This window comes from Staurois parvus, unplaced genomic scaffold, assembly GCF_062004578.1.
Source record: "Staurois parvus isolate SC_StPar_1 unplaced genomic scaffold, SC_StPar_1.0 ptg000029l, whole genome shotgun sequence".
Classification (NCBI taxonomy): Eukaryota; Metazoa; Chordata; class Amphibia; order Anura; family Ranidae; genus Staurois; species Staurois parvus.
In genome coordinates, this window is record NW_028317825.1 from 6,987,709 (window position 1) to 7,059,797 (window position 72,089).

The window sequence follows — 72,089 nt, forward strand, 5'->3', positions numbered from 1 at the left end:
ACTGATAAAGATCCACTGATGAGATTCCACTGATAGAGCGGTACTGATGGCCATTGATGTGCACTGATAAGCTGCAGTGATATGTGGCACTGATAGGCACTGTAGGGCACTGTTAAATATAAAATCTCACTGTGCTGGAATCAATTGGTCTCCTTCCCTCATACTCTGAATCTGTGTGAGGGAAGGAGAGCTCACAAACTCCCGATGACCCCTCTTTGTTTACATTGTGATAGCTGGTGATTGGACACACTGATCACGTGGTAAAGGGCTGCTATGATTGGCCATTTACCTTGATATGTGGTGCACTGTGTCCAAGACACGCATCAATTACTCCCGATGCATGCCCCAGGGTGCTCACAGAAAGCGCATTCACGGGAGGACATCAACAGACACCCTCCCAGAACTGGACAACTACGCTGTAGCCATCATTTGGCTATAGCTCAGTTGGCAAGTCGTTAAAGTGGTTCTCAAGTCTAGGGTATTTTTACATTAATGTATTTTCTGCATTGTGTTAAAAAACTCTATTTGTCCCCCCCCCCCTTCCCATCCCTAAACATCTGAATAAGTGATCCAATGCTGTCCCCACTGCAGCACCACTCTCCTTTCCTCCTGGTCTCACAGGAAAGACTGAGGGCAGCAGCGCCATTGGCTCCTTCTGCTGTCAGTCAAACTCTTGTGAGGAGGGAGTGGGGGCGTGGCTTACTGGTGCTGTGTGCGTCAGATTTCACACAACTTGGCTTGGGACCATGTGCAGTCTTAGGGAGCAACAGTGGGGGATCACCAAAGAGCAGGTAAGGGACCACTCTGTTCAATACCATTGTACAGAGGGGTAAGTATAACAGTAAAAAAAAAGGCCTTTAATATCAGTTTAAGTACACTCTAATGCTTGCGTTTTCTCTGAGTATAGAATAATTGAAGGAAATGTATTGTTTCCATAAAAAACGGAGATAACATATTCAAAAACAATTTATACAGACAAGTGGAAATAAAAAAAGAAACACATAAACGTGTAAAAGGTTCATTCACAAAAGACAAAAGGATTTAATGAAAATACTGTTTGGATTGTTGATTGTTTGGCATGTCAAAGGTAAGGTGACTACCCCTTTTCCTGCACAGGGCATCAAAGACAGGAATCCTGCTGAGTGGTACTTTTTTTAGCCATTGGGAGCTGAATATATAATGTTTTTGTGTCATCTACTTATATGAACTCAGTGACAGGGAACTGCCACACCCTCCAAATGGCAATCTTTGCTACTGAAGAATTGTTGAAAAGATATTTTCATCCCTTCTATATACCACTTAATGCTTACCCAGCAATGGAAACATTATAAGAAAATTCTGTGAAAGAAAACAAAAGAAAATCCAGATAGCATAGTTTAGATATCAAAGATAAAGAAGATATCCTTGTGTGCTGCCAAATCTGAAATGATAAACCGAGAAAGGCTGCAGGCACCTGATTGCATTCCCACCAACCCTAAAAAAAAAAAATACAAAAAATAAATAGTGCTGCGCTACTCACTATAAAGAAACAAAAAGTAAACACCAGGTTGAGCCCCTAAGCTGGGCTCTAACAGTACATCAAGTCAATAGAAATTAACTAATGGACTATCACAAGTGTGTAAATAAATCCAAACAAGTGACTCAAGATGCTAAACACCCTATTAAACAATTATATGAATGGCAATACAAAATGTGAAATAAAAAAATATGAAATAATAATAAATAATGAATCAATAAACCTCAACCCAGTGCCAGTCTGTGAATCCAATGTCCGTATATAAATACTTATTACGGTTCAAAAAAAGTTTGTGGTTCAAAAATTCCTTTAAATCCACAAATAATCCACGTGACTTGGAAAGTGATCACCATTAAAAATCCTCCACCAGCTAGCGTGCACCTCCAGTTTTGACCTATGGGAAATATAGGTCAAATGCACTTTTAAATCAACCCAATATCCGACCAGCTCTCTTTGGTTAGCGTACTTTACTGGCTCCTTCTCCAATTCCTCTGTATAGAGTAAGTGGGCTAGACAGAGAGGGAATAATTAAAAGTACATAAAGTAGAACCTTTGTCTCAAGGGAGCAAAGTTTCTTTATGTACTTTCAATTATTATTTCAAATGGTAATTTTTTTTAGAAAATACAGTGTACACCTTGAAGAATTGTATTGTACACAAACAATATAATACCCATTTTTTTGTAAAATATAAAAGATAATGTTTTGCAGAGTTAATAAAGTATCTCACAGTGGTGAGTACACCCCTCACATTTTTGTAAATTTTTTATTATATCTTTTCATGTGCCCAGGGGTGGACTGACAACTCATGGGGCCCCAGGGGATCATGGGGCCCCTGTATCCTTGCCCAAACTCAAAAAAGCCTATGAAAAAGGTACCAGGGGCATCTCATGGGGCCCCCTACTGACCCCGGGCCCTCGGGCAGTGCCCGAGTTTCCAAATGGTCAGTCCGCCCCTGCATGTGACAACACTGAAGAAATAACACTTTGCTACAATGTAAAGTAGTGAGTGTACAGCTTGTATAACAGTGTAAATTTGCTGTCCACTCAAAATAACTCAACACACAGCCATTAATGTCTAAACCACTGACAACAAAAGTAAGTACACCCCTAAGTGAAAATGTCCAAATTGGGACCAATTAGCCATTTTCTCTCCCTGATGTCATGTGACTCGTTAGTGTTACAAGGTCTCAGGTGTGAATGGGGAGCAGGTGTGTTAAATTTGGTGTTATCGTTCTCACTCTCTCATACTGGTCACTGGAAGTTCAACATGGCACCTCATGGCAAAGAACTCTTTGAGGATCTGAAATAAAGAATTGTTGCTCTACATAAAGATGGCCTAGGTTATAAGAAGATTGCCAAGATCCTGAAACTGAGCTGCAGCATGGTGGCCAAGACCATACAGCGGTTTAACAGGACAGGTTCCACTCAGAACAGGCCTCGCTATGGTCGACCAAAGAAGTTAAGTGCACGTGCCCAGCTTCATATCCAGAGGTTGTCTTTGGGAAATTGACGTATGAGTGCTGCCAGCATTGCTACAGAGGTTGAAGGGATGGGGAGTCAGCCTGTCAGTGCTCAGACCATATGCTGCACACTGCATCAAATTGGTCTGCATGGCTGTTGTCCCAGAAGGAAGCCTCTTCTAAAGATGATGCATTACTGGAACCATGTCCTGTGGTCTGATGAGACCAAGATAAACTTATTTGGTTCAGATGGTGGCAATCGTGTGTGGCGGCAACCAGGTGAGGAGTACAAAGACAAGTGTGTCTTGCTTACAGTCAAGCATGGTGATGGAAGTGTCATGGTCTGAGGCTTCATGAGTGCTGCCAGCACTGGGGAGCTACAGTTCATTGAGGGAACCATGAATGCTAACATGTACTGTGACATACTGAAGCAGAGCATGATCTCCTCCCTTCTGAGACTGGGCCGCAGGGCAGTATTCCAACATGATAACAACCCCAAACACATCTCCAAGACAACCACTGCCTTGCTAAAGAAGCTGAGGGTAAAGGTGATGGACTGGCCTAGCATGTCTCCAGACCTAAACCTTATTGAGCATCTGTGGGCATCCTCAAATGGAAGGTGGAGGAGTGCAAGGTCTCTAACATCCACCAGCTCCTTGATGTCGTCATGAAGGAGTGGAACAGGACTCCAGTGGCAACCTGTGAAGCTCTGGTGAACTCCATGCCCAAGTGGGTTAAGGCAATACTGGAAAATAATGGTGGCCACACAAAATATTGACACTTTGGACCCAATTTGGACATTTTCACTTAGCGGTGTAGTCACTTTTGTTGACATCGGTTTAGACATTAATGGCTGTGTGTTGAGTTATTTTGAGGGGACAGCAAATTTACACTGTTATACAAGCTGTACACTCACTACTTTACATTGTAGCAAAGTGTCATTTCTTCAGTGTTGTCACATGAAAAGATATAATAAAATATTTACGAAAATGTAAGGGGTGTACTCACTTTTGTGAGATACTGTAGATACGAAACATGCTTTAACCCCTTCACACCGATGTAACACAAATATGTGGCCTCACAGAACTAAGCTTTTTTCGTGGGGCTGCATATTTGCTTAGCTGTGTTTGTGCTGGGAGTACGCCACCTGCACAAAGGCCGGGGTGTCACTGAGAACTCTGGGTCCCGTTCTAGCGATTGGGACCTGGGACTCCCGATTCCGGGTCACATGATTGCTGTGATAGCCTCTGATTGGCTATCACAGTGATCAGTCACTGTACAGCCCACTCCCCTTGTTTTTTTGTATCTCTTTCTCTCTTTGCATAGAGAAAACCCAACTGTTTGTTAAAAAAAGATAAATTAATAGATATTAAAAAATCAAAGAAAAAATAAAGAAAAAATACCTAGATCAAGGTTTGATCTAGTTTAGTGTCAGGGTTAGTGTTTGGGTCAAGGTCAGGGTCAAAGGTCAGGATTTTTTTTTTTTTAAATTGGTATCAGTCAGTTCCAGTGTGTGTTAGGTAAAAAAGAAACAAACAAAAAAAAACCCAAAATGCGTACTATTGTTTCTGAGCTGTACTGTGAATACAAACATAAAATAACATACACATATATGGTATCGCTGCGATTGTCAAGAGCTGTAAAATTTATTTTGGTTTGTTCTTTGGTGGTAGGTTATGGTAGTAACAAGAAACACAGTTAAATTAAAAAAAAATATATATTTTTTTACTATTTTGGGCCAGTTTTCCTTAGATAATAAAACAAAATCAGGAGATATCCATTACCTTTTACCACCAAATGAAAGCCCAATTTGTCCTGAAAAAAAACAAGGTATAATTCACCTGGATGTACAAAGTAGTTGTGATGATATGTACGGTTTCACTAACACATGTCAAAGTTGCAAAATTGTGCTTAGGCGTTAAGATTTGATTTACCCTTAGGCGTGAAGGGGTTAAAATTGTGTATGCTTGTGGAACAGCGACAAACTATGAGACATTAAATTATCCATTGGTGATGCATTAAACGCCTTTACAGGTTACCACTTTACATTTACACAGGATGGCTGGTGCTAGGATTATTGCTCTCACTCTGACGTTCATGGTGATACCTCACATGTGTGATACGATTGATGTTTAGGTATGCTTGCGGAACTGATCCATGTGCTCGCTTTTGTACATGAGCACAGGGGTACTGGGGCGCTGTAAAAAATGTTTTTATTTGATTATTTAATTTAATTTATTTAATTTTTATACTGTACCTTTACCATTTTTTATCACTTTTATTGCTATCACAAGGGATAAACAATATCCCTCATGATAACATGGGCCATGATAGGTCCTATTTATGGAGTCTATGAGACCTGCGATTTCTCCTCTGACCCTACAAAGCAGCACATAAAGCCAAGATCAGTTTGATCTGCTGCTGCACAGGCCTCTTCGCTTTCAGTTTCTGATGTCACACAGTGGGAAGAACAAGATCAGTTCCTCTTACTGTGTTTGTGGACACCGATGCTGCTGGTGGCATAATTACCGAGATTGCTTGAGAGATCCTGATGAAGGCAGTGGCGGGAGGGGGATGGCACTCCCTTCTGCTGCCTGTAAAAGTAGCCACTAGGATTACTTTTACAGTGAAGGGAATTGCCGACAGAAGAAAATGATATCTCAATCATTTCTGCAGCTACAGCGATGACCAAGATATCACCCTTCCATTCCAGTGACGTACAGGTATGTCATTGGTTGGCAAGTGGTTAAAAGCCAACCAAAATTTGGGAAAAAAACATGAGAACATGGGAATAGAAAGTCTGTGGTTGATTTAAAGTGGTATTCAACCCAAACAAAATCTTTCATATTGCAGATTACCAATTCTTAGATGAGGGGCTGCATTTGGTTTCTTTTCTTTCCCGACTTGACACTTACACTCTGAATCACTAAATTGGAGCAAGCATGAACATCAGCAGAGTCAGGGAAAAGACAGAACTCCTTATGTGCGTACTTGTCAGTCAGTACAGAGAAAATACTGACACCATTGGATCAACAATGGTGTAGCTAGGTAGCTAGTGTTTTCTGAATATAATGTTGGCAGAGTCTGTTTTCAATAAAGGTTTCCTATATTTGCTTGCATATCCCAGCAGAAAACAATTTGAAACTTCAGACAATCTTCAGCTTGTGGTCGTTTTCCAACCAAGCGTAGTTAAATTGTTGAATGACTGCATTATAATCATTCAGTTTATGCAACTGAGTCTGTTTAAAGCTGGCCACACATACAGTGGATATAAAAAGTCTACACACCCCTGTTAAAATGTCTAGTTTCTGTGATGTACAAAAATGAGACAAAGATAAATCATTTCAGAACTTTTCCACCTTTAATGTGACCTATAAACTGTACAACTCAATTGAAAAACAAACTGAAATCTTTTAGGGAGGGGGGAGTAAACGTAAAAAACTAAAATAATGTGATTGCATAAGTGTGCACACCCTCTCATAACTGGGGATGTAGCTGTGTTCAGAATTAAGCAATCACATTCAAAATCATGTTAAATAGGAGTCAGTACACACCTGCCATCGTTTAAAGTGCCTCTGATTAACCCCAAATAAAGTTCAGCTGTTCTAGTAGGTCTTTCCTGATGTTTTCTTAGTCACATCCTACAGCAAAATCCATGGTCCGAAGCAAACTTCCAAAGCATCACAGGGATCTCATTGTTAAAATGTACAGTATGTCAGGAGAAGGGTACAAAAAAATTTCCAAGGCATTAGATATACAATGGAACACAGTGAAGACAGTCATCATCAAGTGGAGAAAATATGGCGCAACAGTGACATTACCAAGACCTGGACATCCTTCAAAAATTGATGAAAAGACGAGAAGAAAACTGATCTGGGAGGCTTCCAAGAGGCCTACAGCAACATTAAAGGAGCTGCAGGAATACCTGGCAAGTACTGGCTGTGTGGTGCATGTGACAACAATCTCCCGTATTCTTCATATGTCTGGGCTATGGGGTAGAGTGGCAAGACAGAAGCCTTTTCTTATGAAGAAAAACATCCAAGCCCAGCTAAATTTTGCAAAAACACATCTGAAACCTCCCAAAAGCATGTGAGAATATATGTTATGGTCTGATGAAACCAAGGCTGAGGTTTTTGGCCATAATTCCAATAGATATGTTTGGCGCAAAAACAACACCGCACATCACCAAAAGAACACCATACCCACAATGAAGCATGATGGCGGCAGCACCATGCTTTGGGGCTGGAACTGGGGCCTTAGTCAAGGTAGAGGGAATTGTGAACATTTCCAAATACCAGTCAATCTTGGCACAAAACCTTCAGGCTTCTGCTAGAAGGCTGAACATGAAGAGGAACTTCATCTTTTAGCAAGACAACGACCCAAAGCATACATCCAAATCAACAAAGGAATGGCTACACCTGAAGAAGATTAAAGTTTTGGAATGGCCCAGCCAGAGCCCAGACCTGAATCCGATAGAAACTCTGTGGGGTGATCTGAAGAGGGCTGTGCACTGGAGATACCCTCACAATCTGACAGATTTGGAGTGTTTTTGCAAGGAAGAGTGGGGAAATATTGCCAAGTCAAGATGTGCCATGCTGATAGACTCTTACCCCCTTCCTGCCCAGGCCAATTTCCAGCTTTCTGTGCTGCTGCACTTTGAATTTCAATTGCGCAGTCATGCAACACTGCACCCAAACAAAATTTGTATCTTTTATTTAGACATATAGAGTTTTCTTTTGGTTGTATTTATTCACCACTGGGGTTTTTTATTTTTTGATAATGTTGAAAAAAAAATGTTTTTTCTTAGTTTCTGTTATAAAAGTTTGTAAATAAGTAAATGTTCTCCTTCACTGATGTGCACTAATGAGGCTGTAGTGATGGCCGCTGATAGGCTGCACTGATGGGCACTGATAGGCAGCACTGATCAGGAAGCACTGGTAGGTGGCACTGATGGGCATTGACAGGTACCACTGGTGGGCATTGACAGGCAGATCGCCTAGCGCTCAGATCGCCTAGGCCACATATGTCAATGATAAAGACTGCGGACCAAATCTGGCTCTCCCGGCCTTGTCATGTGGCCCTCGCACCCAGTTTTGAAGCTCCCCACTGTCACTTGTAAACACAGAAGCCTTCTGTGTTTATAAGGGACAACTTTGCTCTTAACGGCTTCTGGAAATAACCATCCCTGCATGGCAGGTACAGATCTCCAGAATCTGAGAGAGAGCGAAAACAATCTCCCTGCAAGGCGAGGCAGAGCCCCCTACACAGGGAGGTACTAGAGCCTAGCCAGGTAGAAGAGTGAGATGCAAGGAAGCTTTGGGGGGGGGGGGTTCCACACTGTGCATAGTGCACCCCTAAACCCTGCACTCTGTACACAGCACACTCCTAAGCCCTGCACTCTGTATGTAGGACGCCCCTAAACTCTGTAAATAGCGCACCTCTGAACTCTGTATGTAATGCACTCCTGAACACTGCACTCTGTATGTTGCACATCACTATACCCTGCACTCTGTACATAATGCACCCCTGAACTCTGCACTCTGTATGTAATGTACTCCTGAACTCTGCACTCTGTATGTAGTGTACTCCTGAACTCTGCACTCTGTATGTAGCGCACTACTGAACTCTGCACTTTGTATGTAGTGCACTCCTGAACTCTGCACTCTGTATGTAGTGCACGCCTGAGCTCTGCTGTCTGTACATATCATAATCCTGAACTATGCATGCTGTATATAGCGCACTTCTGAACCCTGTACGTGGTGCACCCCAGATACAACCGACCATTTGATGGCAGCCTTACTGCTGAGTTTGATACCTTTGGCTTAGGCAATCTGTGGGAAAGTTCCCCCCCCCTTCCCTATCCTCATTTTGACATGTCCCAGAAGGCTGTGGGACCATTCACTTGCAGCAGGCAGCAGGCTGTGAAGCCACAAAGAGTCACAGCCACCTTCCAAAAGTTAACATGCCAGTGCTGGGTACCAAAGACTGGTGAAGAAACTGACCCAGGTGAGGGTGATCTTTGGAGAGGTGTGTGTCAGTTTATTAAAAGTCAGCAGCTACAATTTTTGTAGCTGCTGACTTTTAATTTTTGCAGAATTGACTGAAGAACCGCTTAAAGGATTCCATTTTCCTGGTGCCTCCTTGGCAGTATACATATGGTAAATAACTAGCTCAAGAGTTTCTGCTAGAGACAAATTAAAGTGATATTAAAGGTTCATTTTTTTTTTTTTAAATAGCAAACATGTCTATACTTACCTGCTGTGTGTAGTGGTTTTGCACAGAGCAGCCTGGATCCTCCTCCTTTCAGGTCCCCTGCAGGCTTTCTTGGCTCCTTCTTTCTGTCGGGTACTTGCTATGGGGGCACCCGCTGCTCTGTGTGTCCATTCACACACTGGGCTGTGGCTTGGCCCCACCCCCTCTCTCCCCTCAATGGCTGACTGCCTGTGATTGACAGCAGCAGGAGTCAATGTCTCCCACTTGCTTTCTCAGCCAATGAGGAGGCAGAGACTGGGGACAGCCAAGGCTGTTGTGCACATTGCTGGATCTCGATGGGGCTCAGGCAAGTATTGAGGGGGCTGTGGGCACTGCTGCACACAGAAGGCTTTTTTCCTTCATGCATAGAATGCACAAAGGTAAAAATCGTTTTAATTTATAAACAGCAGAGTGAAGAATATAATGGTCTCTTCCCAAATTTTCACAGTTGTAAACAATTCCAGGTATATCAGTTATGAAAAATAAATGTAGTGCAACTCATCCATCCATGAAGATGAGATGCCTCTGATGGAATACAAAGTAATATTCGATGGATCCAACATGCTAGGCCTATAAACACATTGGATGATTTTAACAATTCACACAGAAATTGTTTATGAAGAAGCTTCCTTGCTCTTGTTTGCTGCTTTCAGGATTCTCTGAACGCCCAAGGGAACTTGTGGCCCTCAAAACTCTATTGTCAAACTCATTCAGATGAAGCAGGTCTGACTTGTCTGTAAAGGCTGGGTATACCCAGTCTTGATTGATATGGAACTTCGAGACAACCTAGGGAGCAAAACACAGTAATATGTGACCAAACAAAGATTACGTAGCGCCACCCCAGACATGCAACTCTGAGACTCTCCGAGCTATGGCAATTGACATCAAAATGGTGACTTTCAGAATCAAGTCCGTGATGGTATACTCTGTGACTGTAGGCTCAGAAAGATGTCTGAGGATTAAGGACACATCCTATAGGGAAATAGGTTTCATCTTGGAGGATGTATTTTCAGTACAGCTGTCAAGATCTGTTTGATATTATGATGCCCACTGATGGTCTAAGACAGTGGTGCCTCAGAAAAGCAGCCTCAGCACATCAATTGCCCTCTTGTCACAGGTCCAGCATTTGCCCACTTTGGGACATGAATAACATTCTGGAGAATAAGGAATACAGGTCTCTGGAGCAAGAAGACAAATGATCACATCTGGAGAAGCAACAAGACTGGAACATATCAGCTCTTCGAGCTATTTGAGACAGGAACACAAGGACTGTGTCCACTCTTTTAGAATTGGAGATTTAGTTTACAGGTGACACCTAACCTACCAGGTGGATAAGGATCTTTAATGTATAGAGTGATGTGGAAGCCATAGTGCGGATATTGAGCAACTTAAAACAGCGGAGTAGAAGATGAAGCCAAAGAGGACCAGGATATATGCCACATTTAGCAACTAGTGCAAAAAAGAGAATGTGTAGTTACTCAGCCACGGGTCAATAATAGTATCTGGCCACCACAAATTGAGAAAGCCTTACAGTACAGTGGAGTGTGCAGAGCCTACAGCATTGACATTGAGAAAATGGAGGCCGCACATACGTTTGCAGACCGGTAAGACATACTGAAAATTGCCAAAAACACAGCAGAGTGGAGTAGGCCCCCAAAAAAGAGACCAATGGCAAAAAACAAGGTGCTATGTATAAAGGAAAGGAGTAAGGAGGTATAGACATGAGATCAAAAGACACCTAATAGTGTATACTTTTCCATGGTAATGGCGTAAGGCTGCTATATTGAGCAGCAAAACCCTGGCCTCACAAGAGTCACAAGAGGAGTTCTCCTGAATTTATCGGTGCATTTAGCAACCAAAGATTCAAGACTGCACCCAGGGGCGGCAGAATCTGAGTGGATACCCTGTACACACAGAAGGTAATGGGTGTTTGCATGACTAGCTTTCAAGTCTTTTGAGGACAGAAATGGGAATGGCCAGCGCTGGGCTTAAACACATACTGTATATATCACTGAACCTGTTAGTAGATAGGGGGGCTACTACCATATACAGTATATTCTGCCATGGAGGCACCAGCAAAGCTAAATAATATTCTTTTCTTTCCTCAGCTGCCTCCAGCAGCACCTAGGTGAGGGAAACATCATTCTCCATCCTGACAGATCTTGGAGAATGTTGAGCAGCCCACATCATGATGTCTTCTAATGATATTCCCAGGGATCTTTTCAGCAAAGGGATGATATCACCCCATGCAATATAGAAGTCAGGGAAAGGTAAATATATTATCTAGCTATTTTCCCCCACAGGATATTTTATGCAACCTTTAAAAGAAGGGGAGAAGAGCCACATTGAATATGCAGACCTTACCTTAGTGCAAGGTCTTTTTTAAGGAACCGTTTACACCTACATCAACACAGGTTAGCCATGGTTCTACATGGTGCAAGTGCACATCTATGCAAGATGTTGATTTTTTTAAGTGTCTATTGGTGACAATGGCAGTGCATGAAAAGGCATGATTGTTAACACACAACAAACACATGAAAACACAAAGGGAAAAAGGGTATGTATTGAGCCTAATATATAAGGGTAAGAATCTTAATATCAATAAGGATTTTATACAGGCATGTTACTTTGTGAATATATTTATTTTGTTGTTACTGGGTCTCATACGTACAAGGCCCTCTTTGAGGGACCTATTCCATACAACAGCCACAATATGTAAATGACCTATATCTGCCAATGGATTTCAGTTTACTTTGTGTGAAAATCAAAAGATGAATCACAATTAGTTACTATGTGTTTTATTTTTTCCATGGCAATCTTTGTTTAATTGAAAAACTCCAATATAGGCTATTACATAGTGCCTGCCAAGGGTTAATAGCTTTTTTGAAGGGGAAGTCTTCACTCATCACATTGCGTAAACTTCAGTCTATGTTTTTTTTCTGCAGCCTACATGTATTGGGAGAAAGTAGATCTGTGTTATGTGTCTGCTGTGTTTCTGCTCTACAGGTCTGGACACAGGGAGGTGAGAGAGAACTTTTTTTTCTCAATTTCTGCAGGATGCCTCTCCACCCCCCATCCAGTGTACAGTTCCCTGAAGCCATAAAACTGGTCTGCACCTGGCAATCTGTGACTGCAATTAGCTGTGAAATGTGAGCCTTGTGATTGCTTCAAGAGCTTTCACACAGGACCAGTACGGGCATCCTCCGAGCCCCAGAAATGGGCTGCACCTGCAAATCAGGGCCAGCTGCTTGTACACACGTCCCTGCACTGCTAACCTGGTCCCTCAGGGATGACACAGGCGACCACTAGAGGCCCAAGTGCTAAGTGCACAGGTGAGAGCCTCCGGTGAGGGCCTCTAAGAGGACAACTTTCATTTATACTGACCTAATCTGGGTACAGCTGTATAGAATAAGCCGAAGAACACGACCTTGTGACTTTCACTCCATGTGTTAATTAGATCTCACGTTCTCAGTGCTGTTTAACCCCATCAAGGCGAGGAGGCCATTATATTTAAACTGAGACTGTACATCCACCAGCCACTTTATTAGGTACACCTTGCTAGTACCGGGTTGGACCCCCTTTTGCCTTCAGAACTGCCTTAATTCTTCATGGCATAGATTCAGCGAGGTGGTATTCTGCAGACCTTGGTTGTAACAAGTAGGTATTTGAGTTACTGTTGCCTTTCTATCACTTTGAACCAGCCTGCCCATTCTCCTCTGACCTCTGCCACAAACAAGGCTTTTTCATCCACACAACTACCACTCACTGGATATTTTCTCTTTTTCAGACCATTCTCTGTAAACCCTAGAGATGGATGTATGTGAAAATCCCAGCAAATCAGCAGTTTTTGAAATACTCAGACCAGCTCATCTGGCACTGACAACCATGCCACATTCAAAGTCACTTAAATCCACTTTCTTCCTCATTCTTCCTCATTCTGATGCTCGGTTTGAACTTTACCACATCTAGATACCTAAATGCACGGAGTTGCTGCCATGTGATTGGCTGTTTAGCAATTTGTGCTACCAAGCAATTGAACAGGTGTGCCTAATAAAGTGGCGAGTGAGTGCAGGCGAGTTTTATTCTCAGATAGTTAAAAGAATTTCCTAGAGAAAATAAAATCTCTAGTTGGTACTGTTGCCAGAAGCTGTACAGTGATTGTTGAGAGATATAGTAGTCATGAGTACATAAAAAACAAAAAACCTTATAGATTAGTCCTATGTGCCAAGTTGCCAGTTATTTAGGCTCCTGGTGCCATTTGACACCTTTCATGTAGCTTTTGCAGGCAGTAGTCTGTTTTTCATAACTGCCCTCTATTAGCAGTGATCTCTGTGACGTTGTCTCCAGTATCCAGCAATGTCTATGACAAGTTTACTGACTAGTGATGGGTGAATCTGCCCAGGTTTTATTCAAGGGTTTGACAAATCTTGTTCAAAATTTGGCAGGTATGATTGCGATTAATTTAAAAAAAATACCTTGCAGCAAGGAGAGTGGCCTTTCATGCAACATGAGGGCAACATTTAAAATACACAAATTCTTTAACTAGCTCCAGTCCAGGACAAATCTGACATTTCTCTCGTACATGAAAAATAGCAAGAAGATTATTTAGAACTCCCAAACATTATATGTTTCTTAAAGCAGAGATCCTGGAGAATAAAATGGTTGTCGTTGCAATTGTCGTCATGATATTTGTGCAGAGCTTTATCAAACGCAGTTTTTCTGGAAAAAATACACGGGTTTTAGTGAACACAAACACAATATAATACCCAAGTTTTTGGTAAAACATAAAAAATTATGTTACACCAAATAGATACCTAACATGTCACACTTTAAAACTGCATATGCCTGTGGAACAGCACCAAACTATGGTACCTAAAAATTCTCAGTAGGCTAAGCTTTAAAAGCCTTTACAGGTTTAGAGCTACACAGGAGGTCTGGCACTAGAATTATTGTTCTCACTCTGACTTTGCGTTGATACCCCATGTGTGGTGCGATCATGGATTATATATGCGCATGGGACCAACTTTATTTTTTTACCAACTTTATTGCTATCACAAGGAATGAACAACAGTCCTTGTGATAGCATGGGCCATGATAGGTCCTCTTTATGGACAGATCTGGGATCTATTAGAGCAGTGGTTCTCAACCTTCCTAATGCCGTGACTCTTTAATACAGTTCCTCATGTTGTGGTGACCCCCAACCATAAAATTATTTACCCAGTAATTATAATTCATGAGTGTGTTTTTACCTCCAATACTGCTGCTTTCAACACAGTAGCTGCTTTTAACAGAGTAGCTGCTTTCAACACAGCAGCTGCTTTCTACACAGTAGCTGCTCTTTTTACATCAGAAATATGTGTTTTCTGATGGTCTTAGGTGACCCCTGTGAAAGGGTCGTTCGACCCCCAGGTTGAGAACCACTGTATTAGAGGCTTTCATAATAGGAATGGGGCAGGCCAGCTAACCACCCTGGCTGGGACGGTATATAAGGGTGATTAGCTGGCCTACCCTGGTCCTACTGAGGAAGCCTATTACAGAGGCGTAACAAGTATAAGCATGCCAGCACATCATTTAGCAGCTGTCGGGTGGTGCACAGAACTCATGATGAGAGAAAACTGCCTATATATTTACAATGCGCAAATCATGGCACTTTGCATGTGTTTTTATGTGAGTGTCCTGTTTTAGCTTTTAATAAATGTTTTGAATTGTACAGAGAGCACAATGGGTTTTATTCTTTTTGAATGAGTATTATCCATACGTGAGGAACAATTTTGAGAGCTGTTTTGATGTACAACTAGGAGCCAGGAGCCATTGGTTGCATAGCCCATGAAGGGGCACAAGTGTGTGACTTTGATTTTCTGATTGGGGTCGTTATCCGGAGGTGAGCATATATGGTTCATGGAAAGTGACTCGCATGCTACAGATGGGTGATTTGATATGTGATGATTAAATATAGCTGGATTTCTCCGGTGGTTTGGAGACAATGAAACTATATGGAATTTCTTTTATAATGTTTGTTTTTTCTGAATCATTGCATTGTGGTGTTATTGGTACAAGTTGCGCTACATCATCATACATATACCTTGCTTGATTATTAATGTTTTCCAGGACAGCAACAGGCTTGGCTCCTCCTCTCATTTCCATTACCCTAAACAGAAGCACTCATGTGACTTGATCACTCTTCTTAAGAGCAGAAACTGGCCTAGGAGTCATCATGAGGTGGTCTAATCACGCATGTGTGTCCAACTGGCCATTTTCAATGTCTGGCTCTACTATGACAAGAAATGGAACTGCGCAATCCCTCAGCCTGGGAGTGAAAACAGCTGGCATGTTTGTTTGGTGACATATATGGCTTTATTTACATGGATTTCAGATCAACAGAAGAAATTCCTGAATCAACTCCGGTAATGGGTGGGAGGGGGTCTTGTAAGAGCCAACTCATGGGTTTTATTCTGCGTTCTGTTTCCTGGGAAGATTTGGATACATTCCAGGTGCAAATTCCTACCAACACTTTGTGGACTTTTTCCTCTTAAATGGTTTCCCAGTTGTATTTTTTTATTTTGGGGGTGCAGCTTCCTGTGGGCATTACCTAATATTTCTTCCCTGAATGTCTTTAAACCTTTGCTAATAATCATGATAATAAATACTTTAATATTAGTTTGCGAGTTATGAAAAATTTTGATTTTCTGTAGTCCCTATGTGAATACCAATACACAAAACTCTACTGCAATAATCCTAATATCAGGTTGGACATTTGGAAAATATATAAACAGGGCCCTAAAGTAAATTCTCATCAATTTACATCATACAATCAGACTTCAAAAGCCAATACTTGTTTATAAACTGAAAGAAATAAATAGGTAGTGTTTTCTAAACAGACCTGGAAAATAATAACTAGAATTTGTTAAGCACAACACCCTTCTGTCTTCTTTTCAAGAAGGCTCATTGATTCTAAATGGCAGGCCACATATGCCATTTGCTCTCTGCATACTGGCATGATCGCTGTATGTATTGTTGGTTTTTATAACATGTATTTTCAGTTAATAAGCAGCCAAATCTAAAGTGTACATCCACGGTGGGTCATGTTTACCCCACACAGGGATGCATAGATGTCCCATGCATTGCTGTGCAGGAAGTCAGTCCCGTTGATGTCACTTGGTATGCAATGGCTGCACGTATACAGACGCTTCTCCCAATCTGACGATGCCCAGCCCCGAATACATACAGTGTGTGTTCGGGGCCGTACACCCGAGCGCATGTCAGAGATGAATGGAACTGACTATATGGGGATGTACAGAACACCTGCACATCCCTGAGTGGGTAAACATGACCCTACACGGGTGTATGCCTTAGTACACCCCATGTGAAGAAGGGTTAAGCGTAACTTTGGGCAAAATAAAAAACAAAAATACATAAATGGTGCAGCCTGTCACTTACAGTAACTGAGCAGTTTTTGTTTTTCTGGGTCTCCTTGTAACCTAGTTTTATCACCTGTTGATCTTGCCAATAGATCCGTTTTTTGTTTTTGTTTTTTCACACTTCCTGTGATGGGCCAAGCTGTCCAGCTTGTGAAAAACATTATTGCACAGGCAGTGGGTTTGCTTAACATGGTCAGCTTGAATACTTATGACTTCATTTTTATTTTTTTTTTACCAAAAGGAAAGAAAATATTTATTTTACTTTAGTTAGCCTGTCTTTTTCTTAAAATGGAACAGTACTCTGCAAAATGACTTCTACTGTCTACCTCTGCCCCCATTATACTGTCTACCTCTGCCCCCATTATACTGTCTACCTCGGCCCCACTTTCACAATAATAGCTAGTTTTTTTTTTTTTGGAGGGGGAGTATTTCTTTTTCACTTGTTTTTTATGGGTGCCTTAACCCTCATCCCCAATGTTGTGTCATTCTCTAGCAGCCCCCTGAGATAACCTCTTCCCATATCTCAGGAGGTTGAAAAGTGGTGCATCATTGTGGGTCTTGGTCCCTGCCCAAAGAAAAACAAGATGGCAGTGCGTGGACAAAGTTCTGACACCTGAATAGCAGGTTGCTGCTGGACAGTTCTGGATCTGCTGGGCAGGTGATTATGTTTTTATAATAGAATCCAGCATATGGCTAGGCTCACACTTCTCAAACTGGGGGTGCAGACATGCATGTAAATTGTACGTTTTTCTGCACCTGCAAGCAAAATGTGCTGCTCCTAAGCTGACGCACAGGGGTAGCATTCATTCTTAATGGCTCTCCCACACATTTGAAAACGTGCTTTTGCACCATACAATTTCAGTGCTGCTGCAATTTTGAAAAGATGCAGGGACCTTTTTTCTGTGTTTCCTACAGGTACAGTAGCCCATTCAAATGAATAGGGCTGGTGTGCCTGTGTAAATGTAGCACACAGGAAAGGGCTAGATGTGAACCTAGCCTAAGGCAGACTATACATTATGCAATTTTCTTTCCTTCAACTACAGGTTGAAGGAAAGAATATTGCTTGATTCCCCCATCAACACAGTCAGTGTAGAAGGGGGAATCCCTTCCGCTGGTCTATTGTATTCTGACAGGGGAAGGTTCTCCAGCTATCAGAATACAATCATCACTGCTGGCAGCTATAGCAGCAGTGATTGAACATAAAAAAAAAAAAAAAAAGGTTGTACTGAAGTCGAGTGATAGTCAGACTTCAGTACAACCAGCCTGTCCATAGATGGATCAAAATGTGGCTGGTTCCTTCTGAACTGGCCAGATTTCGATCTGTCTATTGCCAGTTTAACAGGTAAGTGGGGATTGGGGTTGAAGCCAGGGGGAGTGAATTTCCTCTTAAAAGTTAATTTAAAACTAATTCTACATCTAAGACTACCTTGTTCGCAGGCTGACAACACAGTGTAAATTCACTATAGAATGAACAGAGTTGTCACTGTGTTAAAGAAAGTGAAAAACTAATTTACTGATTACTGGCAGGAGCATCAGTTAATGAAGCTATTGTACTGAGGGGAAAAACAAAAACACTGTATTAATGCCAGTGAGAGTCTACGTCATACTATATATGTCATTTTTAATTTTGCTTATAGTTCAACTTTTTTATATTCAAATAACTGCATTCATTAATATTTTTTTTTATATTTAGCTTTATCAGACAGCCATATGAATACACAAGGGATTACCAATTCTACAAGCAGCAAATAATAAATAGTGGCATTATCTCTTGTAATCATTTACAGTATATACTGTATGTGCTATTATTTTCTAGCATGAACCAGAAAAAAAACCCCTCAGAGTCCATAGGAATGAAGGTCAGATCACATGTGAGTACAGAGTAGGGATTAGCAGAACTGAGCAACAATATGTAATAATTCATTCAAAGATTCTTAGTAAAATTACAACAACATCATGTCTTCCTTCATGGGAAATGATTAACACTCTTATTATATTTTCAGCACAGCCTTCCAATTGTTTCAGAGTCCAGGACCAGTCAAATCTAGTGACACCCTATGTCAGTCTGCTTCTGCTATGTATGTTTCACTCTGTGCTGTGACTTTCTCTTTGTCAGTACATCTGTCTACACTGTCACATCTGCTGGTTTTGCTGGTTTTCATTTTAATTAACAGACACTGAGGGATTCTTATGATAACTACTGCACTACTAGCAAGCCATCAAGTGTTTGCATATTAACCTGTTGGCACTGGTGACACATCGGCGGTTGCTATAGGTTACAGTAAACTGAACTTTATGTATGAATCAACTGTTTACAGCTATTTTCTTGCACAGCTAAAGGTTCAAGAAACATAAGGGACATTTACTTAAGCAGTCCTCTATTAATTCAAACCTTCACCCTAGAAGGTAAATCTCCCCAATGGGAAAGATGTTGTCATCCTTTTCCTCCCCCCAGCCTCTTTTTTTTGGGGGGGGGAGTAAGGAATGAGTACCTTTGTTTTGTTGGTACTTCTTTGTTCCTCGCCTAGGTGAGGATGACATCCTCTCAGACCATTCCCTGCAAGAACCTCATGGGATAACGTCACACACATCCCAGAAGGTTGTGAGACCAGTCTAACTGTGCCACTTGCACATGCTCAGTGTTGATCCGGCTTCGATTTATACCCCGGTCGCATCAAGCCCGACTTTGAAATCGTACGACTTACAGTGAAGTTGCACGATTTCAAAGTCGGGGGACATGCCGATTTCAGGTGCGATTTGCAAGACATCTGACACAGATGTCTATGCAAATCGCATCAAAAGTAGTACATGCACTACTTTATAAACCGGTGCGGCTCTGACCAAGTCAGAACCGGACTGATATGACCGCTGTAATTGCGGACAGTAGGGTGCAACTTGGCATGTGATTTGCAAGACGCAAGCTGCAAGCCGCATTGGAATGCAAATCGCATGCCAATTTGTATCCCGTGTGACCGGGGACTACAGAGCAACTTCCAAAATAGCAGGGCCGTGATGTTGTGCAGAATCAACTGCAGGAATGACAGCACTGGACTCAATGACCTGGTAAGTATTTATGTATTTAAAGTGTTAATTCACCTTTACAGAAAATCTGTAAAGGTGACCTAACACTGGACTCCCCTCTCAACACCCCCCCCCCCCTTCAATCCCAATGTACTTACCTCCAGCGATCCTGAGCTGTCGGAATACCAGCACAGTCACATGGATGGTGCTGACAAATCAGAATCTGTCTGGTCCATCCTTGCAGCACTGGACAGAGATAAGAGAAAGAATTGAGGATTTCAATACCCCAGGCTGGTGGAGCAGTGGCTTGTGGTAACCCTGACAGCCTAGGATTGTGGGAGGTAAGTACAGTGGGGAGCGGGGGATGGGGAGGGGATCTGTGTTAGATCACCTTTAGGCTAGGTTCACACTGATGCGGTGCAAATCTGATATGATTTCACAGTGCGAATCTATGTCTTTTGGATCTGATCTAATCCACATAGAATTCTCATCAGTGTGAACCAGAAATTACAGGCTTTCTGTTGCCATAGCAGAACGTGAATTTTTGGGTCTGTGTTGTGACCAAAGCACCAGATTTAGAGGGACACTAATCAATAATGGGTTAATGATTGTGATATTAATATTTTATATCACATGTCAGGGACAGATTAACTGTAAGCAATTTGTATAATAGCTTTTAATATCCGCTCCTAAAAATGCTCCTTTGCACCTCTTAGCTCTGCCACAGATGTGAGGTTAAAGTAGTTCTAAAGTCTAAGCTTTATAAAAAAAATCTAATATACTGCAGCTTCCCAATCATTAGGTGTAGTGGCTGCATTAGTTTTCCTTTCTTGTCTTTTTCCCTCTGTTTTCATCTGCTGATCTGACCAGTAACACACCTCCCTTATTAGAGTGCTCTCATTCTGGATGAAGGAGCACAGGGGTACCTTTAGAAAGCTGCATTGTTAATTTGGAGGAAGGGGAGTGCTGGATGTACTAGCAGATATAGATACACTAACAAAATGAAGCCAGACTTCAGCTCACACGTTATAACCAGTTACAGCAAACAGGTTTTTTAAATTTTTTTTGATAAATGTTTTACATAAATAACTAAAATTTAACATTGTAAGCACCCCTGCCAGTGTTGAATGGTTTGTCTCATCCCTGTAACTGATACAATTTGCAAGAGAACTTGCTCTTTTGAAAAACAACATATTTAATAGATTGATCACCAGATGAAAAAAGAAGAAAGAAAGACCCAAAAAAGGAAACTAATGCAGCCATCACATCTAAGAATTGGCAAGCTATGAAATAATAAATGTGTGCTTTTGAGTTTAATACCGCTTTAAAGTATAACTAACTTGTTTGTTTTTGACAGAGTGGAGATAAATTAGAATATCTATTAGATCTTTATTTCTGTCTGTGCCCCCATTAGGCAAAAACAACAAAACAGTGAAAGTAAAAGCAAATCCCAAATTTTAGGTTGTTCCCAGAAAAGTAATAGGTGAAATCTTCCAATGGTGACCCCCAAGGGATTCCCTTAATTTGCAGGGATTTCCTCTCATTTCCTGTTTTAGCTATGGGAAAGAAAGTGACAGTAAATCTCCCCAATGGGACACAGATGGCTAAAAAAAAATTGACAGTGGTTATAACCCTCCCTTACTATATCCAAAATGAAAAAAAAAATGCCTAGAGTTCTACTTTAATGCATTCTACACATTAAGGTAAAATATGACCCACTAACTGTTCCCCCCTCCCTAAACTTACCTAACTCCTCCAGCGATCCAGCACCATCCTGTCTGCAGCACTGCTCCATCTCTTCCTCTTCTCACAGGATACACAGGCAGTAGCTGGAGCAATAGGCTCCTGCTGCTGTCAGTCAAATCCTGTGGGGAGGGAGCAGGGGCATGGCCAAGCCATGCTGTGTGTGTCTATGGACACACACAGCCCAGCTTCAAAGGGTGTGCACTAGTAGGTAACAGAATCGGAGAACATCAGCAGGGGACTCCAGAAGTGGAGGTAAGGGACTGCTCTATGCGATGCCTTTGCATTGAACAGGTATGTTTAACATCTTTTTTATTAAAAAATATATTGTTTACAATCACTTTAAATTAACTCCCAGGAGTTGCTTGTAATTGCGGCAGAAAAGAGAAAAGAGTTGCTATTTGAAATCTAACGCTTTAGTTGAAAATGTTACCCAAGCGTTCATGCCAATATTTTTACACACAGATTGCACAATAATGAATATGCAATTGTTATAATAAATTTCTCCTAACGATATAAAATGATCTGAAAAAGGCAGCTTGAGAATAAATGCATTTTAGTTCTGATTTTAGCTGCTGCAGTAAATAGAACTCACATTTCTTTGACACTTCTACAGGAAGCAGAAATCCTGTACACAAATGTTACATGAATATTACTGAGCCTTCTTTCCCAAATGCCTTCAATCCATGTTCAGAGCTGTTTTGGGCAATATGTGCAGTGCCAGGGCACAGAGTATACCTGTGAGCTGGCATAGAAAGGGTAAAGCAACACAATGGACTAATCTGAGACTGTGAGTCTTCCTGTAACCCCTAAACCACCTCTGTATCCCCCCCTCCTTGGGAAGTACCCAGCGCTGCCTGCACGTTCCCATCTCCAGCCTCCAGCTGAACATCCTCACTTTGCTAGAATCTGCTCTTTTTCAAAGATTTTTTTTCCATTGTTTGTCACACAATGCAGGACGTCCTGCTGATGCCAAGTTCTGGCTCAATCCTTTTCCTCTCTCGCCTCCTGCATGACATATGAGATGTGACATTGAGCAGCAGTTACTCCCAGGCTCAGATAGTCCTAGATTAGACAATGGCCCTGCCAGAGCCTCACTACAGACCCCAGCTTCCATCATTCACATACTGTAGTCCCCAGATTAGACACAGGCCCTGTCAGAGCCCAAATGCAGACCCCAGCTTCCATCACTCATATAGTCCCCAGATTAGATGATGGCCTTGCCAGAGCCCCAATGCAGACCCTAGTTTCCATCAGTCACATAATTCCCAGATTAAACAGTGGCCCTGCCAGACCCTCACTTCATACCCCAGCTTCCATAATTCATATAGTCCCCAGATTAGACATAGATCCTGCTAGAGCCTCCATGCAAAACCCAGACTGCATTATTCACATAGTCTCCAGATTAAACAAATGTCCTGCCAGAGACCAACTGCAGTCCCCAACCTCCATCACTCACATAGTCTCCAAATTAGACAGTGGCCCTGTCAGAGCCTCACCGCAGAACCAGGTCTTTATCACTCACATAGTCCCCAGATTAGACAGAGGTCGTGCCAGAGGCTCACTGTAGACTCCAGCTTCCATCATTCACATAGAACCCAGATTAGACAGAGGTCATGCCAGAGGCTCACTGCAGACCCCAGCTTCCATCATTCACATAGTCACCAGATTGGACAGTTGCCCTGCCAGACCCTCATTGCAGAACCCAAACTCCATCGCTTACATAGTCCTCAGATTAAAGAGAGGTCCTGCCCGAGCCCCACTGCAGACTCCAACCTCCATCATTCACATAGTCTCCAGATTAGACAGAGGCTCTACCAGACCCTCACTTCAGAACCCATCTCCACCACTCAGTAATCCCCAGATTAGACAGAGGTTATGTCAAAGGGTCACTGCAGAGCCCAGCCTTTATTACTCACATAGTCCTGAACTTCGGCAGTTGCCCTACCAGAGCCCCACTGCAAACCCAAGCAGCCTCCATCACTCACATATCTCCTAGACTATACAGAGGTCCTGTCAGAGCCTCATAGCAGAGCCATCCTCCATCACTAATATAATCAGCAGATTATGCACTTGTCCTCCCACATCTCGTATCTATAGATAATAGCTATAAAATTAAATCCTCCCTGGTTGCTAATGACAATCCTGTGCTTCTCTTCTGGAACTGAAGAAGTAACTGGCTAGGAAAAGCTATGAGTTTTGGATTGAGTAGAGGAGGGTTAGAACCTCTATATTTTTGTTTTGTTTTGCCTGTAAACAGGACAAGATATGAGGGAAATCCATAATGGAAGATTAACAATGCTTTCGTTTCCTGTGACATTAGTAATTGGTGGTGTGAACCTCCCCAATGGTGACACAGGAACCAATAAAAATCTGGCAGTGATTCTAGTCCTTCAGGGCTCTAACCAAATATATACTTATCTATCATGCCATGTGATTGGCCCCAGATTCACTCTGCAGCAGGACAACAACCCCAAATATGCAGACAATGTCATTAAGAACTATCTTCAGTGTAAAGAAGACAAAGGAGTCCTAGAAGTGATGGTTTGGCCCCCACAGAGCCCTGATCTCAACCTCGTGGAGTTTGTCTGGGATTATATGAAGGATTTGAGGACAGAAGGATTACAGTTTACATCCACAGAACCACAGCCTACCTGCTGAGTCCCTTCAAAAACTGTGTGCAAGTGCACCTACCTAGAAGAACTGATGTTGGCTTGAAGGCAAAGGGTGGTCACACCAATATTGATTTGGATGTTTATTCTGTTCATCTAGTTTTTTGTTTTTTTGTAAAGCAGAGTTCCAGCCAGTGTTTATTAAAAGTCAGCAGCTACAAAAACTGTAGCTGCTGACTTTTAATAAACACACACTTACCTGTCCCAGAGTCCAGCAATGTACTCACAGGTGCCATCCATTCTCCCCTTCTCCTCTCCACGGCGCCAGCATCACAACTGTGGGCACCAGGCTGTGACAGCTTGCGACTTCACAGCCGGGTGCCCACTGCGCAAGTTGCGCTGCACCTCCTAATTGGTCCGGCAGTCTCCTGCGATCTGTGAAAGTTTCCAGGAGACTGTGGGAGGGATGATGAGGCTGAACTGCCAGCTCACTTCGCCGTGGCGAACTGAGCCGGAAGTGGGAACAGGTACCTATCGAAAACAGGTATGCGCCGCCCCCCAAAAGGTGCCAAATATGGCAGTAAAGGGGGGGGAGGCAAATAAGTTTTTAAGTGGAACTCTGCTTTAATTTGGTAATTTATAAAAATTAACTATTAACACTTTTATTTCTGAAAACATTCTTAATTACTGCATCTTTTCACACCTGCCTAAGACTTTTGCACAGGTGTATGTGTGTGTATTTTTTGCTCTCATGCATTCCTAAAGTATTTTATTCTCTGTATGTTTCCAAATCTTCATCATTACTAGAGTCAGATATTGCATCTAAAAGACATAACCCATCATTCAGGGGATGAATGCATAGTGTCTCAAAAGTCCCCTATTTTTGGGGTCTGATATATTTAGCGTCAGATATCGAGACTGAACTGAAAAAAAAGCTATTCTGAACTCTTTTGCCTGCAAGATACAAAGTAAACAGCCTATTATTAGTAAACATGACCATTCACTTGACGCAGACGGAGATGACGCAGATAGGCGCTGCTGTGCTGTGATGCTGCGCTCACTTCTCCTTTTGCTGCATGCAGCCAGTCCTTGCCTCGGATGAGTTATATTTCTGTACGAAGTGACAGCCCGATCATCGCTGGGCACTGATTGGTAGCAGATGACAGTCTCACGCTGGAGGATGTCTACACTCCTCTATAGACGCAGGTGTGGTTAGAATGACAGAAGCTCCTCAGTCACTTTTCTGGAGATGTTCTGTTGGAGGCTCTGATCTGATTGGTTGATTTACTAAAGGAGTAAAAACTACTCACTGGGCAAAGTAAATATTCACCCGGTGCAGCGTTTACTTGAATGATTATGTGCAAGTAAAATAAAAAAGACAGGATTTTTGTATTTGGAAATGATTGAAGAAAATATAGCTTCGCCCTATTTACTAAACTAGGACTTCGCTAAGTGAACGGTCTTCTGGTAATTCGGACTCTAGCAGATTCTGTATTGCTGTGTATTTAGAGGAGTCAGATGTGAGTATATATAGGGAAATGCAGCCGACAAGTGAAATGGATTTCCATAGAGAGCTTCTCTCTTCCATCCTGCTGTTTGACAGGAGAGGGGAACAAGTCTAGGAGCTCCACCACACCTAACATTAACCCCAAGATGGGTCTAATGGCACTTTAGTGCAAACCGGTATGTTAGCAAGGGGTTAAATCACAAGCTCACAAGCGGCTCCAATCTCATGTGTGAGATTCTTCATAACTTGTAATTGTCACCTCCAGATCGATTCTTCTGTTTCTTGTGTTAGAAGACATTGGGGTTGATTTACTAAAACTGGAGAGTGCAAAATCTGGTGCAGCTGTGCCTAGAAACCAATCAGCCTAACTGACCAAGCTGACGTTAGAAGCTGATTGGCTCCCATGCACAGCTGCACCAGCTTGTGAGTGCTCCACTTTTAGTAAATCTCCCCCAATGTATAGTGATAGGTGTGGCGGGAGCCTCATTCATCATTATCTGCTATTCTCCAGCCATGCTTTTGTTTTCTTTCTATACCTGAATTCGTATTCATGGGAAGTGAAATGTTATAGAGAGGATGGTAAATTAATGATTAACTTGACACTCATAATAGGGGGTTTAAATTTATATCTCTTATATTTTTTATGGGTGGAGATATTCTTGTGTGTGTGTGTGTGTAGTTATCTGAACATAAATGATGGCACTGCGATCCCCTAACGCTGCTGTCTGCACTACTGGATAAAAAGTAACCAAAAGCTGCACACAGGATGATGTACCCAAGAGGAGAGTAGGAGGGGGCTGTAGGGTGTGCCAGCTCACAATTACTGTTCTGGAGAGAGAGAAAAAGATAGGTACACGAGATATATTTTCCATACTCTACCCAGTGCCCAGTGATCTCCAGAAAATTCACAATTGAATTTTCATTTTGCTCATTTTAACGTTGATCTGGTCTGTATGAAGTGATTGATACATTGGAAGGTTATTTCATGTATTAACTGGAGGATTATCATTCCTCTGTCTGCACAAATTCCAGACTTAAGAACTGACGATTACACTAGTAAGTATAGAATACAAGATCTAATGGAATGAAGAAAAAAAAAAAAATATATATATATAAATATTTAAATCAAATATATATATATATATATATATATATATATATATATATATATATGTATATGCCCTCCTAACCCTCTTGTATTGAACTGTATCATTGCTGCATTGGCTCCCTTTATATTGTACAGCGCCGAGCAAACTGTTGGCGCTATATAAATCCTGTATTATAATAATAATTTATATATATAAAATGCTGCTTGTAGTTTGTTCCACATGACAAGTGGTAGTAGCAGCAGCTATAACTGTACTGAACGTCACTGTAATGGCTAGAAATGAAGGTCACTGTAACTCATATCAGATGGATTCTAGAAATTGTTACTCTATAATTGAAGCTATAAAGAAAGGTAATAATGGGACTGTTTTTTTTTTACTCTATCAGAAGAAATTATATGCCTGATTTTTTTTTACTCGATCAAAAGAAATGATAGGACTGATTGTTACTATAACTGATAAGAGTCAGTCCTATCATCCTTCTATCACCAGCATCTGCATGATATAAATGATTGTTTCTTTATTATTGTAGCTATGAAAAAGAATCACGATAAGGACTGAATGCACTCCAAAGTCATAGTAGGATGACAGTAGCAATGATCTGATAGAAGGATGATATAGAAATGATTGCTCCTTGGTCCCTGGAGCTGATAGAAGGATAATGTTATGATAGCAATGATTGTTACTGTTTTTAATGAAATGACTTGCTACTCCATTTGATAAAAGGATAGTCACAGGATTGATTGTCACTTTATCTAATAGAAGAATAATAAGAATAATACGATTGCCACGCTATATAAAAAAAAGGATAATGATAAGAATGATTGCTACTCTATCTGATAAAAAGGATATTGATAGAAATGATTGTCACTTTGTCCCTGGAGCTGATAGAGGAATAATGATAAGGATGATTTCCCCCTATCTGATTAAAGGATAGTGGAAGAATGATTGTTACTCTCTCCTTGGAGCTTAATGATAGGAATCATTGTCACTTGGCTGATACTCTGATGCTGATAGAATTGATTATTACTGCAGCTGATAGAGGAATAATGATAAGAATGATTTTTCTAAGGTCTGATAAAAAGTTAGCGTATAAGAATTGTTACTTTTTCCCTGAAGCTGATAGGAGATAATGATTGGAATGATTGTCACTGTATATCTGACAGAAGAATAATAACAGACTGGCTGATACGCTGATAGAAGTATGCTCTGATAGAATTGATCATTACTGGAGCTGATATGAGGATAATGATAGGAATGATTATCACTTTATCTGATAGAAGAATAATGATAGACTGCCTGATACTCTGATAGAAGGATTCTGATAAAGATGGATTGTTATTGGAGCTGATAGAAGGATAATGGATGATTGAGAGAGGATCATATATGACACACTATCTGTCACATTCTGGTGCAGCAGCTCATCACCAGTATAAGACTCAGATTGTGTGTAGTTGGGTTATATGAATGTGTTCCCTTCATCAATTTAGTGTATATTGTTCCACACTTTTAGTACAATGTATGTGTTGGTGGAATCAGTGAAAGGAGAAGGTTAATATTAGACACTCTTTTAGTTCCTGCAATCAGCAGACACATCTGAGAACAGGAGGATCTGAGACCAGGGACAGAAAATGGTACTCCCTCCATCATCCAAACTACCACCTATGGTCATTTATACTTAAGGGGTCAGTAAACATACATCACAAAATGTTATGTAAAAAAAAGTTTAATAACAATCAGAGATAAATATGTAAAAGTTTCAAAAGCTTATGAGAAATGAAATATCTGAGATAAAAGTGGTATTGTTGGGTTGATTCCCCCCCCCCTTCCCTCCACACACACCTGACCTCCTGTCTAGTAATCCCATAGAAGAATACAGCAAAGGGCCACTCCTAGCCAAAAATGGCTGATATCACAATAAGTTAGTACAATGTAAAACATAACCTGTATGGGCACATTTGCATATATGTTTCTGGATGTCATCAGTAGCTCTTTGATATACACCAGCTTGTATTTGTGGAGTTACAATGTCAAAGCTTGCCTATAGCCCTGATTAAAGCAGGGGACAGTCAAAAGCAGGTAACCACATCTTCATAGCTGTCAATGCCCCCTACGTTTTACCCCAGTATATTGGATGATTGTCTATATCAGGGGTCTCCAAACGTACTACAAAAAGGGCCAGTTTACTGTCCCACAGACCCTAGGGGGGCCGAACTGTAGCTAGTGGGAGTGGAAAATTCCCCAGCATCAGTGCCCCATCATTGACTTTAAAGGAAGGGATAGTGCCCCAATGCTGATGTCAGTCAGAAGAAAAGTTCTCCATTGTTGATATCAGTGAGTATAATGCCCCATTGATGGTGTCAGTAGGGGGAATGGTGCTCCATCATTGGTGACAGTTGGTGGAACAGTGCCCCAAGGGCCAGATAAACTCAAGCAAAGGGCCACATCCGTCCCCTGGGCCACAGTTTGGAGACCACTGGTCTATATGCATCAGGCACATTTAACATGTGCAGCCCATACCCCTTCTCATCTCCATAGAGGTTATTGTTTCCTTTATGGGTTGTAGGCCACTCTACTAATGGATAAGAAGTGAATCTGGCTGTTCTTTGGTTTCATGTAAGGTGGTTGGTTTAACCTGTAAAAAGCATGGCTGCTCAGCTCCTAAATCCTGAAACCTGAGCTTACTGCAGTAAGGCACAGCAAAGGCAGCTAACCTCTGCTAATTCAGAAGCATGCTGCTCTATTAGATAATTATCATGTCCTAAAGGACATCAAAGTGGTACAATGGTTAAGGCACGATAGTCTCCACACACCATGATCAGTGCAAGGGACTTGACAGGTTCACTTTAATACAAAAATATATAATACAACTGTGCAGACAGCACAAATCAGTATTCCCACATGATTATCAGCGCTCTGCTTACACACCCCAGACCTTATGGTGTGGAGGAGGGGGAGATTTGGGAAATGATTGGGAAGGGAAGCTACTTATGGTCAGCCTCACTTCTGGGAATATTATTCACCCATAGTTCATGTGTGTGCCATGAGTGGGTGCTGACCTGAAGCAATTCACAGCTCCCATCCCACCTTCAGGCCATCCCTCTCCTGTACTCTACAGCTGGCTAATAATAAGGCACATATACATTTAAAAAAAAAGAGAAGTGCTACGTCCATGGATCAAAAGTGCTACAATGTGAAGTGTCCGCAGTGACTCTTTGGCTTATGTCAGATGCTGTCATAATACTGACTTCTAATGACAATACAATAGGGATAGTGGAATGCTTTGTTGTGGCTCGGAGAAGGAATTCAGATTGCGCAGTCAGCAGGATATTGAGTCATATTAACTAGAAATAAACTGTTCTCTGGAGCTCCTATATAGAAGATGAAGGGGAAGACAAGGAGGTGCTGTCCATGGCAGCCAATCTCTGGAGCTCCTATATAGAAGATGAAGGGGAAGACAAGGAGGTGCTGTCCATGGCAGCCAATCTCTGGAGCTCCTATATAGAAGATGAAGGGGAAGACAAGGAGGTGCTGTCCATGGCAGCCAATCTCTGGAGCTCCTATATAGAAGATGAAGGGGAAGACAAGGAGGTGCTGTCCATGGCAGCCAATCTCGGGAGCTCCTATATAGATGTTGAAGGGGAAGACAAAAGGAGGTGCTGTCCATAGCAACCAATCAACTGCTTTTGTTAGTCCAATTTGCTCTGGAAAGGTGACAGCAGGAATCTAGTTGGTTGATAAGGGCAACACCTCCACGTTCCTCCCCTGCGGCATCAATTTCACCTCCTCTTTCCTCCCCTGCGGCATCAACTCCTATATATATACTGTATATGCCTGTTTTATGGTTGGCAATTGCCTATAGTTGTATGGTGCCAATTTGTGCTATCGAAGATAATACACATCTTGCTCTGAGATCAATCAAATACGTTCCCTTATCCTTGGTTGTCACTAGAATTCAGGCTCGTAAACAAACATCCTTTAAGGCTAAGAAATTACGTTCACCCGGTTCACATCATTTCAGGGCTTTAGTATTGCATAGATGGGGGGAAATACTGATTTCTGCATCCGATTGTCCTCACATAAGAAGAATAAAAAAATAACAATAATAATATATGTATAAAAATGTCCACCATTCATGGGACAATAAGCAGCAACTCTCCCCACTACCTTTGGGCAGAAGAAAAGTTGAGTAGATGGTGGAAGGATACATTTTGTAAGACTCACGTCTTGTGGGATAGTGCACCAGAGCCTTTGCACAAGTCCCTTTCAAAGTGCTTTCCCAAAGTGTGCTCATCCTCCTGGTCCCTCAGTGATGCATAGCTTCAAGCTGCCACTGATTAGTCTTTGGCTCTCTTGGTGGAGGCCCACATCTACAATCTTGGCAGGCACATCTACCATAGGATTGCAAGGTGGGCTTTTTGGTGATCACTGTCCATATTGTCCATTGTTGTGCATGTGGTTTGAATGGGAGGCTCAGCATTGGTGGAAGATGTTATGGGGAGGAGAACCTCTCTATGATCCTATCAGTGCCCAGGTGGGGACTCTGGCTTAACACCTCAGCTGCTTTCTCCTGGGTCAGTCCCAAGTGCTCTGCAGTGAACTTGGCCAAGGGATACAAACTTTCTATGGTTTTGGGGTCATTGAGGAAGTGTGAGGTCTGTGAGAGTATCTCAGCAGCTTTCTCTTGCTTCAGGCCCAAGTGGTCAGCGGTAAACTTGGCCATGGCATAGACACTATCGGAAAAGTCCAGCTTGGGTTTGCCATCTGGTCCCGTGGTATGCATTTTCATGTGGCTGATGAGGTTTCTTTGCTGGGCAAACTTGCCCCCACATACCTGGCATTCATAGGGCTTTTCACCAGAATGGATCCTCATGTGCTCGGTCAGCCGATACTGGCGGGTGAACCGCATGCCACAAGCATCGCAGGCAAATGGTTTGAGGCCCAGGTGGCTCCTCATGTGACGGGTCATGGTGCCCCTTTGGGTGAACTTCTTCCCACAGATGCTGCATGGGTATGGGCGAGTGAGCCAGTGGGTCTTCTCATGCTGGCGAAGGGTGGCCGGGTCCTTGTAGGACTTTTCACAGGAAGAACAACGGTAGGGTCGTATGATGTCCCCTAAGCTTTGGCTGGATTTGTCTAGGAAAGGCACAGGTGGGTCCATGCTGTCTTTATGATAAAGCTCTTCCTCATTATGGGCTTCCACATGGGCATTGAGTTGTTCACTACTGGGGAACCCTTTTCCACAAGGAATGCAGACATATAGGTTGTCTCCATAGCTTTCTGGCTCATAGAGATGGTTGCAATGGTATCTCTCCAGGTTGGCAGAGGGTGATGGGTCTCCACTGCTGCCGGTCTCTTCACTGGTGCTTTTATCATCATCAGGTTCATTACTCTCAATGCTGGGGTATCTGGGCTGCTGGGATAAAGGGGAGCCCTCACCTTTGTCTTCTCTGTCCAGATCTTTCTCTCTGTCACTCTCATCCACATAGTTGACCATTGGTTCAGGCTTCATCCAGTCAAACATCAGATCTCGACTCTCAGTCCTGCTAAGATGGTTATTGGGGACGTTGTTTCTATAGTGCTCTGAGTGTTGGGCAGGTGGAGTGCTACTGCTGCTTTCCAGCTTCTGGTAAGGATGGGAACTTTCTTTGTAGGAGCTATGGTTGGTGAGAACACTTGCAGCTACTGAAGGACTATCTGGCCTCCCGGGCACTGAGGACTCTCTGTTGTCACCATCTGAATGGTGCTGAGCAGAAGGCCGGCTGGGGCTTTTCTTAGAAAGGTCGAGTCCGCACAATGGAGAGCAATGCCTTTCTGGTGGGCAGAGTCCATGCTGGTGCAGCTGATTTCCCTGAGACACTGAGGCATAGAGCTCTCCACAATGTGTGTTGATGGGATTCACCGGCTCACCTGGTGCTATGTCTATAGGTCTAGGTGCGGAGTTAAAGCAAGACTGAATAACAGGTGTGGTGGCCCTTAAGCCCCGTCCAAGACTCCCAAATGTCGGGTAGCCTGATGTCCTTACGTGGCAGTACTTGCCATTTCTCTTGAGCTTCTTCTTGCACAGGGATACCAGGTCGGAGATCTGGAGGTAGCTGGCAGCTGCCAATACTGCCCCAAACAGCTGCTCGCTGCTCGGCTCAGCATCCCCCAGCCTTCCCGTGTAGATGAAGTCCAGGATGATCCTGAAGATGCTGGGGCTCACCATCTCGTGGTCCAGGTTGATCAGGTTATCATGAACAACTAGCGACTTCAAGTAGACGCTGCTAGCAGCTAAAATATTCTTGTGTGCCCGAAACAGGGCGTTCTGTACCACAATGATCACATCACACAGGAAGCCTTTAGTCCTCTGGCTGTTGAGCTGCAGAAGAAGCTGTCTCGAATGACTTGGTACCTCCATAGGATCCAGCATCGTGTTCAGTTGTCCACCTGCAGAGACACCAACATCTTATGAAATAGGGGCTTCTGGGTCATAAAGGACAGATCAAAGAGTACAAACACTTAGGAGATGGAAAATAATCACCAAAGGGAAATTAGTATTTTTAGAAAGGATATTTCATTATCTTTAAGCTGGGTACTCACTGGAAGAAAATCAAAAGAAAGAAATTATGTACAAGGAAGGATAGGTCGATTATCTGATCGTTAGAATACTGCCGATTCCGACTGTTGGAATGAAAACAAAACTGAATGAAGGTGCATAAATAATGTTATGGTACATGAGCACAATGTCCGATTTTCGCTCAATGTGTACAGTAATCGTACGGAAAAATTCCAATAGAAAAAAAAAGCTCATGATCAGAAGCAAAAAACACCCATAAAACGGTGTCAAGGAACATAAAATCCTACACAAGAAAGAACGTTCAAATTGTCATACTAGTTAATACTGTTGTCGGTTACATGATGATAGGTGCATTTGTGGGGGGGGGGGGGGGGGGGACGAAGGTCATTTTCTACAGATGTACTACTATTCCATACGATGTCTGAACGTCAGTATTCCGGGTCGAATTTCTTGCGTCCATTTGCACACAAAAAAAAATTCTAGCTCCCAGAATACAATGTATGCAGAATACGATACTCTTGTACGCAGGGATTTGTGTGTTTGTGCGCATAGGCGTGTAACATAAAAAAAAACCCTGTATGCCTAATAAAATCGTCATTTGTAGGTATCAGTGTGCAAGATTAATGAACTAAAACATTTCCTTCAGTGTTGGATATCCAATATTGAAGTCTCACTCTTTTCTACTATGACCTCTAACACCGATACATATAAGGCTCATCATACACGTTACAATCTGACCATACAATCTCTGTAGTTGTGCCCAAACTATGTAATATGGGGACCTACCTATATTATCCAATAAAGCAGGCTCTTCCTTTTGGTAGATCACAGGGAGATTGCATAATTGGGTTGTAGTGTGTGTGTGTTGTTTTGGTAAGCTCGCCATGTCAGATGAATACTAGTAGTATCACAGCAGTAAATGGAAGCATTATTCCATGTGAACAGTGTTAGAAATACAATTTCCATACTGCCGGTATCGATACAAGATGAGGTGAACCCTATTGATGTCATTGCACCGCAGCCAGTGTCACCAGGCCAGCTTGGTTCCCTGTCTGGTGTCCCTCTTGTCATTTACATTGGCATGGTCTTAGAGGCTTCTCCTCCTCATTTTCGGTCTGGCCCAGCTGCACAGCTTGTTATCTAGTCTCCATTCCTGAATAAAAACATCGCTTTCACATAGAACTAGAATAGATGAATAGGAGGCAGAGGAATAGAATGTCCAGGTTTATGAAGTGAGGTGGCAGATGACCACAGTCCATCCCACCAGACAGGACCATCGATTTCTCTGACTTCTAAACTATCCAGCCATCCAAGGTACATTGTCATTGCACAACCGGCTACATAACATTTGTATGTTCCTTAAGAAAGATAAGATTCTGAATCTTCAACAATTCTGGATCAGGCTCATTTCAAATTGGCTACTTTTCAGGATAGATTAAAATTGTGGAATGTGTGTGAGAATCGTTCATCCTACCCGATGCTTTATGTGATAGGGAGTGTACAATTAAACATACTTGTGTTATAGGGAAATCCTGTAATCTTTTTCAAAAAATATTCATTAGGTTCAGGATATTTGTAGATTTTGTGTGTGTTTTTGTCTTGGAGGTGACATTCTATGCATTATTTTACAAGTTAAAATTAGAGTCCGGACACCTCTGGACTAATAAAGCAGTAAACTGGATGTTCTGAAAACGAAGATTGTTCCCAGTTCGACTTTACTACATCTTAAGACTTCATCTTATTAATGTACAATAATCACATCGGTGTCATAGATAATACAAATGGTTGGAATGAGCGAGGTGAGGCTGGGGAGTGTGCAGTCCAGGAGCAGGACCCGTGCTGGATTACACATACTATAAAGGGAATATATTCTATCCTAGTCTATAAATGGATCTCAACAGAGTAGTACTGACTACCTTGAAATCAGCAGAAAGATATCTAATCTAGTCTTCAACTAGCAGAAGTAGTAAGTAGTAGTAAGGAGGGGTTACTGTGCTGGGTCTGGACTACAGACAAACCCTAGTCTACAAGGAGCAGGAGTAGTAGTTATAGGACCTTACTGGGGGCAGGAGAGATCCTGGGGATTACACAAACTGATAGTTCTGTGGATTGGATTACACACACACACACACACATACACACACACTAGTTTACATGTGAACTAGGGACAGCAGTAGTGAGCACCTTTCTGGGAAGAGGTGGGGGTTTAGATATATAATAAAGATTTTTTTTTTAGTTTAAAAGTAAACTAGAAGTAGGAGTAGTAGTGAGCACCTTTCTAACAACAGGAGGTACAATTAAATACTATATTCACTTTGTAAAGGATCTATAATTGTATGATGCAGAAGTGAGTTAATAGCAGGAGTAGTGGTGGGTACGTTGCTGATATACTTCAGATATATATTAGGGATTTAAAAGTGAACTAGAAGTAGCAGGAGTAGAGAGCACCTTCCTGGGAACAGGAGGTAACAATGAAGTACTGTATTCACTTTGTAAAGGATTTATAATTGTATGATGCAGAGGTGATTTGATAGCAGGAGTAGTAGTGAGTACATTGCTATAGGAGCACGAAGAGGTATGATGTATTATAGACAGCGTGTTAGTGAAACATTACATTCTAGTCTACCACTGGATTGGTAGCAGCAGTAGCAGTTGACAGTACCTTACTGGGAGCAAAAGGTTATATATATAAATACTTGATAAATACTGTATAATAATAATTATATATATATATATATATATATATATATATATTGAAAAAAATAGTCTGGCGGTGGATTAATGGTTGTAGGAGTAGTAGTGATTAGTACATTGTTGGGAGCACCAGGGTATGTATGAATTACTTTAGGCTATCATTAGTAGTATCAAGCATGTGCCTTGCTGGATTAGTATCATGAGTAGTAGTGAGCAGATTTTTGCTGGGAGCACGAGTAAAAATTTTATATTTTTATATATATATATATATATATATATATATATATATATATATAATGTAGCAGTGGATTAGTATGAGGAGTAGTAGCGAGCAGTACCTTGCTGGGAGCAGGAGGGTATGTATAAATGATTCTAGTCTACCAGTGGATAAGGGTCATTAGTAGTGATCAGGATCAGTACCTTGCTGGGAGTGACAGGAATATATGTATGTGTATATATATATATATATATATATATATATATATAAAATCTTCCAGTGTAGCAGTGGATTAGTAGTAGCTAGCAGTAACTTGCTGGGAGTAAGAGAGTGTGTATATATATTATTCTAGTCTATATATTCTATATATAATTCTAGTGTACCAGTGGACAAGGATCATGAGTAGTGATCAGTACTTTGCTGGGAGTGAGAGGAATATATATATATATATAATCTTCCAGTTTAGCAGTGGATTAGTAGTAGCGAGCAGTACCTTGCTGGGAGTAAGAGAGTATCTATAAATATATATATTATTCTAGTCTAGCAGTGGATGAGGAATATTAGTAGTGATTAGTAATCAGTACTTTTCTGGGAGTAAGAGGAATATATGTGTATATATATATATGTATCTATGATCTTCCAGTGTAGCAGTGGATTAGTAGTAGCGAGCAGTACTTTGCTGGGAGTAAGATGGTATATATATATATTATTCTAGTCTAGCAGTGGATGAGGATCATTAGTAGTGATCAATGATCAGTACTTCGCTGGGAGTAAGAGGAATATATGTGTATGTATATCTATGATCTTCCAGTGTAGCAGTGGATTAGTAGTAGCGAGCAGTACTTTGCTGGGAGTAAGATGGTATATATATATATTATTCTAGTCTAGCAGTGGATGAGGATCATTAGTAGTGATCAATGATCAGTACTTCGCTGGGAGTAAGAGAAATATATGTGTATGTATATCTATGATCTTCCAGTGTAGCAGTGGATTAGTAGTAGCGAGCAGTACTTTGCTGGGAGTAAGATGGTATATATATATTAATCTAGTCTAGCAGTGGATGAGGATCATTAGTAGTGATCAATGATCAGTACTTCGCTGGGAGTAAGAGGAATATATGTGTATGTATATCTATGATCTTCCAGTGTAGCAGTGGATTAGTAGTAGCGAGCAGTACCTTGCTGGGAGGAGGAGGTACCGTGCAGGATCACAGACACTCTGCTGTCAGGGTGAGGCACGAGGTGCGGGACTTCCCAGCTTTTCCTCCTCATCGCGTCTGCTGGCTGCTGTGCCCCCTTCTCCTCTATACATACAGCTTTTATTCCCTGCAAACATGGGGCTGGGGGTGGCTAAAAGCCCTCGTAGGCATTAAAACAATGACATCACCACCGCTTCTGCTCTCAGCTGCAAAAACCCCATATCAGGAACCATCACCCCCAAATCACTCCTCCTTCTTATCACTGACAGGTGCCCCCCCCCCACAACTTCTTCCCCTCCTCCTCCCCCACAAACCTGTGACTTCCTCCTTGCACCACCTGCATTGCTGGGAATCTAATGGCAGGGGTGTCCTGGCTGTCACACAACCCCGGTGTCAGCTTTCATTGTTTGGGTGGGACTGCTTGTCTGCAATACACCTAGTAATACTTGAAGCCCCCCTGGGGTTTGTTTGGTCATGTGACTGCTTATAAAAACTACCATAGCATAAAGCAATCTGGAAAAGTCCTGCCCATTGACATATCCCTGTCACTTGTCAGCTTCATTCGCAGGAGCCTGTAAAATCCAGTGGTATCACACATAATGAGGTGTTAAGAGGCTTAAAAACGTTAAAGAGTGGGACTTGTTACATTGGAGATATGGGGATTCATAATAAATGACCTGTGTGGAGTCCCAGTACCCCCATGACCCTCACTCGGGGGGGGGGGGGGGGCACACTACAAGGACTGCTGTCAGCAATTTGTAAAGTCTAATCTGTCCTCATTCCCCTGAGAGAAGGCTGTGCAGAGGGGGGTTTATGGCAGGGAGCATTATCTCTACTACGGGGAGACCTGTTTCCTCCACAATTATTGATCTGATAAGAAGGAGCAGAGCAGGGAAAGTGAGAGGAAGAAGCAGGTAGATAAGAGCAAAGAACTGGAATATGAGGCTCATTACAGCACTTTAGGAAATCATTCAAAGTAAGCTGACATATCCTGTACTGGAATGATATTCATATCACCCAATTAGTGCTGGGAAAACAGGAGCAATATCACATTCTGAGGATCACTCAGCTTTAAATTCGTACAATCGTGTCACTTTTCTACACATTTCCACTGCAACCCATTTCAGAAAACTTACAGGTGGAGTTTTATTAGAAAGAGAATGAATTATTTTATCTAAAAAATCCATTTATGTAACATTTAACATTGTATAACAAAAGCACAAATTAATACATTTCAGATTGTCCACGTATTTCCTTTTATGTTATATAATTGTTAGTATTTATTCCACTTTTCTTTTGACTGTTTTTTTATGCTGCTGACTCAAACGAAATATTATTAGTAAAGGGGCTTTCTTTTGATTTTGTTTTCGTAATACTAAAATGTGTAAACTGTTTTATAAAATGAAACGTGTATATATATATATATATATATATGTGTGTGTGTGTGTGTGTATTCGATATAATTTATTTTTTTGTGATGACAGTACTAAGCCGGAAAAGCATCAACATTTTTTTTGTTACAAAATATTTAAAAAACACAATAAAAAGTTACAATGTTAAAAATAAAATAAAATAAAACAGCTTCTCTGAATATTGTTTTTTAATTCGTTGCCGTGAGTTTGAAACAATAGACAGGAAGCTAAATGAAAAAGATAAAAGGAATGCTAAATTCGTACAGATACATAATACCATCTGAGGCCCTTTGAATAGCCGGGTAATGAGTCCTGATCCGGCAATCTTTGTAAATATTTGTATTTTTGTTATCTGTGAATTTTGCAACAAAGTAATTGCTAAACTAGAGGAAAATTCTAAACAGATTGTGTGTGTGTGCAGCATTGTTTTCATCAATAAACTGTGATGTAGAATTGGTCATTTTAGATTTTTTTGATAGTGAATTGTTTTCTTTTTTGTTCAGTGTTTCCTTTTTTCTCCCTATTGTATTAGTGCGGAGCAGAGACAGCTCATCAGAATCTGGGATGAAGATTTTAGTATTTCTGTTATGTTGGTCCCTCCATACCAGTCATCCCCGACCCGTATACATGTGTACATGTGTGCGTAGGCTGGGAAAGTGACAGTCACCCTGGGCTTGTCATTTAGGAAAGCAGAGAGCTTTTTTTTTTGTAAAAACACTATTAACTCCTTCCAGCCAGTGCAATAAAGGTCCCTCCAGCCATAGAGGATTATGGGCTGTAATGTAGCCGGATTGTGTTATTGGAAGCAGCTGCTCTCCTCTGGGCTGGGACTGCACAAGTAGTACAGAGGCATTGAGCAATGTACGGATCTGACTGCTTAGCCAGGGATGGGGAAGATCTGAAATGTCCAGCTAGCTGTCATACAGCCTTCACCACCTACAACCTCTGGCCGAAAGTCGCCGACTTTTTCCTACTCACTTTAAAACATCATCTGAAAACATGGAATCTAATGAGAATGGCCGATGTGTCTCAGCGTGTACATAACTGTGCAGAAGAAGGGCACCCGTTAGACAGGGAAATACCGAGGTGACTGGCTGTTGATGGCTGTAAAGGGAGCTGTCACCTCCAATGCAAAACAGCCGGCAGATCCAGGTGCAGTTCTGGTTTATGACTTTTCTCTATAGCCCTGATTGCTTCCTATCTCTGGAAGGGATCATCCGACCCTCATTACAACGAATCATTGATCAGTACATGTAGAGTAGTGAGCTCAGCATGCCATGTCATGTGCCCCCATAGGTGCCAGTGTGTGCCCATGATTACCTGGAAGGCCAGTGGTGTTGATGGAGCTGTGTCAGAGTGAGTGACCATCCCAAGTCTCTGCACCCTGCCAGCTCTCCGGGGCTCCTGTGCCAACCTTCCTTTCCCCCCTTTAGTTGTCTCCTTCTTCTCTTAGTGGCAATGCAGGCCCGGGCTCTTCCTCTGCCTGATAAGTGCTGGGCCCTGCTGCATCTCTTTCCTCGGATTTTTTTTGAGCAATTTCCTCTGCTATTTTGGTTGTGTTCGAGCAATAATGTTGGGGAGATAAAGGGCTCTCTATGTGAACGGAGGCTGTTAGCGCCCCATGTGATGTGTAGCTATATTAAACTACAAGGTAAAATCCAGGGCAGGAACTTCAAATGACCCCAACTTGAACTTCACACACATCGAAACGCTTTCTTAAAGAGACAGTTGGCCTGAGTTCCTGCAACTCCTCTGAGCAGCCCCCTCTGCACTGCAATGTCAGCCCTAGCAGAGTCAAATGGGAGAAAGAGGGAGAAAGAGGGAGAGAGAGGAAGATGGAGAGAGGGAGAGAGAGAGGAGAGATGGAGGGAGAGAGGAAGATGGAGAGAGAGAGGGAGAGAGCCAGAGAGGAGAGATGGTGGGAGAGAGGATGATGGGGGGAGAGAGAGAGAGAGAGAGAGAGAGAGAGAGAGAGAGAGAGAGAGATGGAGGGGGCGATGGAGAGAGAGGATGATGGAGAGGGAGAGAGAGGAGAGAGAGAGAGATGGAGAGATAGAGGGAGGGAGAGAAGAAGATGGAGAGAGAGAGGAGAGAGATGGAGGGATAGAGGGAGAAAGAGGGAGGGAGAGAGGAAGACGGAGAGGGGGGGGGGGAGCGGGGGTGGAGGGAGAGAGAATGATGGAGAGAGAGGGAGAGCGAGGGAGAGAGAGAGGAAGATGGAGAGAGAGGGATAGAGAGAGAGAGGAGAGATGGAGGGAGAGAGGATGATGGAGAGAGAGAGGGAGAGAGAAGGATAAAGAGGGGGATGGAGAGAGGGAGAGAGAGGAAAAGAGGGAGAGATGGAGGGAGAGAGGAAGGTGGAGAGAGGGAGATAAAGAGAGAGGGGGGGGTGGAGGGAGAGAGGAAGATGGGGAGAGAGATGGAGAGGGATGGAGGGAGATAGAAAGAAGAGGGAGAGAGAGAGAAAGGGGGAAGGAGAGAGGAGGAGAGGGGGGGGGGGAGGGAGAGAGGGGGAGGGAGAGATGGAGGGAGAAAGAGTCAGAGAGAGAAGGGGGGAGAGAAAGGGAGAGAGGGAGAGGCAGAGAGATTGGGAGAGAGAGAAAGGGAGAGGGAGAGGGAGAAAAGAGAGAGAGAGAGAGAGAGAGAGAGAGAGAGAGAGAGAGAGAGAGAGAGAGAGAGAGAGAGAGAGAGAGAGAGAGTCCCCCAGGGCAGGCTCAGCCACAAATATCTCACACAGCAGCTGATGCGCAGGAATCCTCCCTGTGGCTGCATGGAGGGGAGGCTCTGTCATCTGTGCAGCCTCCATGTATCACCTCTGGATCATCACATACCACTGATCCTACACAGCACAGTACTATATACTTTATTACTGAAAATCACAGGGGGTAATGACTTCAATCACTACCGATAACTCTGGAAACATTAGAAATGTGAAACACTCCTACATATATCTATATATAAAAATATATCTATATATTATATATATATATGGAAATGTAAGTAATTCTGTTTGTGAAATGTGTGTGTGTGTCTATCTATCTATGGGATATATAGGGTATATGGGATTCATTGGCAATGGAATATATATATACATTCTTTATAATATATATATATATATATTTATTAACCATTCGTGTGCAAATGAAATAAGCAGGGATTTGCTTTTGAACTGGATCGTTGAAGCAAATCATACATGATTTATTGTGTGAGCATTCTCAATTGCATTTATAAATCAGACAATATCTATCTATCTATCTATCTATCTATCTATCTATCTATCTATCTGTCTATCTATCTATCTATCTATCTAAAAATCAAGGTGTGTGTGTATGTGTATATATATATAGACACACACATATATATATATATATAGGCATTGTGCATAAAGGTTATATATATATATATATATATATTAATAACAGACCACATAATTATTATAACTTGTATATTTGTAAGTCAATAGAGCCTGAGCTAAACACACAGACCCCCCCCCCCCCATCATTATATATAGGGCTACAATGTACCGATCAATGCCAGTATAAGAGGAATGCCTTAGTAAGGTGGCAGTCCTAATTATTGCTCCATCACCCATTGGATGCAGCAGGGATCCCGGCTGGTCCTGAGCACACAGGATGCTGCAAGTGACAGTTAACCCCTCCCTGACTACAGTGACAGTAGCACCGAATGTGATCTGTACAGCCAAGTGACAGTGGTACAACAACGTCCTTCTGAATACCATAACTTGTCACAGCAAATTAAGGCAGATCGGCAGGAGATGGTGACAGCTATGTGTCATCGACCATCACCAGGGTACCTTGGTACTGGGAAATATGACAGGATGAAACAATGTTATCGGATAAGAACGGTCCCATAGATGGCAGGTTAGCGCAGTGAGCTGTCAGCTAAGGGAAGAGGTGCCACCTCCTGGTCCCTCCCGCTGCTCCTGAAGGTGCTCCGCTATCCGAGCATCAGATGTGACATTCTGAAGGCAGCTAGGAGATAGTAAGAGGTGAATGGAACCTACCTTGGGGATCCTCTCTGAAACCCATTCCCTGATGGAGATGGTCCCAGGATGGAGTCGTGCTGGTCAGCGGTGCTCTGCTCCTCTTCTGCTTCCTTCCCAGCAATGGGTAGCGGTACTCGGCTGTCATCCAGTCCGCTGCTCTGCCGGCCGCTCTCCTCCTTCCTCTGCTCTCACACTGCCACCTTGTGCTCAACAGCCGGGAGCGGCCCCGTCTTATCACACCGAGCACTGCCCTATCTGAATGGGTGTCAGAGCCGGGGAGGACCTATGTAAGAAGTGCGAAGTATGTGCAGCCCCTCCCTGATCTGTTCACCCCCCAGTCATCTTCACAGCTCGACCATGTCTGCTCACAGAACTACTGCACACTGCTAGACACTGGCCAACATGACCCCAAAGGGCCACTGACCTGCTACTACATGGTACATGCAGCAGGATCTCCTTCTCTCCGTCTCGCTCTCTGTATCTATCTTTTCTTTCTTTCTCTCTCTAATATATCTCCATCGATCGATCTGTATGTCTGTCTGTCTGTCTATCTATTTATCTATCTTTTTCTTTCCCCCCCTCTCTCTCTAATATCCCTCTCTCTACTTTCTCAGCCTTTTTTTAACCAGGGTGCCCAGGCACCGTGGGGTGCCTTAAGGTTTCTTCAGGGGTGCCTTTGCAAAATGTCTAAAAATCGCCCCAAACTTGTATACAAGGCAGTGGATGGAAAAAGCCTGCCTTTTAGTTACACAAAGCCACAGGTTTTCCTTGTGCACCATTCCAACCTTCTAGACGCCGGCATCCTGACAACCAATGACATCATCAGTTGATAAGGAGGATGTCAGTTGCCTGCCCAGCATTCTTGTTTGACCCTCCCTTGTACCTCTCCATTAGTGCTTGGCAGAACACCTCCCCTGTTTGGTTTACAGTCAAACGTTCGAACCTTGCGAAAGTTCAACCTCAAACTTCAAACAGGGAAAATTCACTAAGCGATCTGAATATACAGTAAGATACAGCACAGCTACTAAAATACCACATGAGTTATATTATTAAGTCATTCGGTATTTAAGTAGTGAAAACATTCTTTAATATATCAGCTGGCAGCAGGGTTCCCCGCTGACTGCTGAATGTAAAAATAATTGGCGGCAATTCAGAAAAACTGAAACCCGGCGTGGGGTCCCCCCTATCCATACCAAGCCCTTCAGGCATGCAGCCTGGCAGGTCAGGAAAGGGGGGACAAGTGAGGCCCCCCCTCCTGAACCATACCAGGCCACATGCTCTCAACATGGGGGGGTGCTTTTGGGCAGGGGGTATCCCCCCCAGAGCAGCTTATCCCCATGTTGATGGGGGCAAGGGCCTCTTCCCCACAACCATGGTTGGTGGTTGTGGGGGTCTGCAGGTGGTGGGGCTTATCAAAATCTGGAAGACCCATTAACAAGGGGCCCCCAGATCGCGCCACCCCATGTGAATGAGTATGGGGTACATGGTACTGCTACTCATTCACAAAAAAAGGGTAGTGTAAAAAATGACAGAAGACAGAAGTCTTTGGCAAGTTCTTTATTAAAAGCAAAAATAAAAAAAGTCCCCCCAAAATAGATCCAACGTCAATCACGATGCCCGCCACCACTGTCAACCCCAAAAAATAAAAAAAAACGCTCTGCTCTCGGCGCTGGCTCCCACCATCTGCCAGCTGCACTGGGATGACAGTTCTTAAATACTGTGATGATGTCAGAAGGGGCCCCGCACCCTTGTGGCATCAGTGCATTGTGGGGCACGGCAGGAGAGCAGCCTGCTGAACGCCCTTACCATTCATGCGTTCGCCGAACACACAAATGGCCGATGTTCGACTCGAACATCAAGCCCAACCCTACTCTCCATCAGTGCTGGGGTCAGATCAACTCAGTGATGGAGAAACACTTAGGGAGCAGAGAAACATTGGAATACTAGTCAGTACCAGTGGGCAAAAGTGTATTTACTTTGGAAGAATAAATCATCTCTATCGTTGGGTGTCCTACATGTGTGGATGTTACTGCGTTATATAAAACGGTTAGAATAGTTTTTAGCACTTTTGAATGGGGTGCCTCAAGACTGTACATAATTTTAAAGGGTGCCTTACCTAAAAAAAGGTTGAGAAACACTGATCATTCTATCTATCTATCTATCTATCTATCTATCTATCTATCTATCTATCTATCTACAGTATCTATCTTTCTCTCTCTCTACTATCTCTCTCTCCAAAATTGTTTGAATATTAACTTCAATTATCAATGTGTCACATTGGATTGGATGATTGATTGGAATGGATGATATTACACAATTTAGTGTGTAAGTATTCTCAATTGCATTAGTAAATCAGTATCTATCTATCTATCTATCTATCTATCTATCTATCTATCTATCTATCTATCTATCTATCTATCTATCTAGAGCAGGGCCCTCCTAACCCTTTTGTATTGAACTGTATTGTTGCTGTATTGTCTCCCATTATATTGTAAAGTGCTCAGCAAACTGTTGGCACTATATAAATCCTGTATAATAATAATAATAATATAATTATCTATTTCTCTCTCTCCCCCTCTCCTCTCTCTCCCTCCCTCCACCCCTCTCCTCACTCTCTCTTTCTCTTCCTCCATATCTCTCTCTCTCTATTGATTTACTAAAGAAGTTGAAAATGTTCATATAAATTGTGTCAGTATTTTAAACATGGAAGAACCCTTGAGATAACTTTCTAGGCTCAGGGAACTCCTACTTATAATTACTATATCTACAGCTCATAGTACATTAGTGTGACAATCACTGGGAAGAATCCTCTTTTCATTTATGGTCATTGGGAATAATCCTCCCTTACAGACAGTGCCAGTTTTAGAAGAGTACAAAAGAGGCAATTGCCCCAGGCCCCCCTGCCAGAGGGGTCCACAGACTTCCTTTTTTAAAAAAAATATTATTTATAAAATTAGTTTTATTATTAAAACAATTAACAAAGTGTATGTGGGTGTCAGGATACAGAATAGACTGGGAGACAAAATGGACTGTCTTGAAATCTCTCTAATTATTTTACAGTTCAAATGTAAAGCTATGCAGGGCATTGACATTGAGCTGGAAAAGGTGATGGATCTAAATGATTCTCTGGAAAAGTTTCTGGAATCACTTTGAGGTAGGTATGAAGATCTGGAATGGGATGCCAGAAACTTCTGTGGCAATGCAGACTACAAATCAACTACCTGCAGGTCAGCAAAGAGAAACAAGCAATATGATGCAAACCCAACATCAGTCTCAGAGGAAACTGTTTTTTCTCCTAGAGTGATGTGAACATTTCAGTGTTGTTTTAGATCAGTTGTTTGGTGCCTTACAAGAGTGCAGGCTAGCATACCAATCAGTGTATGACAGTCATTCTACCTGATGCAGAGATAAAAGTTGAGGCTAGGAAACTTATTAGTGCTTTCCCTTCAGACTTCAGCAATGTGTTCATTGAGGAAATTGTCGTTTGCAGCTTTTGTTGAGCTCCGGTCAGGTCTCACCCTATCTCAAAAGCTTTTTGATACCTTTCCAGGTGGTAATGTAGCTCATAGAATATATTTGAGCATGATGGTCACTAGTTGATTGGGAGAAAGGTCATTAAGCAATTGGCACTAATAAAGAATTATCTGAGGGCCACATTGACCCATTAAAGACTAAGTTCTCTGTTCCTGCTGGCTATCAAGATCTGTTTCCTTAGGATGATACAGTTTGATGAGTTAGTTAAAGATTTTGCAGATGCTAGGTGCAGAAAGAAATATTTTTTTGTAAATATTGTAGTGTGATGCATACCTGTACCGTATGACTTGTTTAATTATGTGTGTAGTGCGTATTTTTACAGTCAATAAAACTGCAAACAAAACAGACAAGTGTCTTCTTTGGAACCTAACTTATATTTTGTTTGGAACAAATATGGTTTATCATTCACCTAATTTCTCTTTTTTATTTGCCATATAATTTAATTTCTATGTTAAGAGGCCCCTGAATGTGAAATGCCCCAGGTCTCCCATGGTCTAAATCCAGAACTGTAAGTTACAGATATCCAAAAGATAATTGGTGTCAGTGATTACTTATCTGAGAGGAATTGTTGAAGGAACCTCTAACAACCTCTGAAGGAGCCTTAGGGTTCCATGGAACTCTGGTTGAGAAAGACTGATTTCAGGACAGAACAGTGGCTAAATGGTTAGCACTTCTGCCACTCCAAAGACATGCTGGTAGGTTGATTGGATCCTGTCTACATTGGCCCTAGTATGTGTATGTATGAATGTAAGTTAGGGACCTTAAATTGTATTCCTTTTGAGGGTTAGGGACTGATGTGAATGTACAATATATATGTAAAGTGCTGCATAAATTGACAGCACTATATAAGTACCCAAAATAAATAATACTGTAGATAGGCTCAATTTGCTCTTTACCATGGATCACCAGTTTATTTTACTAACCTAATTGTGCTCTCAAGGAATTGTTAAATTCTGCTTTTTGGCTTCTTAAAGGTTCACTCCACATGACAGCTTGGGCCAGTTGGTGAAAACTTGTGATGCTTTATACTATATGAAAATGGGTAGACTGCGGAATTGTTTGTGTTGCCTTTAATGATTAATAGGATTCCAGTTGTAATTTTCCCAATTCTGGCTAGAGCAACAGGCCTGGAATCTGACTGGTTCCTATGGAAAACACAGACATTCTCTTTCTTCAAGTTTCTAAAGCCTTGTTCTGTAGTATAGCAGATAATTCATTGAGCCAGGGACAGGGAATGTGTATGGTCTGGTGATTATTGATAAGTAGATGTTCATAAGGTATCTAGTGTATTAAAGTGTCTTATAGAAAACCTTTTCTGAGTGAAAAAAAATGAAAGCTGCAATTGCTGTAGAAATGTAAAAATCCCCAAAATTTCATTTTAAAAATATAAAACCCTTTCTTAAAATGTTGGCTGCATAATTGCTATATTGACCCACGATTGCCAACTGCCTAGCATTTTCATAAGTGCAATTGTAACCCCCATATTGTTTCAGTACAATGTTTCTTTAAATAACGATTTTCTTTTCTTTTTCTCTTTCTTTCTTTCTTTCTTTCTTTCTTTCTTTCTTTCTTTCTTTCTTTCTTTCTTTCTTTCTTTCTTTCTTTCTTTCTTTCTTTCTTTCTTTCCTTCTTTCCTTCTTTCCTTCTTTCTTTCCTTCTTCCTTCCTTTGCTTCTTCCTTCCTTTGCTTCTTCCTTTTTCTTTCTTTCTTTCTTTCTTTCTTTCTTTCTTTCTTTCTTTCTTTCTTTCTTTCTTTCTTTCTTCCTTTCTTCCTTTCTTCCTTTCTTCCTTTCTTCCTTCCTTCCTTTCTTCCTTCCTTCCTTCCTTCCTTCCTTCCTTCCTTCCTTCCTTCCTTCCTTCTTTCTTTCTTTCTTTCTTTCTTTCTTTCTTTCTTTCTTTCTTTCTTTCAGTCTGACCAGTGTCTGAGACCAACAATGGAGAAGAAAGAACAAATCGGCGCTGGGAGGGGACCAAACTAATAAAATTCTGAGACCAACAATGGCAAGTCTTAATTTGATGCCTGAGGTCCATGTTTATTCAAATGCCTGAATGGAGCAGTGCATTCATACAAAGGAGCCATTCTCCATCACCTGTGTCCAGGTTATGTCCTAACAATGTAATATGGAGTCAGTCATGCTAGCCCCATCTGTTTTAGTGGAGGGGCCCAGCGGCCGCTGAAGTCATCAGCAAGATGTTCTGTAATGATGTTGTTGTTTCAAATAACTTTTTAACTAAACAGCAGGGAAATGGGTTTGTGAACAGGATGACTTCAGTCTGACTAGGAGAGGGGGGAGAGGGGCACAGAGATAGAGGCGGCCTTTGGATAGACTCCGTGAAACTCTCGAGTTGAATTCCAGCTGTTCATCTTTCCATTCTCCAAACCACAAGATGATGTGCCAACTTCATTTGTCAGATTATCCCAGCTCTGAATTACAGGGAGAGGATCAGGAGATCCAGCTTGCTGCAATTTAGCTGCCTGACTTTTAATTAATTCAAAATTTGTATTCAATTAGGAGCCCTCGGAGGTGGATATACAACCCAGGCTGAACTTTATATACCATCCTCACTCCAGAGACCTTATAATTAAATGCAAGTTTTTCAATGGAACGCATTCACAAAGATGAGCTTGTTAGCAGATCCAGACAAGGGTACAGACATAACTGCAGACTCTGCTAAATCAAAGTGATGGATTTTAGGGCTTATATAACTGTCACTCCGGTGTAGTGTATGCTCAGAATGGTCAGATGGGTGTCATTTATTCTACAGTGACAATGGACCTTGAGACTTTAGTCCAGTTGCAATGATTGCAATGATTTCTGGGTTGACTGATATTATTGCTCATCCAGTGTTTCCTGTGAGAAACATGGAGGTTGTAACTGTTGATCTCTCATTCCACTAATGCTAATTGTCTGTTTGTCATGCTTTTGGTTCAGTACACCGAGTCACTAACCTAGAACAAGTGGGCAGATTAGGATGTCTGATATCTGTCTGACTGAAACAGTAAGTCAACAAGTGAACATAAAAGTCAGGCAGTATTTTCCGAAGTATTCAGCAATGGCATAATGCTCTTAAGGTAGATTTCCTTTAACCATTCTTTTTAGAGCATGCATGTATTCTCTTATCACTCTTTAAAAAGAAAAAACCTTTAGGCTGCATTGCAGTAGTGCCTGTCATGCCCATTAGTGTGTTCCAGTGGCATTTATTTTAAATGGCACCCAAACAAACCCCTATAAGGCACTTGCTTAGCAGCACAACTTAACTCTTGGCAACGTACTATCATACATGGCAGTGTGCTGAACTGGAAAAAAAAATTGTTGGTAAGTTTTTCTGTTTGTCCTGGTGTGTTGGCAACCCATTTAAAATTAATAGTATGCTTTAATGCAACACATGCTATCACCAGACATAATACGTATGCATTAAAGGAATGCACCAAAGAATGTGTGATTGGGCCTTTAGTAAGAGAAATACAGGGGCTGCTACTGAACTTCTGAAAATGTTAGTTACAGGCTAATCATACTATCTGAGTCAATGATTATTAGTACTTAAGAAAGAAGCATTTTTTTTAGAAGGAGGTCAGCAATGACTGCTACTTTGATGATACAAAAGGATCCACTAATGTACTGTTCAGGAAATGAACAAGGGCTATAGCATCAGCTCATGTTTGATGCTGCAATCCAGTTTATGTGAGTTTGGAAGGTGGAGGATTATGGGGTTGCAGCTTTAGCCATAGACACTGTAAACATTTCTGCATATATTGTCAATGTGAACAAGTCCATAGGTATTTAACCCGGCATTGGTATGTCTCACCATGAGGCATTTGGTGTTGAGAACAAGTTTTGAAAAAAGTGTTGTTCCACATGCCCTGATTTTCAACTTAGCCTTATCTCTAGCTTAACTCTAACATACAAAGCTAACCTATCATGAAAGAAAAATTGAAATCTGCTGACCTCTCCTTCTGAAATTGCTAGTTATGTGGGCTTGCAGATCCTATTGCTTCTTTTCGTTGAGTTACTGGTTTGAAACAAGCATGCAGTTCAGAAATTCTGACTTTTTTTGTAAAATGCTTGTTACAAGTCAGTGCCCCAGATAGGTCTGGACCCAATAGGTATGTAAAACAGTCAGACAAGTAGTATTTTTTTTTAGGGAGGTCAGCAATGATAGGACAAAATTAAAATGAATCCCTAGTACCTAATCTCACTTTAAACTTTACCCTAGCACATAAAATTAATCTTTAATGATAAAGGACATGTGTAGTGATTTTGTATATATTTTGTTTTTTTTTCCGTTGTTATAGTTAAAGTGGGAGTAAACTCCCTTTGTTGAGGTTTACCTATAGGTAAGCTGATAATAAGCTACCTTACAATAAGGTACAGTAAATATCTCCTAAATATGCACTGTTCACATGGTGCATGTGCTCTGAAGGAACAGCAAACACGTGACGTTCCTGCAGAGCCCTGTGCAGTAAACAGTGACTACCGACCGCATGCACAGGAGTGATGTCATACGACTTGGCCATTCATACCGCCGAAGCTTGCAAACCCAAAAGGAAGACCAGGTGAAGATGGAGGCGCCTACAGTGGTGCATACTAACACATTATGACTTAAACTACCTGGGGCCCAATTTTTTATTTTTTTTTTGCTGAGGTTTACTACTGCTTTGAGACAAAAAAAAAATGAAACAAAAAATGTGTAAATGTGAAATATTTTATGTTAAAATTTTGAATTCTCCATCTAAACCATTAGTCTAACTTTCACATGTTGTCTGGCTCTTCTTAGCTCTTCTGTTGTAAAAAAAAAAACCTGCTTACACAGCTAAGTAACTTAGAAGACTGACTCATCTGTTATTGAGGTTTCAATCAGAAAAAGGCCTTGTTCACACAGGGTGTACTACAGCATACGCCCATGTGAAGGTCCTGTTTACCTACACGGTTATGCGCAGGTGTTCAGTGCACCCATGTGCAGGCAGTCCTGTTGATGTCAATTTGGATGCAGAGGCTGCACAGACACTGCTCTGCTCCCAATTTGACCTCTGTGCATCTGTGGGTGCATTGCCCTAAATACAGATAATGTGTATCAATTAAGGGGACTGTCTTCATGAGGATGCATGGAGCATCTGTGCATCCCCATGCAGGTAAAAGTGGAGGACGCATGGGCATACGCTGTAGTACACCCCATGTGAATGAGCCCAAAGCCTAAAGGCAGGGAGCTTCTGCTGTGCTGTAGCTCTGGGAATCTTTTGCCATGCATTAAATGGTTATTTGCAATACAAAGAGTATACATATAATAAACAGATATAAATACCAGTTAGAAAAATATAAAACTCACGCAATACCATAATAAGAACGTTATGCCGATGTGTACCTAGCAAATCTGCCACCCAGGACCGAGGTTTTAAAACCATCCCATACAAAAGAAACTATTGAATGTATGAAGATCCCCTTCAGTATAGACCATATTTCCAGCCTATCCCCTCAGTATGCTTCTCTCAGTAAAAACTCCCTCACCTCAGTACAGGTCTCACCTCAGTATAGACCACCCTCCCACAATAAAGACTTACCCTTAGTATAAACCCCTCTCTCAGTACAGATCCTGCTTAGTATAGACCGTACTTTCTTGGTATAGACCCCGCTCCCTTGGTAGATTCCCCCCACCCATTAAAGGACTGACATCTGTACAGTTCCCCTTTACTCTTTACCAGGTGCACTGGTGGCCAAAGAAGGTATTCCCCTTGGCTATGTCTTCAGACTGGAGCCGAAAAGGAGTCTTCCTCTGCTATGAACTACCACTGTCAGGCATCCAAAAACATTGTTGCAGTGGAAATGCATTAAACACTGATGTGAAATGCAATACACACAGAAGAAAAAATGTTGGGCAGTCACTGAGTACAACAGCTGCCATATTTTTGCTGGCAGCCCGGCAACAGCCTCCAAGCGTCGGCTGCCAGGATTAATAGGCAAAAATCCTGGCAAGCTGAGAACTGCCATGGAGGACATGTACCAAAAAAACCCAAAAGCCTAACTGGTATATGCCTAAATTTTATTTTATCTACAATATGTGGATTGGGGGTGTGGTTAATGTGAGTTATCACATCATGCAAGGTGGTTTTGGTGCTCACTATTCTAACACTTTTAATTGTATTCTAAATGATGCAAAGGAGTGCTGCGAACAAAAGGCAGTTTCAAGAACAGATGCTGCACTTTGAACACCCCATAGTTAAATAAAGAGTTAAGCTGCCTGTGGGTGCTGCCAAGTCAGCAGGTGACCATACTGTCCATACAGACTGGTACCAAGGAGGTTTGTCAATGCAAAAAGCTACATTTGAAACACAACACTCATGTATAACCTGCATACCATGGTTCAGTCCACTGGAATATTTCCCTGTTGAAAACTGCATCAGCCTGTGGTTATGAAACACACAATATTGCATAAAGAAAAAAAACACTCAGACTTTGCTAATAATGCTAATAACTTCACAAATAAGTAAACAACATGGCCAGTTATATGCCAACACATTAATTATATTTAAAATACTGGTAATATAATCTTAATATATTGCAGGTACTGGGAGCTGTTGAAGAGCCAGCATGATGTGTTCCCTACATATCCTGTATAAAGAATTTGCTGTTATCTCTTCCATAGACATAACGCCCTGCTAACAAAGTTGCATTGCAGAGCTCCGTACTCCTTGGTCACTGTCTGGTGACAGTTCTAAGTTGGAGTAGAATGTGTTCAGGCAGGTATTGTGGTATTACCCTTTGGCTACATAAGTGTATAGTTCAGCTAGACAAATATTTCAGAGATGTGAAGTGACTGAATGGCTTCAGAACACTAAAATGATCTGAGTGTCACATACGCAGTGGTGTAGAGGGGCGGACTGACCATTTGGAAACTCGGGCACTGCCCGAGGGCCCGAGGTCAGTAGGGGGCCCCATGAGATACCCCTGGTACCTTTATCATAGGCTTTTTTGAGTTTAGGCAAGGACACAGGGGCCCCATGATCCCCTATTGCCCGGGGGCCCTATGAGTTGTCAGTCCGCCCCTGGTGGTGTATTTTGGTTTTGTGCTGCCCTAGGCAAAATTTGTCCCACCCCTTCCTGTTTAAGATCCATCTCTTCATGACAGAGCAGGTGGGGGGCAGCGTGACAGGAGGGGGGCAGTGGGACAGGAGGGGGGCAGCGTGATGGGGGGCATGGGATAGGAGGGGGCCCATGGGACAGGTGGGGGGCAGTGGGACAGGAAGGGGGCAGTGTGACGGGATGGGAAATGGGACAGGAGGGGGACAGAGGGACAGGTGGGGGGCTGTGGGAAAGGAGGGGGGGGCAGCAGATCAGGTGGGGGGCAGCATGGCAGGGGGGCAGTGTGACAAGAGTGGGGAAGCATCAGTCCTCCAAGCTCTTACCTGTCCAGCAGCGGCTCCTCCAGATGGTGTCAGGATCTGGTGCCAGGAGCAGTAAGGTGAGAGAGAGAGAGGGGGTAAGAGAGCAATAGGGGTGCTAGAGGGGGGCGAGTAGGAAAGAGAGAGGAGGATAAGAGAGAGAGGTCCACCCTCTGAAAACTTAGCTTTGTGTCAGGGGTCCAGGATTCCTGTAAGCCCTGCTCGTGGCCGTTTAGCAGGTGCATGTGTGCGAAAGCACATTGGAGCTAGGTGGTCTATTTAACCACTTGCCTACTGGACACTCATACTCCCTTCATGCCCAGGCCAATTTTCAGCTTTCAGAGCTGTTGCACTTTGAATGACAATTGTGCGGTCATGCAACACTGTACCCATATGACATTTTTATAATTTTTTTCACACACATTTCAACACGCTTCATAACACACTTTCTTTTGGTGGTATTTAATCACCACTGGGTGTTTTATTTTTTTGCACTAGAAACAAAAAAAGAGCAAACAATTAAAAAAAGAAGTTTTTCTTTGTTTCTATTATACCATTTTTCAGGTAATTTTTCTCCTTCCCTGATGTGCGTTGATTAGGCTGCACTGATAGGCAGCACTGATGGGCACGGATAGGCAACACTGATGGGCACTGATGAGGTGGCACAGATAGATAGCACTGATGGGCACTGATAGTCTGCACTGATGAAGTGGCACTGATGAGGCAGCACTGGTGGGTATTGATGAGGAGGCACTGATGATGCTGCACTGATATGCAGCAATGATGGTCACTGATAGGCGGCACTGATGGGCACTGATGGGCGACACTGACGGGTGGCGCTAACTGATGGCACTGACAGCACTGACTGGCAGCACTGACGGATGGCACTGACTGGGCACTGATGGGCGCAACTGCTGGGCAGAACTGATGGGTGGCACTGCTGGGAACTGGTGGGAGGCACTTCTGGGTGCTGGTGGGTGGCACTGCTGGGTAGCACTGCAGGGCACTGATCATCAGTGCCCTGATGATCAGTGCTGATCTATTCTGTGACAGCTTGCGGATATCAGCAGTATTTTCCTCACGCTGTGACAGCATGGCTTGACTCTTGATTACTCTTCTGCCTGCTGTTTATGTCTGATCTGCCTGCTAGTTTCCAACCCAGACTGTCTGACCTTGCCTTTATCCTGCTCCCTGCACCTGACTCAGGTCAAGATGTCCTGTCCAGACCTCGACCCTAATGTGTATGGACTCTTGACAATGTACTTTATCTAATGGTTCCTGCAGTATATCATGAGTTTCTAGATGTGTTCAACAAAAAAGGAGCTGACACTTTGCCCCTTCCTACAATTGCCCCATTGAATTATTACCCGGAGCTGAGATTCCATTTGGTCTGATTTTACCTCTATCAGAACCTGAACTTGAAGCAATGAAAGAATACCTGGATGACAGCCTCAGCAAAGGATTAATTCAGCCATCTACTTCTCCTGCTGGAGCAGGGATTTTCTTTGTGAAGAAAAAAGACAATTCCCTCCTGCCCTGTGTGGACTATAGAGAGTTAAATAAAATAACAGTAAAAAAACGGTACCCCCTTCTCTTAATACCTGAACTGTTCCAGAGGCTCAGATCTGTCACAATCTTCACCAAATCAGTTTTGTGGGGGGCCTATAATCTTGTACAAATTAAGGAAAGGGATGAATGGAAAATGGCCTTTCGCACACGGGTCGGCCATTTTGAATACTTGGTGATGCCCTTTGGGCTGTGCAACGCACCAGCCACTTTCCAATATTTTGCCAATGACATTTTCAAGGACTAGTCATTGTCTACCTTGATGATATATTGATCTTTTCCGTTTCTTTGGAATTCCACTGTGTTCATGTTAAAAAGGTGCAACAACACAGGTTGTATGCCACAGGTTGTACGTCTAAACCAGAAAATGTGAATTTGAACAACACAACATTCAGTTTCTGGTATTAATCATCATCACTACAGAAGGGATGAAGATAGTCCCCCATCTTAGACTGGCCTGCCCCAATGGATAAAAAAAGAATTCAGCGCTTTAGCGGCTTTGCGAACTTCAATCAGAAGTTCATCAAGGGGTTTTCTGCAATCATTGCCCCAATTACACAGCTAACCAAGCAAGGCACACACTTCTGCTGGTCTTCAGAGGCACAAGCAGCTTTTGAAAAACTGAAGGGACTATTTACCTCTGCATCCATTCTGAGTCATCCTGACCCAGGACTACTATACATCCTTTCAGTGGATGCCTCTGAAAATGCACTTGAATTATGATGTCAGTGACCGTGAGTTACTGGCAGTTAAGTCTGCTTCTGGAAGGATCAGCTCACCTTTTTCTGATCTACAGAATATTGGAGGAAAAAATAGCTTATGTTAATTTATTAACATGTCACATCTAAAAACATATCTTGTACAAGTTTTAAAATTGCATTGCACACTGACATACAGCCTGTCTTTCCCCACCAACCATAACAAACTGATTTCCAGAAAGGTTGAATAAAGCTGGTGGATACAGTATACTTCTTTCAGAGGCTGGGGAATGTCCAAACTGTGTAGAAAAAGCCCAACATGTTTTGCGACTGCAGTCGCTTCTTCAGGAGCTAGCAATAATCTATAAATCTGATCTACACCGAACATAAAACCACCTGGAGTACCGGAAAACAGCCAAGAAACTAATACCTTGTCAGGCCAGGTGGGCACTGTTTTTCTCCAGATTTGTGTTCCACATTACTTACAGACCCAGGTCTAAGAACGTTAAACCAGATGCCCTGTTTGATGACTCAAAGCAATCACCCTCTTTAGATACCATCGGGTCAGCTGGGAATTTCTTATTGTTGTAGGCAGACTTTGTCGCTCAGATTAAGGGAGCATCTGTAGGAGCTTCACCACCTCCAGGAGTTCCTCTTTCAGCCAAGGAGGGATTACTGTGGTGGGAAGACAAGATCTTTGTGCCTGAAGAAGTCCGTCTAGCGGTACTGGAACTGTGCCATGACATAAAAGGGGTTTTGACAGAAGACGAAGAGGTGAACTAATTCTGGAACCTGGAAAAATGGGTTTGGTTATCCACAGCTAATCTAAGGTTGGCATTAGAGATGAGCGAATTATTCAAAAATTCGATTCGGCTGATTCGCCGAATTTGAGGAAGAAATTCGATTGGATGCGAATTAATTCGCTACGAATTTAACTTATTAAAAGGGTTTCTAGGCTTCAGAGAGCCTTTAAATTAGTGCAGAACACTGTACCTTTAATTTAAATGCCCTTGGAGATGAGGAAGGACAAGGAGAAGGAGAAGGATGAGAAGAAGGAGAAGGATGAGAAGAAGGAGAAGGAGAAGGATGAGAAGAAGGAGAAGGATGAGAAGAAGGAGAAGGAGAAGGAGAAGGATGAGAAGAAGGAGAAGGAGAAGGATGAGAAGATGGAGAAGGAGAAGGATGAGAAGAAGGAGAAGGAGAAGGATGAGAAGAAGGAGAAGGATGAGAAGAAGGAGAAGGAGAAGGATGAGAAGAAGGAAAAGGAGAAGGATGAGAAGAAGGAGAAGGAGAAGGATGAGAAGAAGGAGAAGGATGAGAAGAAGGAGAAGGAGAAGGATGAGAAGAAGGAGAAGGATGAGAAGAAGGAGAAGGATGAGAAGAAGGATGAGAAGAAGGATGAGAAGAAGGAGAAGGATGAGAAGAAGAAGGATGAGAAGAAGAAGAAGGATGAGAAGAAGGAGAAGGATGAGAAGAAGGAGAAGGATGAGAAGAAGGATGAGAAGAAGGAGAAGGATGAGAAGAAGGATGAGAAGAAGGAGAAGGATGAGAAGAAGGAGAAGGAGAAGGAGAAGGATGAGAAGAAGGAGAAGGAGAAGGATGAGAAGAAGGAGAAGGAGAAGGATGAGAAGATGGAGAAGGATGAGAAGAAGGAGAAGGATGAGAAGAAGGAGTTTCAACCGCTGTATGGAGGGAATGTCACAGAACTGTCAGAAATAGGCTATTTCTGACAGTTCTCTGACATTCACTCCATACAGCGGTTGAAACATAGCCTATGTTTCAACCGCTGTATCTATCTGCAGAGCTCCGCTAAGTGTATCTGCAGAGCTCCGCTATTTCTGACAGTTCTGTGACATTCCCTCCATACAGCGGTTGAAACATTGTATCTATTTGTTTCCATTTATGGAAACAAATAGATACAATGTTTCAACCGCTGTATGGAGGGAATGTCACAGAACTGTCAGAAATAGGCTATTTCTGACAGTTCTGTGACATTCACTCCATACAGCGGTTGAAACATTGTATCTATTTGTTTCCATAAATGGAAACAAATAGATACAATGTTTCAACCGCTGTATGGAGGGAATGTCACAGAACTGTCAGAAATAGCGGAGCTCTGCAGATACACTTAGCGGAGCTCTGCAGATACACTTTTTGCCGGCTTGGAATTCTTATTTTCATCCTACTTCTTCTTCTTCTTCTTCATCCTCATCCTCATCCTCTTCTTCTTCTGAGGATGAGGATGAAGAAGAAGAAGAAGAAGAAGAAGAAGAAGTAGGATGAAAATAAGAAGAATTCCAAGCCGGCAAAAAGTGTATCTGCAGAGCTCCTCTAAGTGTATCTGCAGAATAGAGGAGCTCTGCAGATACACTTTTTGCCGGCTTGGAATTCTTCTTATTTTCATCCTACTTCTTCTTCTTCTTCATCCTCATCCTCAGAAGAAGAAGAAGAGGATGAGGATGAAGAGGAAGAAGAAGAAGAAGTAGGATGAAAATAAGAAGAATTCCAAGCCGGCAAAAAGTGTATCTGCAGAGCTCCTCTATTCTGCAGATACACTTAGAGGAGCTCTGCAGATACACTTTTTGCCGGCTTGGAATTCTTCTTATTTTCATCCTACTTCTTCTTCTTCTTCTTCTTCATCCTCATCCTCAGAAGAAGAAGAAGAGGATGAGGATGAAGAGGAAGAAGAAGAAGAAGAAGAAGAAGTAGGATGAAAATAAGAAGAATTCCAAGCCGGCAAAAAGTGTATCTGCAGAGCTCCTCTATTCTGCAGATACACTTAGAGGAGCTCTGCAGATACACTTTTTGCCGGCTTGGAATTCTTCTTATTTTCATCCTACTTCTTCTTCTTCTTCTTCTTCTTCATCCTCATCCTCAGAAGAAGAAGAAGAGGATGAGGATGAAGAGGAAGAAGAAGAAGAAGTAGGATGAAAATAAGAAGAATTCCAAGCCGGCAAAAAGTGTATCTGCAGAGCTCCTCTATTCTGCAGATACACTTAGAGGAGCTCTGCAGATACACTTTTTGCCGGCTTGGAATTCTTCTTACTTTCATCCTACTTCTTCTTCTTCTTCTTCTTCATCCTCATCCTCAGAAGAAGAAGAAGAGGATGAGGATGAAGAGGAAGAAGAAGAAGAAGTAGGATGAAAATAAGAAGAATTCCAAGCCGGCAAAAAGTGTATCTGCAGAGCTCCTCTAAGTGTATCTGCAGAATAGAGGAGCTCTGCAGATACACTTTTTGCCGGCTTGGAATTCTTCTTATTTTCATCCTACTTCTTCTTCTTCTTCTTCATCCTCATCCTCAGAAGAAGAAGAAGAGGATGAGGATGAGGATGAAGAGGAAGAAGAAGAAGAAGAAGAAGTAGGATGAAAATAAGAAGAATTCCAAGCCGGCAAAAAGTGTATCTGCAGAGCTCCTCTATTCTGCAGATACACTTTTTGCCGGCTTGGAATTCTTCTTATTTTCATCCTACTTCTTCTTCTTCTTCTTCTTCATCCTCATCCTCTTCTTCTTCTTCTGAGGATGAGGATGAATAAGAAGAAGAAGAAGAAGTAGGATGAAAATAAGAATAATTCCAAACCGGCAAAAAGTGTATCTGCAGAGTTCCTCTATTTCTGACAGTTCTCTGACTTTCACATTTACAGCGGTTGAAACATTGTATCTGTTTCCGAATAAAAACATCTGTATCCTAAATGGAAACAAATAGATACAATGTTTCAACCGCTTTACATGTGAAGGAACTGTCAGAGAACTGTCAGAAATAGCGGAGCTCTCTGCAGGGACACTTTTGCCGGCTGATCGGGAAAAATCCGATTCGCGCACCCGAAGTAGGCTAATATTCGGATTCGACGCGAATCGAATTTTTCCTGAAATTCGAATCGAATTCCACTTCGCCTGGTTCGATTCGCTCATCTCTAGTTGGCATGTCCCATGAAGAAGTTGGGACGTAGGTTCGTGGGCCTTTTCCTGTCAAAAAAAGAATCATTAATGTCACTTATGAACGGTTACTGCCAGGTTCTTTAAAGGTTCATCCAGTGTTTCACGTATCTCTGCTGAAATCCATAGTTCGTGATCTCTTTCCAGGTCGTGACACAGGTCCTCTGGAACTAGTGATTATTGACAGAGAGGAGGAATACAAGTTGGAGACCATTCTGGACTGCAGGAAAAAAAGAAACCAGGTACAATATTTGATCAAGTGTAAAAAGTATGGAGCAGAAGAGAACTCTTGGGAACCAGAGACTAATGAACACACCAAAGAACTGATTGAAGAATTCTTCCGTAGGCATCCTAGGAAATATTCCCATTTGGGCATCCGGAGAATGCCAGTAAGGAGGGGGCAATGTCAGAGTACGTGCTTACTCATGCACAGGTGCAGGATTCCTGTAAGCTTTGCTCGCGGCTCATAAGCAAGTGCGCGAGCGCCCATGCAGGCGCGCACATGTGTGCTTGCGCATGTGTGAAGGCATATTGGCACCAGGCAGGATATTTAAAATGCACTAGTTCCTTGTGTCAGTGCTGTTTGGTCTGTTATGTTCCCTAACATCCAAGCATCTGTACCTGTATCGCTCTCCTGTTGCCGACCTGATCTGCTCCTGACTCTGCCTGATTGCTGCCTGCACCAACCCCTGGCTTGACTCCTGACTACTCTTCTGCCTGCCGACCTGATCTACCTGTTAGTTGCCCACCTGGACTATCTGACCTTGTCTTTATCCTGTTCCCTGCACCTGAAGGAGCTGAGCCATGCCTGTCTCCTGCTCCTGCTCTTCTGCCAGCGAGCAGCTGTAAAAAAAAATTTTTTTAGACTTTTTGAACATGACTTGAGAACCCCAAAGCGTAGCTGAAGTCATATAAATAAATATTCATTAGATTGACATTGTACTAATAACCTCCTTTTTCTAAGCTGTACCTTCATATTTTGTTACAGCACTTTTGTAGTGTGTCTGTATTTTTGTAGTGTCTGTGCAGTTCAATAATCATCAGTGTTAGACACCTTGACCTCAGTAATCAGCACTTAGTGCAATAATGATCTATGCACCATCTCCCTTCTGTATAATAAAAGATTGTCTGAGCATGCTTGTGCTGAGAGGAAGGCCATAGATGATGCATTTTTTTTCCATTCAACCAGTGGGTGGAACGAAAAAAAAAATTATTTGATTCCTCCATCAACACACTTGGTGTTGATGGGGGACTCCCTTCCACAGAGCTATTGTATTCTGACAGTGGGGAGAGTTCAATGATCAGTGTTGCTGGCTATAGTAATTTTTGTACAACCAGCCTTTCTATTGATGGATCAAAATTCATGCCTGCTGAACTAGCCAAATTTTGATCCATCTATAGCTGGCTTTACGCAACTCTGCCAGCACAGATCACTGGGCTGGGAGGGCAGAAAGCAGCATTTTCACAGATGTGGTGCTTTAATTAGACCTTAAATTGGTTGAATGAAAAGGCACAAGAAAATATAACATTAATGCAGGCCATACATGGGTCAAATTCTAAATGAATTTTCTTTAGAAAATCGGACATTTAGTGAGTTTTGTAATCCGCCATCATTGATTTCGAAATTCGACCAACCAAGCCTTTAATTGCACCTTGTGTTGCTAAAGAAAATAATTTTCATGGGTGCAAATCTATTTTTCTTTCCAGGTCACAGCTCATGCTCATTTCTTTTTCAACTATATTTCTTGCACGATTCTCTCATCATTGATTAGAAATCAGTTTGTTTTCCAAAAAATTCCCAACATGCCTGATCATTCAAATTCGATGGCTGCACAAAAAGCGGCTGATGCTGCGGCCCACTAACGGTGTGAATGAAAATTCTTTCGGAATTCGATCCATGTATGGCCTGCATGAGAGCTGATGTACAGTACAACTATGTGTTGCAGCAGATGCGCTGCGGTCCACTAATTTTGAATAGCTCTCTAACACATGAAGGCAATGCAAATTTGTTGCAGCATACTGCAATGAATGCCAATGCACCATAGTGTGTTGCAGGAGTGTATTTAGAATTTGTGCTGCCCTAGGGAACACAAAAAATCTGCCGCCCCTGGCCCTTGCTGCCACCCACCTGTGACCCACCCACACACCACATCCCCTGTGACTCCCCCTCTCCCCTTCCCCCCGGAGAGAGACCATCACAGCGGCTCTGTTCCTGGAGTTTCACGGCTGCTTCCATGGCTCCGTCACTCCGCTCTGCCGCCCAGGAGAACCAACGGCCATTCTTCTGGGGGTTGGCGCTCCCTTCACTCCGCTCTGCTGCCCAGGAAAACCAGCGGCTGTCCTTGGGGAGACGGTGCTCCCTTCACTCTGCTCTGCTGCCTAAGAACCACCGGAAGATCTTCTGGGGGTGGCGCTTCCTTCACTCCGCTCTGCTGCCCAAGAGAACCACTGGCCATTCTTCTGGGGGCGGCACACCCTTCACTCCACTCTGCTGCTCAGGAGAACCAGCGGCTGTTCTTCTTCCCTTCAGTCTGCTCTACTGCCCAGGAGAACCACTGGCCATTCTTCTGGGGGCGGCACTCCCTTCACTCCAGTCTGCTGCTCAGGAGAGCCACCGGCCGTTCTTCTTCCCTTCACTCTGCTCTGCTGCCCAGGAGAACCACTGGCCATTCTTCTGGGGGTGGCACTCCCTTCACTCCACTCTGCTGTTTAGGAGAACCAGCGGCCGTTCTTCAGGGGGGCGGCGCTCCCTTCACTCACTCTGCTGCTCAGGAGAACCAGCGGCCGTTCTTCCCTTCACTCTGCTCTGCTGCCCAGGAGAACCACCGGCCATTCTTCTGGGGGTGGTGCTCCCTTCACTCTGCTCTGCTGCCCAGGAGAACCACTGGCCATTCTTCTGGGGGGTGGCGCTCCCTTCACTCCACTCTGCTGCTCAGGAGAACCACTGGCCATTCTTCTGGGGGGCGGTGCTCCCTTCACTCCACTCTGCTGCTCAGGAGAACCAGTAGCTGTCCTTAGGGGGGGGGGGGGCAGTGCTTCCTTCACTCTACTCTGCTGCTCAGCCCCACTGATAAGGAGAACCAGTGGCCTTTTTTTCTGGGGGGTGGAACCGCTGCCACATCCCCCTGAAAAATGCGACCCAAGGAAAATGCCTTGTTTGGCTCGTGGCAAATATGTCCCTGGTGTGTTGCAGCAAAAACTTTGTGTTGTTTCTGATAATTGAGACATTTTTGTGCATTGGAAGCCTTTTGATTTTAATAGCCTGCCTTAATGCAATGCACATTATTGAGTGACATCACGGGCAATAATGCATGCGCATGAAAGAAGTGCACAGATGTAAATGGACCCCAAAAAAATGTAATACAACTTTTAATTTGGAATAATTTAAAAAAAAGAAAAGCATGGCATCTCAGTAGAGTTGAAAGAAAACTGATTCAAAACAATACATGTGCTGCTCAAGGCTGAGAGTACGGCGTGGTTTATGATTTTACTGTATGAGGTTGCGTAGATTTGCTCTTCTGTCCTCTCACACCCTGTCCAATCCCTCTTCAAAGAGCAGAAAGCTCCACTTGGGATTTAAAGACTCAATGGGACATGTATTGAGGAAGACGGATATCCCCCGGAAATATTTATAATATGCTCGGCTAGAATTCCTGTTTAATAAGTTACAGGCGGACATCAGCGGGGATAGGCTTGTTCATGTGGACTTTCTAACTGGTGAGAATGATCAGATTTATCTAACCCCCCCTTCCACCTGTGTAAATAAATGACCTCATCATATCTGATCATTGTTAATTAGGTTAATAATAACCATTTAGTTTATAGCTGAAAACTTCCAGAGCCAGTTTCTTGTGAACTCTTCAGAAAAATTACTTGGCGATAGGGTATCTTGTATACTGCCACAAATCTGGCACTTTACTTTTGCTCATTTACCATTTTGTTTACAGTTTAATTCAGATGGCACTTCACCTTAAGTTTTCTGTTCCACCTATGTGTATTTTTTCTGTGATGTATTGAACTGCATCAGGTTTTTATTGTTCTGTTGTATGCTGACATCTAGTGGAGGTGAAGGGCCACTACAACTTGTTTACTTATGTGATATGGTATTTTCCTCTGTTCTCCACTCCTATTAAGTGCTAAGTAGTTCAGTCCTAGCTTTTTTTCATGCTCCCTCAGTTAGTGTTAGTACTTTGCAGAGACAGGCCTTAGGTCCCTTTAGATTTCAGAATTTAGCTGCGGTTAGAGGAAGTTATTTACCGTAGCTAAATGCAGACAATGTATCCCTATGGCTCCATTCACACACTACATTTAGCAAGTTTTCACAACATACGGTTTTATGCGTTTAGGAAAAATAAAGTTGACAGCATACAGGAGCGATGTACCACAGCTATCTGTACATAAACGCAGTTAATCGCAGCACAAAGAAAAAATAAGTAAACAGTTGCTATAGAAAAGGCAAGAATTTGCTACCACAGCTAAACGCAGCTGCATGTAAACCACATAATTGCAGATAAATGCAATGTACAAACGCAAGCGATCTCTGTACAAGGAGTGTTGGAATTTTAAAATAAAAAAACATGCATTTACAAGTGGCAGAACAACCGCCCGTGTGTCTTCTTACACTGCAAAAGACTGGAAAACCATCCTCTGTATTGCAATTAGCTGAAGTAAAATTGCTTGTGTCTTTTAACTACTTCCTGCTCAGAGGCCGTATATATACATCCTCGGAAGCAAGCAGTTATACCAGGATTATGGCTGGTATAAATATTGACGTTTGGTATCTACGTACTCGATGCAATATCATCTTTGGTCATTGTCTTGCTGTAAGACCCATGACCTCTGACAGAGACTCAACTTTCTGATACATGGACCTACATTGCACCCCAGAATTCTTTGGTATTCTTCAGATTTCATAATGCCATGCACATGGTCAAGACATCCAGTGCCTGAAGCAGCAAAGAAACCCCAAAACATCAGTGAACCTCCACCACGTTTGACTGTAGGGACTGTATTCTTTTCTTTAAAGGCCTCATTGCTTTTTCTAAAACAGTAGAATGATGGGCTTTACCAAAAACCTATAATTTTGTTTTGTTTGTCCATAGCACATTCTCCCAAAAGGATTTTGACTTTGTCAGGTAAGTTTTGACAAACTCCAATCTGGCTTTTTTATGTTTCTGTGTCAGCAGTGGAGTTCTCCTGGGTCTCCTACCATAGCATCCCTTTTCATTAGGACGGTGACGTTTAGTGCGAGCTGAAACAGTTGTACTCTGTGCCTGAAGGTCAGCTTGAATTTGTCCGGAGGTTGATTGAGGTTCTTTATTCACTATTCGAACAATCTTTTGTTGCAATCTTTGATCAATTTATCTCTGTCATCCACGTCCAGGGAGATTAGCTACAGTGGCTTTGGCTGTAAACTTCTTGACAATGTTGCGCACAGTGGACACAGGAACTGAATACAAAAAAAAATATGTATGCATGCTAGCACAGCAGAATTTGGAAATAGTAGTAAATATCAGCAACAATTTTAGTGTCAAACAGACTTGTTTCTATCTCCCCGCTGTCATTGTGAGTGGCCATTTTAAGTGGGGGCAAATGAAGCTCTGGCTACAGTATTCCTGGAATAGTGCTGATTACTCCACCTTGCCAGCCTAGTGAAATTTCACGCATGTGTGGTAAAGGGGCTCCAGGCCGCACATGCGCAGTAGAAACAGCGCTTCCGTTCTGATGTGTATAGATCACTATAGCAGTGGCAGTAAACTCCCATTGTGGCTGCTATAGTAACATGTATACAAAGGCTTGAAAGCACATGCGTATGAAGGGCTTGGCTGGCATCTGTGCAATCGATCTTCGCACGTCTCCTCCTATCTTCGCCCTCATCCAGCCACCTCCAGCCCTTTCTCTCTGTCCTTTGACTCCCCTAGCCCTGCTCCACTCTCCCAATCTCCCTCCCCTGCTAGCAAACTCCCACGAGAGTGAGAAAAGAAAAAAAATCAACAAGCAGTCAAAGAATATCTGACGTTTCTTTCCCAGGAGTTAGTGCGAAGGAAGGAAACCATGTCACTTGCCTAGGCGATTTATCAGAAATGAAAGAGGGAGTATAGAAAATAGGTATTTACTGCCACCAAATGACAGTTTTAATTTCTAATGATAACACAGTAAGGGCAGAATGTTTAATTGAAGGAAAGATGAAAAAAATGATTGAAGGACCGCTTCTCTGGAGATGGACTTGTAACCTTGTGTTTGTCCATGCTTTTCCACAATTTTTATTCTCAAATCCTCAGACAATTCTTTGCTGCTCTTTGTCTTCTCCATGCTCCATTTGACACACAGAGGCACACAATAGAAAGGTTGAGTAAATTTTTCATCATTTTACCTGGTTGCCGGTGTGATTTCTATATCGTTAGCACCTGTTAATTGCTAAAGGTGAGTTTTATTACAAACTACAGGAGCATTACAAATTTGGAATGCAATTATTTCTTACAATTTTGAGAAGGTGCCAATAATTTTGTCCAGTCAATTTTCTGAGTTTTGCGTGGAATATGCCTGGGATTAAAAATACCATTTCAGTCTTTGCAGATGACACCAAGCTGTGCAGTGGAATAACATCCTTACAGGATGTCTCCAATTTACAAGCTGACCTCAATGCACTGTTTAATTGGGCAACTATGTGGCAAATGAAGTTTAATGTTGATAATGTAAGGTTCTGCACTTGGGGGCTAAGAATATGCATGCATCATACATACTAGGGGGGTACAACTCGGGGAATCAATGGTGGAGAAGGATCTGGGAGTTCTAGTAGATCACAAGCTTAACCTCCCTGGCGCGGTAAACTTTCAGCACCACAAGCGGTAACCCCAAGCTACACTCGGGAATACCTTGCAGCATTGCTCCGGGATCTTTTCTTCACTTACCTTGTCCTGCGCTCCCACGATGTCCGTCCTGCAGTGTCCCCTGTAATGTCCTCCAGTGGATGCCGGCATCTGTCTTCTGGGTTCCGTTCCCTGCGACGTCAGGATGTACGGGGACGGAACTGGTAGGAAATTTTAAAAGTTACATTCACTAAATTCACTAAAATCACATAGTAAAACATTACTGTATCAAACCATTTCACATACATTTTGTCCCTAGTGCTTTGTCCTGTGCCCTGCCTGCATTTTTACTGTTCTTTCTGCCTGGAAACTGAGAAGCGTCCATGGCGTCCAAAAAGCGTCCCTTTAGGTCAAAAGCGGTTTTAGACCAGCTAGAGAACAGTGATAGTAAATCAGAACCATTTGCAGAATTGAGTGATAATGATTTGTGGAGAAATGCATCATCAGACACTGAAAACGATTTTGCAACTTTGCTCAGTGATGTGCGAACTGGCGCTCTATTTCAAATTTCAGTGTTTTTGGTTTGGTTATATTATTGAATTAAATTTATTATTATATTATTATTTTTTATGCTTATTTAATAAATTATAATTTATGATTATTCAAATTTTAACATATCCGGAATGTTTACTAGACTCTTGTTCGGACAGATTTCAGTGAGTTATTCCTAAAAATTACAGGCCTACAATAAAAAAACTACATATTTTCATGCAAAAAAATGTACCGCTTTGAGCACAGAAATATGGACATAATCAGACCGCTAGGGAGGCTACTAATGGCATGCAATGCCAAGCTGTGGTCTCTAAAACTAGCAAAATCCTCTCTTGTATTAAAAGAGGTATAGACTCCAGAAAGAGATATCATTTTACCCCGGTACAGATTATTAGTAAGATCTCATCTGGAATATGCTGTTTAATTTTGGGCACCAATTCACAAAAAGAACATTGGGGAACTGGAGAAAGTACAGAGAAGGGCAACCAAACTGATAAGAGGCATGGAGGAGCTCAGCTATGAGGAAAGATTAGAGGAACTGAATTTATTTTCTCTTGAGAAGAGGAGATTAAGGGGGGATATGATCAACATGTATATATATATCAGTGGTCCATATTGTGTAGAGTGGATTGCTTTAAAAAAGGCCTGGATTCTTTCTCGGATCTGATTGCCTCTCGTAGGATCAGGAAGGAATTTTTTCTCGTGCAGGAGCAAATTGGATCATGCTTTGCTGGTTTTTTTGCCTTCCTCTGGATCAACTGTAGGTGTAGGAATATAACTTTTTTTTTATGGTTGAACTGGATGGACTTTTGTCTTTTTTTTCAGCCAGACTAACTATGTAACTATGGGTTAGATTTGGCTTTTTGCTTCTCCACTTTTTTGTGTCATACCAATGCAAACAAAAGAAATAAACATGAGAATGCCTAAACATTTGTAATTGCAACAATGTTAGGGCAAAGTGGTGCATTGTCTGACAGAAGTGCAGGGGTGCTAATATTTTTGGCCATGACTGTATATAATGTCCTGAAGTTCTAAGTAATTTTCTACCAAATAAAAATGGACATACTGGGTCTAAGAAGGTATGTCAATGCATAAAGCTGCATTTGAAACACAGCACTTCTTCACACTTGTACATAGACTTTTGGTTTTCTGCACTAGAAAACCACAGGTCTCTGCAAGGGCACAAAGAAGGCAATTATTTTCCATGTGCCCTGTTTACATTTGAATGTAGCCTTTGGGTGAGTTGTGGCTCAGTGCAGAAATCTGCATCATGTTAGCATTTTTCCATCCCGCAGCTCTGTTTCTTTTTTTATTTATATGCATCACAGCTGAGCTGCAGTGGCCAGAGTCTGAAGCTAGGCAGCAGAGAGTGCGGCACGTTTTGGTCACGCTCTTCGTTTATGTAGCAAAGGTGTCCTTGACAATGGTATGGGAAGCGACAGTAGCCGGGGACCACTGGAGCAATCCCTGTATGCTGTGAGAGGCCACTGTTTGGTGTTCTGGTGTCCTCCCTGTATGCTGTAAGAAGCTAGTGGGGTTCCTTTCCTGTGCCCATACGTCATCCCATCCACCACGGAGGATTTGGATATTATTATTAATATTATACAGGATTTATATAGCGCCAACAGTTTGCTCAGCGCTTTACAATATAATGGGAGACAATACAGCAACAATACACTTCAATACAAGAGGGATAGGAGCAGGGGTGGACTGACAACTCTCGGGGCCCCCGGGCAATAGGGGATCATGGGGCCCCTGTATCCTCACCCACACTCAAAACACACCCAAAAAAGCCTATGGTAGGTACCAGGGGCATCTCATGGGGCCCCCTACTGACCCCGGGCCCTCGGGCAGTGCCCGAGTTCTCAAATGGTCAGTCCGCCCCTGGTTAGGAGGGCCCTGCTCCTTGGAGCTTAAAATTTAGAAGATGATTTTATGCACATTATATATGCACTTCTGATGAGTGCATTCATACAGCAATCCCTTAGCACGGAGTCACTTGCACGGATATTTCACGGAGCATATTTTGGACATTTATGCCGGACTATTCACTATTGTCACCTTTATATATATTCATATATATTATCACCATCCTCGCTATTGCCTGGAAAGACATTTTATTGCATGTTGTTCACATTAGCACTTAATCATATGCGCTTCACTCCTGTTTCTAGTCACTTTTGTCACTTAATTTGCTCATTTATTTTTTTATTATATAGCGCTGTGTTCTACATTTCAGAAATAAATGAATTGTCATTCTGCGACTTTTCTTTTCTAAAAAGTTTTTTGTACAAGAACAAGTTCTCTAAGCTTTAAAATATATGTACATAAAGTGGATCTTCAGTATCTGGGCATCATTGCTTTCCTCTCTCCCTCCAAAATCTAATTGGAAACTTTTTCCCTTTGTTTACTTTTTACCCAGTAAACATCTAAATCCCGGAAGGGATTACATACCACGCACAGGTGCCCCCTGTCTGCAGACCTATCTCCATGCACCAGCTGTGCTTCTGAGTGGACCACCAACCAGCACTCCTACAGGCAACCTGTGCAACTTTGGGCCTGACTCCCGCTGTCCCACTTTTAGGGGAGTCCGGAACTTAGCCGCAAGGGAAACCCTCTCTCCATTAGCCTCCATCACCAGGTACATGATAGTGGCCTTGGATGTGTGTTTTGGATCATTGTCATGTTGGAAAAGTGCACGACGACCAAGGGCATGGAGTGATGGTAGCATCTTCTCTTTCAATATCTGTGAACATCTGTAAATTCATGATACCATCAATGAAATGCAGCTTCCTGACACCAGCAGTATTCATGCAGCCCCACAGGAAGACACTGCCACCACTATGTTTCGTATTTCACTGTAGGCACCATGCATTTGTCTATGTACTCCTCACCTTTGTGACACCATACAGTTTTGAAGCCATCAGTTCCAAAAACATGTATCTTGGTCTCATCAATCAAGACTACAAAGTCCCAGTACTCTTCTTCTTTTTCAGCATGGGCCCTGGCAAATTCTAGGTGTGCTTTTTTGTGCATGGGCTTTAGAGGAGGCTTCCTTTGTGGATGACAACCATGCACGCCTTTCTTCTGCAGTGTACGCCATATTGTGTCACAGGAAACAATCACCCCAGTTTGGCTTTCTACTTCTTTAGCTAACTGCAGTGAACTTTCATGGCAATTTTCTTCATCCCTTCTCATCAGAAGACACTCCTGTTGAGGTGTTAACTTCCATGGATGGCCTGGATATCTCTGTGAGATGATTTCAGTTCCATTTTTGTTAATTGTATGATGTTTGCTACAGTATTTTGACTGATAAGTAAAACTTTGCTGATCTTCTTGTATCCTTCACCTTTCTAGTGTAAAGAAATTTTTTTCTTTCTCAAGCCTTGTGAAATATATCTCTTCCATGTGGTGCCATTGCTGACAGAATGAAATGGGAAGGGGTTTTCTTAGTTAAGAAATGCTTCTTTATAATTAACTGTCTGCTGGACAGTCTAATGAATAATTAGACTCATCTGTAGTTGAATTCTTATTAATTAGGATTTTGCTGTCTAAAATGTAGCTTTGCTCCTAAGACTTTCATTGGGGTGAATTCATTTTTGCAACATGGTCTTGAATGAATTTGTTAGGAAAAATACTTTTTTGTGTGTGCAAATTAACAAATCTTGTCTGCAATCAATGGCCCACATTTGTGGGAGTATTTTGTAGTATAATGTCCCATAGAAAATGTTAATTCTAAAAGGAAAGTAAAGGTTTTCTGACAAATCTGTTGGGGTGAACTCATTTAAGCTGAGCACTATATGTTAATAGTGTAAAAAATATTAAAGAAAAAAGCAAACAAAACCTATTATGGGAAAAAAGCAAAACTAAAAATGTTCTAATTGTTAATAGTTCATAAAATAGAAATGAACAAAAAAAATCAGCAGGAAAGTAATAACTTAATGGAGAAGGAGAATAAGAAATTATTAGGGCTGATTAGAGTAAATTAAGGGTTAATGAAGGGTGAAACAAAAACTTTGTTTTACTTGACAGGTTGCTTTTCCCTTTGACCTGTAGATAGATAAACAGAAAGATACAAAATAAAACAATGTTTCTTTTTATCTTTCAATTTTAGTGCTGATTCACACATGATTCACACATGTGCTGGGCAGATTGAAGCTCAGGTTTCACAGTATTTGATACAGTAGTTGTTCAGCGGTTCACGTCAGGATCACATCAAGTTCAGGACAGGTTTAGATGAGATTCAGGTCAGGATTTTATCCTGTTCACAACAGATAACGTGCAGTTTATAAACTGTTCCCATAGAAGTCAATTGCCTGTTATCTGCACGTGAACCAGACCGCACTGCTCAGAAATCGGACAGGACTCTTTTTTAATCCCCACTGAGAGCTGATTCATGTGTGGGAACAGTTTGGGGATGGCCCCTTGCTGCTCCAACATGACTGCACACCAGTGCACAAAGCAAGGTCCATAAAAACGTGGGTGAGAGAGTTTGGGGTGAAAGAACTTGACTGGCCTGCACAGAGTCCTGGCCTCAACCCGATAGAACACCTTTGGGATGAACTAGAGCGGAGACTGTGAGACAGACCTTCTTGCCTGATCTCACAAATGCACTTCTGGAAGAATGGTCAAACATTCCCATAGACATACTCCTAAACCTTGTGGACAGCCTTCCCAGAAGAGCTGAAGCTGTTATAGCTGCAAAGGATGGGCCAATTCCATATTGAACCCTACAGACTAAGACTGGGATTCCATTAAAGTTCATGTGCGTGTAAAGGCAGGTGTCCTATTACTTTTGGCAATATAGTGTATACCTTATAGCACGAGCAATATCTTAACAACCCGCCAGCCGGGTGTGACATGCAATGTATTACTATTGTGTTTTTGGTTTCAATACTCT

General features: G+C 42.3%; 1 protein-coding gene across 3 annotated transcripts; it reads right to left on the reverse strand.

The window, feature by feature from the left end:
- Window positions 1-28,345: 28,345 nt before the first annotated feature.
- Window positions 28,346-42,981, reverse strand: HIC1 (HIC ZBTB transcriptional repressor 1). Of its 3 annotated transcripts, none has more exons than XM_089657644.1 (2): window positions 42,740-42,981; window positions 28,346-33,064 (listed from the first exon to the last, which is right to left on the reverse strand). In XM_089657644.1, exons 1-2 carry the CDS (start codon window positions 42,864-42,866, stop codon window positions 31,128-31,130), a joined length of 2,064 nt encoding a protein of 687 aa, XP_089513770.1. In that variant the 5' UTR covers window positions 42,867-42,981; the 3' UTR covers window positions 28,346-31,127. The 3 variants fall into 3 exon arrangements, with proteins under 3 accessions (XP_089513770.1, XP_089513782.1, XP_089513774.1); XM_089657656.1 differs by lacking the exon at window positions 42,740-42,981 and adding an exon at window positions 40,036-40,439; XM_089657648.1 differs by lacking the exon at window positions 42,740-42,981 and adding an exon at window positions 37,283-37,472.
- Window positions 42,982-72,089: the final 29,108 nt, after the last annotated feature.

What these genes read in the sequence shown, in the direction of transcription:
- HIC1 (XM_089657644.1), bottom strand. Translation starts at nt 42,866, where the DNA reads ATGACAGCCGAGTACCGCTACCCATTGCTGGGAAGGAAGCAGAAGAGG. An exon ending in TTTCAGAGAGGATCCCCAAG is followed by an intron (nt 33,065 to 42,739) that starts GTAGGTTCCATT and finishes GTGTCTCTGCAG; the next exon opens with GTGGACAACTGAACACGATG.